Genomic DNA, 72,089 nt, shown 5'->3' with positions numbered 1-72,089 from the left:
TCACGGCCGGACACCTTCTGTCGGGTTTCTGTCTTCTGTCTGCAGAAGACGGAAACCCGACAGATGGAGACCAGGCGCAGATGTGAACAAGCCGTAAGGTACTTTAGGACAAATTGGTCTAGAGTTCCTGGTTAATAGTTCTGAGCCAGTTGCTACTCCATGGTCCTCCTACTTTCTCTTTATATTTGGAACAGTCTTACCCATTTCAGGTTCAAGTATCCACTTCTAGTTCCTTGGGGCCAGCCCAGAAGAAAAATAATCTTGGAGATAATCCTCCATATTCAGATACTGTTCTATCAGGGCATCTAGTTGGTTCACCTCCTTGAGCTCTGTTTGACCAATGCAGCATTGTATCTGAACTGGACGACTCTTTCCACCACTCTAGCAGCAGTAGAGAATTCTGTCTGTGGCCACTTTTTAGCCAGGTGAAATAGGTCATTTGTTTGTGACCTCACAGGTTTTTCTACCTGGATCTTCCAGTTATGTATCTCCTGGGATCTGACAGCAGGGGTAACATTAAAGCGAGCAAGGATTTCTGCCTTTGCTTTAAAACTTTAAAGCTGGGTTCACACATGGGTTTATTCATCAGGGTTTTGAAGTGGAATCTGCATCAAAAATCAACTAAAAAAAACCAATGGGAGCTGGTCATTTCCCTTTTCCGTGAGCGGTTTGTTCCTGCTCATGGAAAAGAGAAGCAACATACCCTTTCTTCAGACTGATTCCATGGCTGATTCAGCCGTGGACATCTGCCTCGTGACACTCAGGCACATTCATTTGGGCCTAATCTGGAGCACAATGCCGCGACTGTATGCCGATGCACTTTATGCACTGCACCTGCATCCAGTCGCGGCTACCCCTCTTTTGACCGGCCACCGCGTCAAAATCTGGTCCAAAAAACTCCCATATGAACACCGGCCTAAGAACCTACAGTCATAGCCAAAAGTTTTGAGAATGATACAAATAGTCTACTGCTTCAGTTGTTCTAATGGCAATTTGCATATACTCCAGAATGTTATAAAGAGTGATCGGCTTAACAGCAATTACTTGCAAAGTCAATATTTGCCTAGAAAATGAACTTTATCCCCCAAAACACATTTCAACATCATTGCAGCCCTGCCTTAAAAGGACTAGCTAACATCGTTTTAGTGATTTCTCCATTAACACAGGTGTGGGTGTTGATGAGGACAGGGCTGGAGATCAATCTGTCATGATTAAGTAAGAATGACACCACTGGACACTTTAAAAGGAGGCTGGTGCTTGGCATCATTGTTTCTCTTCTGTTAACCATGGTTATCTCTAAAGAAACACGTGCAGTCATCATTGCACTGCACAAAAATGGCCTAACAGGGAAGAGTATCACAGCTAGAAAGATTGCACTTAAGTTAACAATCTATCGCATCATCAAGAACTTCAAGGAGAGAGGTTCCATTGTTCACAAAAAGGCTCCAGGGCGCCCAAGAAAGACCAGCAAGTGCCAGGACCGTCTCTTAAAAGTGTTTCAGCTGCGGGATCGGGCTACCAGCAGTGCAGAGCTTGCTCAGGAATGGCAGCAGGCAGGTGTGAGTGCATCTTCACGCACTGTGAGACGGAGACTCTTGGAGCAAGGCCTGGTCTCAAAGAGGGCAGCAAAGAAGACACTTCTCTCCAGAAAAAACATCAGGGACAGGCTGATATTCTGCAAAAGGCACAGGGAGTGGACTGCTGAGGACTGGGGTAAAGTCATTTTCTCTGATGAATCCCCTTTTTGATTGTTTGGGACATCTGGAAAACAGCTTATTCGGAGAAGACGAGGTGAGCTCTACCACCAGTCTTGTCTCATGCCAACTGTAAAGCATCCTGAAACCATTCATGTGTGGGGTTGCTTCTCAGCCAAAGGAATCGGCTCTCTCACAGTCTTGCCTAAAAACACAGCCATGAATAAAGAATGGTACCAGAATGTCCTCCAAGATCAACTTCTCCCAACCGTCCAAGAGCAGTTTGGCGATCAACAATGCCTTTTCCAGCATGATGGAGCACCCTACCATAAAGCAAAGGTGATAACTAAATGGCTCAGGGAACAAAACATAGAGATTTTGGGTCCATGGCCTGGAAACTCCCCAGATCTTAATCCCATTGAGAACTTGTGGTCAATCATCAAGAGACGGGTGGACAAACAAAAACCTACAAATTCTGACAAAATGCAAGCATTGATTGTGCAAGAATGGACTGCTATCAGTCAGGATTTGGTCCAGAAGTTGATTGAGAGCATGCCAGGGAGAATTGCAGAGGTCCTGAAGAAGAAGGGTCAACACTGCAAATATTGCAACGCTGCATTACCTCATTCTAACTGTCAATATAAGCTTTTGTTACTCATAATATGGTTGCAATTATATTTCTGTATGTGATAAAAACATCTGACAAACACACATAAAAACCAGAGGGCAGCAGATCATGTGAAAATATAAGATTTGGGTCATTCTCAAAACTTTTGGCCATGATTGTATTTATTTTGGGTATATAAATGTACTCGTTTATCAATGGCAGCGTTCTGTCATGGAAAACTTAGGTGGATGTTTCGATTAACATATATTTAAATTAAATTTTCTTTTTTTCAACATTTTCTTAAAATTGTATTTATTTTTTACATTTTTATATTCAGGATACATAGACATCCCATTACACCTCCTTCCTCGTTCCCTTCTGTTCTTTCTATAAGCAATATGCTGGCATCCTGTGGCTATGTCATAAATATCTTAGCTGGGAATGCACCTATAACTTCGATCCTGGAAGTCATTGTAGATTACATACAGATTACATACCAGCCGGCTTAGAAATATACTAAGTATTGATACATGGATACTGATCTCCAGTTTGGATAATCAATGCAATTTCTCATAAAATCAATTCATCACAACATGCTAGCAAGAGTCTTGAAAGCCTGCAATTCACATTGCCTATAACCCCTACCCCACAGGGGGTGGCCACACATTTAGACACAATACACCTAGACACAAATAGAACGGTCGGCCTTACCCTTTCGTTATTAACTCTTCAGGATCCCATGTTGCTTTTAGAAATGGTGCCTAAGTTGTCGAATATGTTTCTGAACATGTCCAGCTAGATAAATGGAAAAGGAGAGCACATGGATAGAATTAAACTACCATTGGTGTTCGCTCAGCAGTGTCCGTGGCTATTGTCCTTACAAGATTTTAGCAACGGTTAGAGATGAGCGAACAGTGTTCTATCGAACTCATGTTCGATCGGATATTAGGCTGTTCGGCATGTTCGAATCGAATCGAACACCGCGTGGTAAAGTGCGCCATTACTCGATTCCCCTCCCACCTTCCCTGGCGCCTTTTTTGCTCCAATAACAGCGCAGGGTAGGTGGGACAGGAACTACGACACCGGTGACGTTGAAAAAAGTAGGCAAAACCCATTGGCTGCCGAAAACATGTGACCTCTAATTTAAAAGAACAGCGCCGCCCAGGTTCGCGTCATTCTGAGCTTGCAATTCACCGAGGACGGAGGTTTCCGTCCAGCTAGCTAGGGCTTAGATTCTGGGTAGGCAGGGACAGGCTAGGATAGGAAGGAGAAGACAACCAACAGCTCTTGTAAGAGCTAAATTCCAGGGAGAAGCTTGTCAGTGTAACGTGGCACTGACGGGCTCAATCGCCGCAACCCAGCTTTCCCAGGATCCTGAATGGAATACACTGTCAGTGTATTCCCGTATACCCGATATATACCCCCGATACCCGTTCCAACGGTGTGCCCCCCCACCTTCACCCCAGAAATACCCTGCAAGTCCCCTAGCAATAGAATTGGGGCTATATACACCCACTATTTTTGCTACTGCCATATAGTGCCAGTTTCTGACTGGTAATTCAAAGAATATATTGGGGTTATAAATACCCTCATTTCTTGCTACTGGTATATAGTGCCATTGTCTGACTGGGAATTCAAAGAATATATTGGGGTTACGTGCACCCACAATTTTTACTACTGGTATACAGTGCCATTGTCTGACTGGGAATTCAAAGAATATATTGGGAATACAAATACCCTCATTTCTTGCTACTGCCATATAGTGCCAGTTTCTGACTGGTAATTCAAAGAATATATTGGGGTTACGTGCACCCACAATTTTTACTACTGGTATACAGTGCCATTGTCTGACTGGGAATTCAAAGAATATATTGGGGTTATAAATACCCTCATTTCTTGCTACTGCCATATAGTGCCAGTTTCTGACTGGTAATTCAAAGAATATATTGGGGTTACGTGCACCCACAATTTTTACTACTGGTATACAGTGCCATTGTCTGACTGGGAATTCAAAGAATATATTGGGAATACAAATACCCTCATTTCTTGCTACTGCCATATAGTGCCAGTTTCTGACTGGTAATTCAAAGAATATATTGGGGTTACGTGCACCCACAATTTTTACTACTGGTATACAGTGCCATTGTCTGACTGGGAATTCAAAGAATATATTGGGGTTATAAATACCCTCATTTCTTGCTACTGCCATATAGTGCCAGTTTCTGACTGGTAATTCAAAGAATATATTGGGGTTACGTGCACCCACAATTTTTACTACTGGTATACAGTGCCATTGTCTGACTGGGAATTCAAAGAATATATTGGGGTTATAAATACCCTCATTTCTTGCTACTGGTATATAGTGCCATTGTCTGACTGGGAATTCAAAGAATATATTGGGGTTACGTGCACCCACAATTTTTACTACTGGTATACAGTGCCATTGTCTGACTGGGAATTCAAAGAATATATTGGGAATACAAATACCCTCATTTCTTGCTACTGCCATATAGTGCCAGTTTCTGACTGGTAATTCAAAGAATATATTGGGGTTACGTGCACCCACAATTTTTACTACTGGTATACAGTGCCATTGTCTGACTGGGAATTCAAAGAATATATTGGGAATACAAATACCCTCATTTCTTGCTACTGCCATATAGTGCCAGTTTCTGACTGGTAATTCAAAGAATATATTGGGGTTACGTGCACCCACAATTTTTACTACTGGTATACAGTGCCATTGTCTGACTGGGAATTCAAAGAATATATTGGGGTTATAAATACCCTCATTTCTTGCTACTGCCATATAGTGCCAGTTTCTGACTGGTAATTCAAAGAATATATTGGGGTTACGTGCACCCACAATTTTTACTACTGGTATACAGTGCCATTGTCTGACTGGGAATTCAAAGAATATATTGGGGTTATAAATACCCTCATTTCTTGCTACTGGTATATAGTGCCATTGTCTGACTGGGAATTCAAAGAATATATTGGGGTTACGTGCACCCACAATTTTTACTACTGGTATACAGTGCCATTGTCTGACTGGGAATTCAAAGAATATATTGGGGTTATAAATACCCTCATTTCTTGCTACTGCCATATAGTGCCAGTTTCTGACTGGTAATTCAAAGAATATATTGGGGTTACGTGCACCCACAATTTTTACTACTGGTATACAGTGCCAATTTCTAACTAGGAATTCAAAATGCGCAAGGCTCCCGGAAAGGGACGTGGACGAGGCCGTGGGCGAGGTCGGGGGAATGGTTCTGGGGAGCAAGGTAGCAGTGAAGCCACAGGGCGTCCCGTGCCTACTCCTGTGGGGCAGCAAGCATTGCGCCACTCCACAGTGCCAGGGTTGCTTGCCACATTAACTAAACTGCAGGGTACAAACCTTAGTAGGCCCGAGAACCAGGAACAGGTCTTGCAATGGCTGTCAGAGAACGCTTACAGCACATTGTCCAGCAGCCAGTCAGACTCTGCCTCCTCTCCTCCTATTACCCAACAGTCTTGTCTTCCTTCCTCCCAAAATTCCGAAACTTTACAGAACAATAACCCAAACTGTCCCTGCTCCCCAGAGCTGTTCTCCGCTCCTTTCATTGTCCCTCAACCTGCCTCTCCACGTCACGATTCCACGAACCTAACAGAGGAGCATCTGTGTCCAGATGCTCAAACACTAGAGTCTCCTCCATCTCCGTTCGATTTGGTGGTGGATGACCAGCAACCCACCCTCATCGACGATGATGTGACGCAGTTGCCGTCAGGGCATCCAGTTGACCGGCGCATTGTGCGGGAGGAGGAGATGAGACAGGAGTTGGAAGAGGAAGTGGTGGATGATGAGGACACTGACCCGACCTGGACAGGGGGGATGTCAAGCGGGGAAAGTAGTGTGGATGTTGAGGCAGGTGCAGCACCAAAAAGGGTAGCTAGAGGCAGAGGCAGAGGTCAGCAGCTTAGGCGAAGCCAGGCCACACCCGGAATCTCCCAAGATGTTCCAGTTCGTACCCAGCCCCGAAAAACTCCCACCTCGAGGGCACGTTTCTCGAAGGTGTGGAGTTTTTTCAAGGAATGCGCCGAGGACAGATATAGTGTTGTCTGCACAATTTGCCTCTCGAAATTGATTAGGGGCTCTGAGAAGAGCAACCTGTCCACCACTTCAATGCGCCGTCATTTGGAATCCAAGCACTGGAATCAGTGGCAGGCAGCAACGGCAGGACAAAGGCCGCCTGCCGTTCACGCCACTGCCACTGCCTCTGCCACTGCCTCTGCCACTGCCACTGCTGACTGTGCTGGCGATGCACTCCAGAGGACGAGCCAGGACACCACTTCATCTGCCTCCGCCACTTTGTTGACTTCTCCCTCATCCTCCCCTGTTCCTGTCTTATCTCCTTCTCCTGCACCATCAAAGGCACCATCAGGCGCTTCTTTACAACAACCCACCATCTCTCAGACATTGGAGCGGCGGCAGAAATACACTGCTAACCACCCACACGCGCAAGCCTTGAACGCCAACATCGCTAAACTGCTGGCCCAGGAGATGTTGGCGTTCCGGCTTGTTGAAACTCCCGCCTTCCTGGACCTGATGGCAACTGCGGCACCTCGCTATGCCGTCCCTAGCCGTCACTACTTCTCCCGGTGTGCCGTCCCCGCCTTGCACCAGCACGTGTCACTCAACATCAGGCGGGCCCTTAGTTCCGCGCTTTGCACAAAGGTCCACTTGACCACCGACGCGTGGACAAGTGCATGCGGACAGGGACGCTACATTTCACTGACGGCACACTGGGTGAATGTAGTTGAGGCTGGGACTGCTTCCCAAACTGGCCCGGTGTACCTCGTCTCCCCGCCTAACATTCCTGGCAGGGACACGAGAAGAACACCCCCCTCCTCCTCCTCCTCTACCGCCTCCTCCTCCGCCACCGCCTCCTCCTCCGCCACCGCCTCCTCCTCCGCTGTTAGATTGACCCCAGCTACGAGTTGGAAACGTTGCAGCACTGGCGTTGGTAGACGTCAGCAGGCTGTGCTGAAGCTGATCAGCTTGGGGGACAGACAGCACACTGCCTCCGAGGTGAGGGATGCCCTCCTCGATGAGACGGCAATATGGTTTGAGCCGCTGCACCTGGGCCCAGGCATGGTCGTTTGTGATAACGGCCGGAACCTGGTAGCAGCTCTGGAGCTTGCCGGACTCCAACATGTTCCATGCCTGGCCCACGTCTTCAACCTAGTGGTGCAACGTTTCCTAAAGAGCTACCCCAATGTTCCAGAGCTACTGGTGAAAGTGCGGCGCATGTGCGCCCACTTTCGCAAGTCGACAGTAGCCGCTGCTAGCTTAAAATCTCTCCAGCAACGCCTGCATGTGCCACAACACCGGCTTTTGTGCGACGTCCCCACACGCTGGAACTCAACTTTTCAGATGTTGAATAGAGTGGTTGAGCAGCAGAGACCTTTGATGGAATACCAGCTACAAAACCCTAGGGTGCCACAAAGTCAGCTGCCTCAGTTTCACATCCATGAGTGGCCATGGATGAGAGACCTTTGTGACATCCTACGGGTCTTTGAGGAGTCCACAAGGAGGGTGAGCTCTGAGGATGCGATGGTGAGCCTTACAATCCCGCTCTTGTGTGTTCTGAGAGAATCCCTGATTGACATCAGGGATAACTCAGATCACACAGAGGAGTTAGGGATAGCATCCGATCCGTCACAGCTGGAGAGTAGGTCCACACATCTGTCCGCTTCACTGCGTTTAATGGAGGAGGAGGAGGAGGAGGAGGAGGAAGAAGAGTTGTCCGATGATGTGATGGTGATACAGGAGGCTTCCGGGCAACTTCGAATTGTCCCATTGTTGCAGCGCGGATGGGTAGACATGGAGGATGAGGAGGAAATGGAGATTGAACTTTCCGGTGGGGCCAGAGGAGTCATGCCAACTAACACTGTGGCAGACATGGCTGAGTTCATGTTGGGGTGCTTTACAACCGACAAGCGTATTGTCAAAATCATGGAGGACAACCAGTACTGGATCTTTGCTATCCTTGACCCCCGGTATAAAAACAACATCTCGTCTTTTATTCCGGTAGAGGGGAGGGCCAATCGCATCAATGCTTGCCACAGGCAATTGGTGCAGAATATGATGGAGATGTTTCCAGCATGTGACGTTGGCGGCAGGGAGGACAGTTCCTCCAGTAGGCGACCAAGTTCTCACCGGTCCACACAAACGAGGGGCACACTGTCTAAGGTCTGGGACACCTTGATGGCACCCCCTCGCCAAAGTGCCGCCACAGAGGGTCCTAGTGTCACCAGGCGTGAGAAGTATAGGCGCATGTTGCGGGAATACCTTTCCGACCACAGCCCTGTCCTCTCCGACCCCTCTGCGCCCTACACGTATTGGGTGTCGAAGTTGGACCTGTGGCTTGAACTTGCCCTATATGCCTTGGAGGTGCTGTCCTGTCCTGCCGCCAGCGTCCTATCTGAGAGGGTGTTCAGTGCAGCCGGTGGCATCATCACTGACAAGCGCACCCGTCTGTCAGCTGAGAGTGCCGACCGGCTCACTTTGATAAAAATGAACCACCACTGGATAGAGCCTTCATTTTTGGGCCCACCTGTGTAAAGCACCCCAACATGAAACTCCATGTCTGTACTCAACCTCTCCAATTCCTCCGCATCCTCATACTCATCCACCATAAGCGTTGCACAATTCTGCTAATACTAGGCTCCCTCCACCCTGATTTCCCCCAACTCTGCTGGTTAGAGGCTCCCTCCACCCTGCTTTCCCACAACTCTGCTGGTTAGAGGCTCCCTCCACCCTGATTTCCACCAACTCTGCTGGTTAGAGGCTCCCTCCACCATGAATTGGTCCAAACTGGGGTTTTTAGAGGCTCCCTCCACCATGAATTGGTCCAAACTGGGCTGTTTAGAGGCTCCCTCCACCATGAATTGGTCCAAACTGGGGTTTTTAGAGGCTCCCTCCACCATGAATTGGTCCAAACTGGGGGTTTTTAGAGGCTCCCTCCACCATGAATTTGCCCAAACTGGGCTGTTTAGAGGCTCCCTCCACCATGAATTGGTCCAAACTGGGGTTTTTAGAGGCTCCCTCCACCATGAATTGGTCCAAACTGGGGTTTTTAGAGGCTCCCTCCACCATGAATTGGTCCAAACTGGGGTTTTTAGAGGCTCCCTCCACCATGAATTTGCCCAAACTGAGCTGTTTAGAGGCTCCCTCCACCATGAATTGGTCCAAACTGGGGTTTTTAGAGGCTCCCTCCACCATGAATTGGTCCAAACTGGGGGTTTTTAGAGGCTCCCTCCACCATGAATTTGCCCAAACTGGGCTGTTTAGAGGCTCCCTCCACCATGAATTGGTCCAAACTGGGGTTTTTAGAGGCTCCCTCCACCATGAATTGGTCCAAACTGGGGGTTTTTAGAGGCTCCCTCCACCATGAATTTGCCCAAACTGGGCTGTTTAGAGGCTCCCTCCACCATGAATTGGTCCAAACTGGGGTTTTTAGAGGCTCCGTCCATCATGAATTGGTCCAAACTGGGGTTTATAGAGGCTCCCTCCACCATGAATTGGTCCAAACTGGGCTGTTTAGAGGCTCCCTCCACCATGAATTGGTCCAAACTGGGGTTTTTAGAGGCTCCCTCCACCATGAATTGGTCCAAACTGGGGTTTTTAGAGGCTCCCTCCACCATGAATTTGCCCAAACTGGGCTGTTTAGAGGCTCCCTCCACCATGAATTTGCCCAAACTGGGCTGTTTAGAGGCTCCCTCCACCATGAATTGGTCCAAACTGGGGTTTTTAGAGGCTCCCTCCACCATGAATTGGTCCAAACTGGGGTTTTTAGAGGCTCCCTCCACCATGAATTTGCCCAAACTGGGCTGTTTAGAGGCTCCCTCCACCATGAATTTGCCCAAACTGGGCTGTTTAGAGGCTCCCTCCACCATGAATTGGTCCAAACTGGGGTTTTTAGAGGCTCCCTCCACCATGAATTGGTCCAAACTGGGGGTTTTTAGAGGCTCCCTCCACCATGAATTTGCCCAAACTGGGCTGTTTAGAGGCTCCCTCCACCATGAATTGGTCCAAACTGGGGTTTTTAGAGGCTCCCTCCACCATGAATTGGTCCAAACTGGGGGTTTTTAGAGGCTCCCTCCACCATGAATTTGCCCAAACTGGGCTGTTTAGAGGCTCCCTCCACCATGAATTGGTCCAAACTGGGGTTTTTAGAGGCTCCCTCCACTATGAATTGGTCCAAACTGGGGTTTTTAGAGGCTCCCTCCACCATGAATTGGTCCAAACTGGGGTTTTTAGAGGCTCCCTCCACCATGAATTTGCCCAAACTGGGCTGTTTAGAGGCTCCCTCCACCATGAATTTGCCCAAACTGGGCTGTTTAGAGGCTCCCTCCACCATGAATTGGTCCAAACTGGGGTTTTTAGAGGCTCCCTCCACCATGAATTGGTCCAAACTGGGGGTTTTTAGAGGCTCCCTCCACCATGAATTGGTCCAAACTGGGGTTTTTAGAGGCTCCCTCCACCATGAATTGGTCCAAACTCGGGGTTTTTAGAGGCTCCCTCCACCATGAATTTGCCCAAACTGGGCTGTTTAGAGGCTCCCTCCACCATGAATTGGTCCAAACTGGGGTTTTTAGAGGCTCCCTCCACCATGAATTGGTCCAAACTGGGCTGGTTAGAGGCTCCCTCCACCATGAATTTGCCCAAACTGGCCTGTTTAGAGGCTCCCTCCACCATGAATTTGCCCAAACTGGCCTGTTTAGAGGCTCCCTCCACCATGAATTGGTCCAAACTGGGGTTTTTAGAGGCTCTCTCCACCATGAATTGGTCCAAACTGGGCTGTTTAGAGGCTCCCTCCATCATGAATTGGTCCAAACTGGGGTTTTTAGAGGCTCCCTCCACCATGAATTGGTCCAAACTGGGGTTTTTAGAGGCTCCCTCCACCATGAATTGGTCCAAACTGGGGTTTTTAGAGGCTCCCTCCACCATGAATTTGCCCAAACTGGGCTGTTTAGAGGCTCCCTCCACCATGAATTTGCCCAAACTGGGCTGTTTAGAGGCTCCCTCCACCATGAATTGGTCCAAACTGGGGTTTTTAGAGGCTCCCTCCACTATGAATTGGTCCAAACTGGGGTTTTTAGAGGCTCCCTCCACCATGAATTGGTCCAAACTGGGCTGTTTAGAGGCTCCCTCCACCATGAATTGGTCCAAACTGGGGTTTTTAGAGGCTCCCTCCACCATGAATTGGTCCAAACTGGGGTTTTTAGAGGCTCCCTCCACCATGAATTTGCCCAAACTGGGCTGTTTAGAGGCTCCCTCCACCATGAATTTGCCCAAACTGGGCTGTTTAGAGGCTCCCTCCACCATGAATTGGTCCAAACTGGGGTTTTTAGAGGCTCCCTCCACCATGAATTGGTCCAAACTGGGGTTTTTAGAGGCTCCCTCCACCATGAATTTGCCCAAACTGGGCTGTTTAGAGGCTCCCTCCACCATGAATTTGCCCAAACTGGGCTGTTTAGAGGCTCCCTCCACCATGAATTGGTCCAAACTGGGGTTTTTAGAGGCTCCCTCCACCATGAATTGGTCCAAACTGGGGGTTTTTAGAGGCTCCCTCCACCATGAATTTGCCCAAACTGGGCTGTTTAGAGGCTCCCTCCACCATGAATTGGTCCAAACTGGGGTTTTTAGAGGCTCTCTCCACCATGAATTTGCCCAAACTGGGCTGTTTAGAGGCTCCCTCCACCATGAATTGGTCCAAACTGGGGTTTTTAGAGGCTCCCTCCACCATGAATTGGTCCAAACTGGGCTGTTTAGAGGCTCCCTCCACCATGAATTGGTCCAAACTGGGTTTTTTAGAGGCTCCCTCCACCATGAATTGGTCCAAACTGGGGTTTTTAGAGGCTCCCTCCACCATGAATTGGTCCAAACTGGGGTTTTTAGAGGCTCCCTCCACCATGAATTTGCCCAAACTCTGCTGGTTAGAGGCTCAATCCACCCTGATTTTCAAAACAAATGTTGGTGCCAACCTCAACTTACTACAAGGGCCAAATTCACTGCTGGTGACAAGCTCTCCTCACTGCAAGTGCCAAATACACATGTTTCAAGGTGTTTTCCTACTGTCAGAGAGGTGGTATTGAGTGTGTAAAGTGTGTAGTTGTTAGGCTGTGATGTTGGGGTAATAGAGGGTCTTTGGTGTGTTAGATGCCCCCAGACATGCTTCCCCTGCTGTCCCAGTGTCATTCCAGAGGTGTTGGCATCATTTCCTGGGGTGTCATAGTGGACTTGGTGACCCTCCAGACACGGATTTGGGTTTCCCCCTTAACGAGTATCTGTTCCCCATAGACTATAATGGGGTTCGAAACCCGTTCGAACACACGAACATTGAGCGGCTGTTCGAATCGAATTTCGAACCTCGAACATTTTAGTGTTCGCTCATCTCTAGCAACGGTCACTAACTGGTTCGCTTGCAATTTCCATTTACTTCAATGGGATTTTATCTTGTGTCCTTTAGTGTCCGTTTACAACCATGTCCGTTTTTTCAGTGCTACATGCAGGTCTTTTCTGTCCATTTGAAAAAACGGACAATAAGTGTACGTTTTTTTAACATTGAGGTCTATGGGCAACGGAATTCTAATGGACAGTATCTGATAGCCATTAGAGATGAGCGAGTACTGTTCGTATCAGCCGATCCGAACAGCACGCATGCATTGAAATGAATGGAAGCACTTGGTACTTCCGCTTTGACGCCGGCCGGCCGCTTAACCCCCCGTGCCGGCTACGTCCATTCATTTCAATGTGTGCGTGCTGTTCGGATCGGCTGATCCAAACAGTACTCGCTCATCTCTAATAGCCATCACTTCCTGTCTGTTTGTGTCCCTTATGATAGGTGTCCATTTTTTTTTTTTTTTTGAACGGACACAAACCAAATGTAGTGTGAACCCTACCTTAGTTCACAATGTATAAGTAATTCTGTTCCAGGATATGCACCAACTGATTTTATAGTTGTCTCCAATAAAAATTGCTTATAATTCAATCCCAACATATACTGGAGTAACACTATATATCGCTGGATAACACTGGATATCATACATACTAAACACTCACCTGATGGTTATGCTCTGAGTTTTTAGTTTGCATCCATATTGGCGAGCTAATTCCATGTTTGTTTTTTTGTATCATGAATACAGTATTTGATCTTTTCAGTCTGTGTTAGCAGCTGTGCCCGCACTAGCCGAAAACCATTGAAAACAATATCAAGGTTGGGAAACATTCCACAAGGTATAGTAAGAGAGAACAGCAAGGTCGATGAGTAACATTTTTTATGAAAATACAATACTAGTGAACCGCTATAAGAAAATGCATTACCCTTGTATAGTAATCATATCAATGTCTGATTATAAAGAGGAGAAAGCTGCCCATTAAAATTCAGGAAATACAAATTTTTCAGTGTGAATTTTTCCCCACAAACCTAACTACAAATATATGAGAAAAATCTGTATCTGCTACATTCAGATTTGTTTTAAGTAGGGTTGAGCTAATCTTGAGATTTCAGGATCATTTTAAAAATCTGATTGCTGATCATTTTCCATCCAAACTTGATCCCGATCCCAATTCCAATCCTAATGCAAGTCAATGGGATTTTTTTTAGTGATTAAAAAAATCTGCTGGTTATTTAGTAGCCCCTGCACAGAACCGCTGCTGCTCACCGGAGCTCCGGGCCATCGTTCTCTGTCCTCTTCTCTCTCATTCAGATGCCGGCAGAGAGCCTGCCTCCCTAGGCTAGTGTTACTGATACTGGGAGAAGGCGGGCAGAAGGTGGTGCACTCAAGTCTCCCCTGCCTGTACCCGCCCACACTCTCCTAAGCCCCGCCTACTCCCAGCATCAGTAACACTAGCCTAGGGAGGCGGGGGAGCGCGCGGCGCTATGCCGTCGTCTGAATGAGAGAGAAGAGAACAGAGAACAACGGCCGGAGCTCCAGTGAGAGGCAGCAGTTCTGTGCAGGTAAGTTACCTACACAGTTGAGTGATCGGGATCGGAATTCCATTCCCAATATTTTTTAGGCGGGATCGGAACCCGATCGCGAATGTGAAATTTACTATAATATATAATTTAATTGCTCAACTCTAGATATAGGTTTTATTTCAGATGTGCTTTGGACTTTACCCCTATTATTACAAATGAATAAATCTTCAGAGGTAAATTAACAAACTATATGTAATATATATAACAATAATGGGTTCCGTTTTATAGCCACAAAATTGCGGTAAAATGCAAAGCGAAAAGTACTGCTTGAAACGGACTGAAATCGGAATGATAGACTGAAATCCCGAACAGGCAATGAGCGCAGGTGTGAATTCAGCCTAATGTTTTTGAGAGTTCCCTCTGTTGGTTCATAAGGAATCAATACATATCGTGCATGTGCAAGACTGCTTAGCAATACATGAGTTATGTTCTATGGGTTGTGCATACTCTTAGTCATGTTATCAGCACATGGACAGCTCCAACCCCTACAAAGCCTGTGTATTAACTATATAAAAGCACTTGAATACAGAAGATATTCTGGACACATGCACAAAAGGTTAACAGGCTAAACAAGTGAAACCAACTACCATACAACTATAAGTTTGAAATATAATCTTGTAAACTGTTTATAACAGGAAACAAGTCCTTTTAATACCAGTTTTATTAATTAGATAAGAATGTATTATGTATTTACTACAATATAAATCAAATGTTATACCATTGAGACTATCAGACTCATGTGCGACTCAATTCCATGCCATCAAACTTGTTATAAAACTAGACTGTGATCAGGAAAGGTGCTTAAACCACCTGCACCAATTCTAGTTCTTATCATCTGTTAATGGACGGTGCTCCACTGATTCAAGCACAGATGGAATTTTTTCTTTAGCCCCCACCACTCCTGAGCAACAAGAGCAGTTAGTTTTGGTGCCTGATGTGCTATTTAAACTCTGTAATGTCAGAAGGGAGCGGTGTCAGGCAGGGTGTGTGGCTCAGAGCTCCAATCAGTGTCAGAGCTCAGAATCACTCCCCTTGTCTGCTCTTGTCTGACTCCGCCCTCCTGACAGTATAGAGACTAAATATCATATCAGACACCACAACTAACAGTATTAATTCCTGAGCAACGATGGGGGCTAGATACACAATTCCAAATGTGCCAGAATCAGTAGAACATTAACAATGAATTGATGCAAAGAGCTGAACTTGTTTGTAGTGGTGAAAGGTCATCTTTTACTTGTGAGACACATAATCTGGAAATATGCGGCCAAAAAGGCAGGCAAAAGAAAACAGATTTGTATATTTATGTATCTGGTAGATATGAAATCCCTCAGTCTGTACCAAATAGTCCACTGAGATATAAATAAGGAAAAGATGTATTTTCTTGTTTTGCTAATTTTTTTTTTTTTTTTTTTTTACTTTATCGGTAGATTGTTTCATACCGATATTGATCTTATAAAGTCATGCTCATGATCACATATCCTCAGATCAATTCCACAATTTAATGTAATTAGAGATTAATATCTGTTATAAATAACCGCACCACAAAGAGAAGAAAGTAACTTGATAATGTCAGTTTCTTGCTCTAGTTCTTCTTGCAGCTGATAAACCTCATTTCAACATGCTTTTGGCCATACAGGATCATGTTGTAGTGACTGTTTGCCTGTTACTGACTATTCTTATTTGTTTTTATTAGCCTTAGGGTGCATTCACACGATGTAACATGCCGCGTGATCTGGCACGTATACGGCGTGTGAGAGTTTGTGCGCCGTAAATGCTCCCATTGATTTCAATGGGAGTTAGGATCGTATACACTGCGTTATTTTGCGGCCGTTATTTTGCGGTTACATCGTGTGAATGCACCCTAAGGCTAATAAAAACAAACAAGAATAGCCTAAGGCTACATGCACATGACTGTAGTGGTTGTCTGCAAAAATGAATCTGTATGCTGCAAAAAAAACGTGCACTTTTTATCAGTATGCCATCCGCATGATGAGTGTTGCATAGACCCATACAAATGTAGGGGATCAATATATAGTTTTGGATTTCAGCTGTAGCTCAATAGTTTACTGTAAATGTGTGTCCCATTTGATAACTGTCAAAGGTACCAAATGGGTTTCTGTTAATGCCGAGAGAGTGCCCTACACAGACTGTCTAGCATTACACATTAACATTGTCTAACACTGTTATATTTATTTGGCAAATGATCAGGTTTTTTAAATTTTATGGTAATGATCTAAACTTGTTCCTTTAAGGGTCCATTCACATGGAGTAACGTGCCGCGTGATGTCGCACATATACGGCGTGTGAGACTTTGAGCACCGTAAAAGCTCCCATTGATTTCAATGGGAGCCTGGATCGTCTACGCCACGTTATTTTACGGCCGTGATAACGCGGCGTAGACGATCCAGGCTCCCATTGAAATCAATGGGAGCTTTTACGGGACTCAAAGTCTCACACGCCGTATACGTGCCACATCAGGCGGCACGTTACTCCGTGTGAATGGACCCTTAGATAGTAAAACCCTGTGGCCATGTCCAACTAAGTTTCTCTTGTGGACTTGATTTTATAGATACGTAAAGAGGACCTTTCACCATTTGGGGCACATGCGATTTAATGCACCGCTAGAAAACCGACAATGCATTGAATTCAGTGCACTATCGGCTTTCCCGTTCTGTGCCCGCGGTGAAGAGGTATCAATGCCAGTACCGTAGCTCTTCACCGCCAGAAGTTTAAAGAACTTTAAAGCCCTACTCCAGACATTTTTACCCCTTCCCCAGCCATATAGCAGAGAGTATAATGCAGAATACATTAGATCACTCTTTCGGCGCATCATTCACTTTGCTTCGTTTCTGAACAGGTCCCCCAGCTGGTCATGTGATCGGCAGCCTGACCTACTGATTTCCACAGCATACAGAAGTTTCACATACAGGCTCACATAATAAAAGTGACTTTTGGCTGATGTCTGTATTGACCAATTACATGACCAGCCGGGGACCCATTTGGAAACTAAAGAAAGTAAAGGATATGCGGTGCGGGGGATTTCACCCAGCATGACCAGTACTAAAGATCTCTGGGTCATAGACAATGACTGAAGGGGAGACTCTAAAATGTTTTCAATGTGATTTCATTTGGACTAGGTGCAGTATTGTTCTTATTTCTATAGAAGAATGCTTTCCTTGTCTTTTATGGATTCTACAAGACTAGCATCTACAGGTGCAAACCACATACAGAAATACTTTCACACCTTGACATAGGGAATCTTGAAATAATTTATAGGTTTCTTGGTTATTCAGTTTCTCTTTTCACAAAATATAATGTGGCTGAATGCCGCAGATCAAGCAGTGTGATAGACAGCGAGCACTTTATAGATTTATAGCAAATGGAACCGCTGCCAGGACCTTGAGTATGTGACTTTCAATACATGGCTACTCTCAGGGACAAAATTATAGAATATAACATGTACTATATTTCCATGGAAATGCATCCGTGTGCTTTAAAGGTGTTCTTGAAAGCAAAAGAGTGCGATTTTTTTATACTTTCCTAAAGAGCTAAAACTGCAATATGGGGTATATAGAAAGAGTGCGATAACCTTGTCAGTACATTAAGCTGCATTCATCCCTGGTGAATTGTATGGAATACTTTTGCACTCTTGCACAATGCCAATGATTATACGACTTGCACATAAATATAAGGATAAATATTTTATAACTTTGAGTTACGGTATACGGTACATTTACATTGGGACTACAGGCGAAAGACAACAGTATGTTTTAGTATGTGACTCCTATGCAACCTTTTCCTCTAGAGAATTGGTTCTTCTTTGTATGCAGTTGATATACTGATGCAATTTATAACAATATTAATCTACATTAATATAATAAGCCTTTATGGAAGGTTTAAACTAGGTTGACACATGTTCTAATGTGCAGAACTGATCTAACAATTACGTCCAGTGCTGATAAAAGGTAACAGAAAAGCTCTGAAGATTGGTATCTACAACCAATGTATATTTGATGGTGTTCATACATACAAGATGAAAACCCACTCGGAGAAAATCATAGTACAGAGCACAGATGTCTGTACTATAAAGATATCATGTGAATTATGTCTGACAATGTATACATGACACTGATAGAGCTATTCTATACATATAATTCTATACATATCCATTATTGGAAGACTTGGACTTATTTCTTTCTTATTTTTTCTGACTGCCTTCTGTCTCACTGCTAAGGAAGGATTGGAAGAGAAGAGATAACAAATACTCTCCATTTCCTCTCTTATACATAGTCCAGTCAGATTAAGGTGAACACCTGTCAAATTCTAGAATAACCAGCTTTGGCAGAGCGGACCACTGCGAGACGTGCAGGAAGAGAGGGGATGTTGTGATGATGTTTACTGGGATGTTGAGCCATGCCGACTCCAGTGCCGTGGCCAGCTGCACTAGGTTACACGGTTGAGCGTCCATGGTGTGAACAACCCAATCGAGGTGGTCCAACAGATTCTAGATTGGGTTCAAATCTGAGGAATCTGCTGGCCAATGGAATACCGTAAACTCACCCTGGTGCGAGCTTTATGACATGTTGCATTGTCCTGTTGTTAGATGCCATCATCCTGAGGACAAACAATTCACATGTAGGGGTGAACATGGTCCGCAAGGATAGATGCATACTTGTGTTGATCCATCATGCCTTCCACAATGATGAGTGCACCCAGATGACACATGCCTTCAGCAATTGGTTATTTAACATTGACGTCAAAAGTAGGGGGTGGTCACATTAATATGACTGGACTGTGTATATCATGTCAGTGTCCACCATTCAAAGAAAAAAGCAACTTGCCCAGGTTCAGATCTCACTGACAGCCAGATCCAGGCTGCTAGCAATGATTAGGTTAACAAACCACAGCACATATTCTATAGCGATGCAAATTATCAGTCCGATTTATTGCACATTCACATATTGTATAAGCCATATCTCATGTACTGTTCCATAGGATGTAAGCATTGATGTCACCCACCATATGGGAGATAATTCAAAAAGACATTATCCAGATCAATATTCAACAATTCAGTCCAATTATGAGCTTTGTCAAGTAAAATCTGAAGATAGGAAAAAAGGAGCTTGATGGAACGTCCACAATACATGTGAATTGTTCAATAAATTGAACCGATTTGCATCACTATAGAGTATGTGTTGTGGGTTGTTAGCCTAACTATGGCTAGTAGTCTGAATCTGGCTGTCAGTAAGATCTGAACCTTGTAAATAAATAAAAATATTCAGCATTTTTATGAATTTCATGGGACTAGTCATGTCCTCAACTACCTCTGTCAGTCCCATAAAGATTCAATGGAGAAGTAAAATGCAAGTATTACCACCAGTTCATACCAATGGGGACTCATGACTTCCATTCTTATGTTCAGTTAGGAGCACAAGAATGGTATTGAGAGGTGATAGGGTATGGGTCATGGGGAAAAAAATAAGAAAGTATGGTATGGTTATGTTAAGTATGTTAACTAGAGATGAGCGAGTAGTACTCGATCGAGTAGGTATTCGTTCGAATACTACGGTATTCGAAATACTCATACTTGATCGAGTACCACTCACTATTCGAATGTAAAAGCTCGATGCAGAACCAGCATTGATTGGCCGAATGCTATACAGTCGGCCAATCAACGCTGGTTCTTCTCCTACCTTTAGAAGTCTTCTCCGTGCAGCTTCCCCGCGGTGTCTTCCGGCTCTGAATTCACTCTGCCAGGCACCGGCATGTCTGCTTGTAGTGCGGGCATGCGCAGTCGGCTCTGCCCAGGCCCGATGCCTGGCAGAGTGAATTCAGAGCCGGAAGATGCCGCGGGGAAGCTGCAAGGAGAAGACTGCTTGGAGGATCTAGCCAGACCCTCACTCATGGACTTGGTAAGTATAATTTGATCGAATGTTGCCTACCCCTGAAACGAGCATTTCCCTCCATAGAGTATAATAGGATTTGATATTCGATTCGAGTAGTCGAATATTGAGGGGCTACTCGAAACGAAAATCGCATCTTGAACATTTTACTGTTCGCTCATCTCTAATGTTAACCAGTTATTTTTGCGTTATTGAGTGATGGTATGGTATGACAGTATTATCTAGTCATGGTGCGGTGGCATTATTTTGTTTCTATATGGTGATGTTAACTATTCATAATAGGGAGGTATTATTTAGGCTCTATTGGTTATTCAGTATGATTTTATTGTTTAGTAATGGTATGGCATTGTTATCCAGTAATATTATGGCAGTATAATCCAGCCATGATGATAATTGGCGGGTGTTAATGAGCCTTTAATGGGAGATATTTATGCTCAGTGCCTAATGCAGCATTTGCTATAAATATGGACTTGATAAAATACTGTGGAAGATATCAGTAATGCTTTCGGGTACTTAACTTGACAGCTGCTCATTCCCCTCTGGGGCTGTAAAAGGCAGCTGCTGCAGCGGGTGACTGGTCTGGTCCAAATCAATATGGAGAGTAGCTGGCACTGTGAGGCTCATTGGACAGAAAACTGCAAATGTCAAAGCTAGGCTTCTCTATAGCCATGGGTGATGATGATCTTGTAAAGGATCCTGTCAGCTTGACAGCCATTACACAGTTACGTTGGTCAATCAAGTATATAGCTATATATACAGCTATACAAGTCAGATAATGGAGGGGCAAGAAAAGCAAGGGTGCATTCACAATTAATTGAGGGTGCGCATCATCCTTGTCATGAAAATACACATCTTGTTCCGCAGTTGAGAACAGATCTAGAATTTCAATTCCAATATGACTTTTTTCATGTGCAAGGGTGCAACTCTGATGTGTGCTGGGTGCTTTTTATCAGAGGACAGTGCAAAAAACAAACAAACAATAAAACATTGTCTGGATTGGGGTAACTAGGTACAAAGTGAACCTTTGCCTCGGGTAAGGGAAAGCCTACCCTAGTGGCAGTATTCATAAAATAATTGTAACTGCACTTTCCACTATTATACCATATACAATCTAAGACTAAGAAGGTATTGTAAGAATTCAGATCTATACTTATTGATCAATTGAACTTTAGAGTTAGAGTTATGTTGGCAAACACTGACTAATGACACCTATGCATGCACAGGATATTAATGTGTAACTATTGCTCAGAATATGGCATTCCAAAAAAAATAAGCTTTATAAATTATACAGGTGTTCTGACAATGTCAGAATGTCCCCTTCACACCTCTGTCTGGGGTCACCACTAAGGCCTTTGATTCGGTCTTGGCAATCATGTCAGAGACTAGCTAGTATAAGTGTTTATTATTTTTACTCAACTCCACTGGCCCTCCCTTTATGATAGTCTGGGGTTTGAGGAGACACCTGAGTAAAATAGTTTTTCATGAACCCCTAAACTTTTGGAGATTTTGGCTCAAATCATATTCTAAACAACTGGTCCACCCAACCCTAATGTCATCACACCACCTGTGTTATGCATTATACATAAGGTATCATGCTTCTATCACCCGCATTTAAGCTATAACATTTGTAAACCCCCTTTAATAATATCCATGCCACCCTATTCAATCCCGACAGTTACCCAAGACCTCTACACAGTGGTGTAACTACCACCATAGCAGCAGAGGCAGCTGCCACAGGGCTGGGACATTAGGGGCCCGGTGTTAGCTACCGCTGCTACCCTCGCTCTTATCACAGACAAACTGTTGTAACTGCGATAAGATCGGGGAAAGCTTGTAGGACCTTGTGTGACGTCAGCCGTCACAAGACTAGGTGGGCGTGTCTTTATAGCCCATGCAGTCCTGCAACAGATGAAGAGAAGGAGAGATGTGGTGCTAGGTAATTAAGGGGAGGGGAGATGTGAGATGCAGGATGGAGAGTGTGTGTCTGTGTGTGAGTGTGTATGTATGTGTGGTGTGGAGAGGACAGTGTCCTGATATCTGTGTATTAGGAGGAGGGAGAGGACAGTGTCCTGATATCTGTGTATTAGGAGGAGGGGGAGGTCAGTGTCCTGATATCTGTGTATTAGGAGGAGGGGACAGCGTCCTGATATCTGTGTATTAGGAGGAGAGGGAGGTCAGTGTCAGTAGATGGATCAGTAATCTACACATTGTTTGTATTCAGACTTGCCTGCAATTGCTGTTACTAATGACTGTCTAATAGTAGTCAGGGGGCGCTCTGTGTATTGTATTGTATTGTACTGAAGGGGAGAGGGATGTGAGATGCAGAATGGAGAGTGTGATTGTGTATGTATGTGTGGTGTGGAGCAATTGAGGAGCAACAGTAACCTAGGGGCAGAGATGGAGGGAAGGACATGAAAATGGGGTAGAGATGAGGGGTGCATGAAACTGGGGGCAGATGGAGGGAGGGCATGAAATGTCATGTGACATCCGTGCGTTATTAAAGATGGCCAACACCACCAAAGACTGCAGTGGAGCTGGAGACAGGTAAGTAACTTTTTTATGTCTGTATCTCCCCTCCGATTATTATACTCTGGGGTCTGAAAATACCCCAGAGTATAATAATTGCTCATGGATGTTCATTATGGGGCATAATCCCGTGTGCAGGGGCCACAATGGGGTGTAATACTGTGTGCAGGGGCCACTGAGGGACATAATAGAGCGCACAGGAATGCGGCGTAGGGGGGGCAGTCGGTCAAGGTCTTCGGTGTTGGTCAGGAAGGGGGGAGCATGTCAAAAGTTTGCCACGGGGCCCCGCCATTCCTAGTTACACCAAACATGCCCATTGTCCCACTCCAATCTTAACAAAATACTTCACAATACCTACTTACCTTTTCAGGCCATTGTCTGTTTAGGCCTCCTGTACCCATCTTTACAAACTTCAGTCAAATTAGTGTTTTATGAGAGGTACAGGTACAATTTCACAGGATATGTGTGAGTGCATTCACCAAGGCTGATGGGATGGTGACAATATGGTTGTTCTGCTTTGCTCAACACCACACTACTCAGTAGCCAAGAAACCATGGTGTCTGGCCTGTCTTCTCCTGAGCTGCTGTTGGTGAGTGAAACACAAAGACACTCTGATCTTCACTGAAGTGCTCTTTATTGAGGTAGATGGTTCATGTACAAAACTTCAGTGGCATGCAAGTAACATGACAAGTGTTAAACTTAGTTGTAGTTTGGCCCAGTTTGCAAGATCACAGGTCAGGGTGACAAACAGCCATCACAAGGAATGCACTGCTCACTACCAGAGGACCTGGCCCCTTACTCACAAATATCCTTAGGTGTGTGGTTCTTAGAAGCAAGATGATGTCTTTGGCTAAGAGGAGGCTTCCCTTGTCAAGCTGTCCAGGCTGGTGACATCCCAAACTATCAACCACTCTCACAAGAAGTCCCGATTACAATCTATACTCCAAACTGGCCCACCGCCTCCCAGCTTGGGAAAGAAAACACTAGGAAACTGTCCATGCCATGCTAAACTCAGCAAGAACTTCATACCCACAGTTTTTTATGAGCAATCTGGACTGTGATTTAAACCTTCTGTGTACTCCATCTTACAAATAGGGACTGCAATATACAGTAACATAAATTTTCCACTTACCAGCATTCATTTGTGCTACACTGTCTACCAATAAGTATTTGGAAACCCATGTAAGTGAAGATATCTGTGGTCGTGATGTACGTCACGCCTTCCGCCATTAAATAGAAAACAGCATTGGCATTAGTCACATGCAAGATGCCACAAAGTGCAGAGTTGTTCGATTTTGAGAAAGGGGTAATTGTGGGGTACCACAGAAATGGTCAATCCTTACGGTGATTGTTGGAATGTGCCCCGAGTCGGCAGACCCCCAAAACTGGGAGATGGAGACCGACAAGTGCTGGCCAGAGAAACCGCACCCAACTGATGGTTCACATACACCAGGAGTGTCACCAGGCATCCGGGAGTATTGTGCTGATCAATACCATCCATAAGGAATCATCTGCTGGGGTCTACCAAATATTGGATATGGATAAATGTTATTTTTCTATTCTACCACAGGGATCCAAATACTTATTGGTAGACAGTGTATTTATGTGGAGATCTGGGGAAATTCTAAAAAAAGATTTTTGAGCATCTTTTGAGCTGTTTGGGGGAAAGAAGGGTGAGCAAAAACAGCAATTTTGACATTGCAACTATTATGGTCAGTGGAAGAATGGCCAAATTTCTCACCTCCGATTTATCTGTGAAATTCTAGTTGACATGGCTCTCAGAGTAAGGATTGGAGTATATTGATGTATGGGGCTCAGTGTATCCTGTGTGCCCCCTGCTCAGCTCTCCCTTTTCAAAAACACTCCATTGAATTAAAACCATGTGAATACTGTGACTACCTACAGTATTGCAACAGCTAAGTTTACAATCCAGTTCTGACTAAGGGGGTAGCCAGCGCTTCCTCTGCACTCCTTCAGGATGAAGGCTGTGCTTTGTGCTGATGGGGTGGGGCAGTATACAGAAACCCCTATAAAACAGCGCCCCCACTACTCTGCAGAGGAGAGTAGATATAATGTCCATCTCCCCCTTCTATCAATGAACATCATTTGTGCCAGCAAGTCTGTTGTGTGTCTGTTGGTGCCCCCCACTTACATACAAGAAGCCTCAACAGGCATTAGTTGTTCAGTGCCTAGTGGCAAATATGACCCTACGCGTAGTTTATTTCATCTATACCAGTCAATGTGATTTTAATTTTCTTATGAAATTTTTAATCCCTAACATAACACAATTTAATTTTCTAAAAATATCTCACCATATATATTTACCATGTTATTCTCAGGCAACCAGAACTATTGCACAGCACAGCTTATTCACATTGACAGCACAATGACATTATGATGTAATGGACAAGTGGCCATGACAGCTGACCGATAGCTGGAGCGGTGACAGCAATGTATGCTCATGCATGACATGTCATTATGCTGGTGACATAAACAAGACACAGAAGTAGAGCCAGTACCTGCAGAGTTTACACATTTATTTATTTTTATAGTTTTTATTTTTTTATTTTTTTTTTAAGACATTTGGATCAGAACTACAGCAATTGTTGAGTCCAATGCCCAATATTTTCCTGGTATTTTTTTGCATTATTTTTATTTTCTTTTTGCAAAAAATTCAGCATCTGCATGCCAAAAATGAAAAATAAAATGTACTACGAGCAATGCTTTCATGCATATTTTGGGATATTTTCATAGTGTTTCAGATATTGCCCCACAGGACGCTTCATAGGATATAAGAAAGCTCATAAAGGAGCTACCCTGCACAAAAAGATACATATGGATCAGAATTTAACTTTTCTAAGTTTGAACCACGAATAATAATAATAATAATAATAATAATAATAATAATAATAATAATAAGTGCATATCTGGCATCTCAAAATAGGTATGAATTCCATAATATTGTTCATGTGTCTTGGGTTGTGACTGCTGGATCCCACACCATTCACAACAATAAAGTTCCCTTGTTGCTCCTTCTAAATGGACCAATGGTTTTACAGGAACATGGCCGCCTCATTCAACTCTCTGGGACTGCCGGAGATTTCCGAACAGGACATTCAACTTCTCTTCAGCAGTCCCATTGGGATGAACAAAGTAGCCATTTGCCTTTGTGTTCGGATCCCTCACAATCTGTGGATAGGTGAGATGTTGGAATCTTGGCACACTGTTTTTTATATGCATGGTACTTAATAAATTTTGCACAAATCAGTTCAACAATCTTTTTGGCTATTAAAACTGACAGACAAAATCAAGTCTTAAGAAATCTACCCTATGTGTGAAGGAAGCCTTACTGAGATTAAAGAAGCATTGAGGTAAGTGATCTTCTCATATGTCATAGAGTCACCGCTGATTTTTATACTGTCAGTGTACTATGGAGATCTTGGCAATGCCTTGAAATTCTGTTTCTTTTGAAATTCTGAATTCACATTATTTTCCAATGACATTGAGCAGAGTAATTGTCTAAATCTATTAGCTGATGAGATGTTGGTGTCTTTAGGAAAATAAAGAGGACACGGGTGTATCTTAAAGCAGAGAGATTATTTATTTTGTCACCATAGAAAAAACATCTGTGCCATCTGGTTATTTCTCATGTAAAGATTGGAATAGTCTCCACCTGACAGTGGTAAATAGCAAATGAATGGAGTACTTGAGGGATTGACCTGGTCTTTTCATTTCATTTTGGGTAGAATACCTCTATAATATTGCATGTGATTGAACTTGCCACAGATTTTGTGAGTTAATAATGCCATAGCATGCATCTGTATAATACAGATGACCATGTCTACGAGCATTACCACAGTGCCTTGTATGAAGAGTTCAGCCAGGATTTCGATTCTTATCAGTAGAGGTCAGTGAACCGACTGCTTAATGGATCAGAGTTCAGGTTTGTTAGTGTCCTGTAATTCTCAACCTCCTCTACATAGAATATATTTGCATTATAATAGGCCCTTTGCTTTCTAAGCCCAGTAGCCCTCCTGCAGAGACAGCAGCCTTCCCTGACCTGTGTGTGGGATACTATGCCTCCATTCCTGTGGTGAGGTTTGCTGAAGTAGAGGGGAAGGGTTGCTTAATGGTGTGAAATATGTTCCCTGGGATTTACATATTATTTTAGAGCTCTTATTCTTATTCTTTAGTTTACCATAATAATTTACCATAGTTTAGCAATACATACTACTATAACAACAAGAATTCTAATAATAGTAATAATATTGAAAATAAAATAATAATAATAATAATAATAATAATAAAAACAATAATTCTAATAATAGTAATAATATTGAAAATAAAATAATAATAATAATAATAATAATAATAATAATAATAATAATAATAATAATAACAACATGAAAAACACTTCTCATCCTCCTCCTAATAAAGGGAGTCTGTCAGTAGGAAAATCTGTCTTATACTAATGACCTGTATCAAACCAATGACTAATACCGTGTAATTCAGCTTCTACACTTTCCAAAGATGTATTTCTTATTTTGCATTGTAGTTCCATTTTCAGAAAAATGTGTTTTATTCTTATGCAAATTACCTGAAATGAGCTTTAGGCCAGAGTCCCATGTGGAGTAAAGGCTGCGATTTAACCAAAGTGGAAAATGGCGTAGAAAAAAATGTGGTGCTTTACATTCACTGTGAATCCCATCCACACCCTGCAGAAAAATTCATTCTGCAGACATGCTGCAGCGGTTTTGGAAATCACAGCACTTCATTTATACCTATGGAAATGCCAGCAGTTTTCTTATAGGTATGATGGAAGCAGAAAGCCCAGCAGAGGAAACCTTTGTGGACTTTCTGGACTTTCTAGAAGCGTTGCCGCCGCGGCTTTTTTCCACAGCTAAGTGGGGCCTTAGCCTTAGAGGTGTTTCTTGTCCTGCCAGGGATTTACTCTCTGCTCCACATAACTGCATCAAACTGCAGACAAAATTTGACAAAGTAGGAGATGTTAGCCCAGCAATGGTGGTACAGAGCTGGGCAGCAGATAGGGGCGATTATATAGAACAGATAGTGAAGCAGGAGAAGAAACTTCTAAATCCTTTTTCAGCTAATTTGTGTAAGAATAAAACACAGATTTTCATAAAAATGGATCTGGAAAGTGTAAAAGCATCCCTGCAAGGTATTGTCATTAGTCTGATTCAAATTTTCCTGCTGACAGACTCCCTTTATGCATCTACAATATGGTCACCACACCGAGGCTTTACTAACCTCAGCTTATGTCCATAGGCAACTTTTAGCTTTAACACACCTACTTGTAGGGTTGAGCCGATCTTGACTCTTCAGGATCGATTTTTAAAATCCGATTTCCAATCATTTTTTATTCGAACCCGATCTCGATCCCAATTCCGATCCCAATGCAAGTCAATGGGATTTTTTTTATTAATCGGAGATCATATTTTAAAAGCAATCCTATTCACTATACAGCATGGAATCTAAGAATTGAACGCTTTAATTGTTAGAATCCACGCTGTGTAGTGAATCACTAAGTAGCCAGAAGATTTTTTTTTAATCCTCTGTCTACTTAGTCCCCCCTGGTGTCCACTTACCTCCAGAGATGGCTGCTCCAGTGCCCGGTGTTCTCCTTCTTCTTCCTCGCCTCGCTGCCGCTCCACGCTACTCTTCTCGCTTCACTGCCCCCTACTTCCCAGGTTAGGAGAGTGTGGGCGGGTTAGGACAGTGTGGACGGGTACTGGGAGGGGAGACGTCACGTCTCCCCGCCCTGTACCCGCCCACACTCTCCTAAGCCACAAGCCCCGCCTTCCTAGCTCTTTAAACACTAACCCGGGAGGCGGCGGCAGCGAGGCGAGAAGAGCAGCGTGGAGGGCCAGCTAGGTGAAAAACACCGGAGCAGCCATCACTGGAGGTAAGTAGCTACTAGAGATGTTAGTTTAGTCTCCCATTAGAATGAATGGAGGCAGCCGGCGTGCAGGGGGTTAAGGCTGTGTGTCGGCTGCTTCCATTCATTCCTATGGAACCGCAGCAGAGCCTTCACACTGAATATACACTATATACTCAGTGTGAAGGATAAGCAAAGCATTGTGGGAAATAGTACTAATCTCGATCCCACCTAAAAAGATTGAGTTCGGGATTCCGATCGCGATCGTGAATTTTTCTCGATCGCCGATCAGAATCCGATTTTTTCCGAACACAATCACTCAACTCTACCTACATGTCAAACCACATGTAGTGAAGTCACAATCACAAGATCACACTCTATTTTCTACTTGGCAGTATGCAGACATGCAGCCATAGCTTTGAATGTTGTCTTCTCTTCGAACAAGAGTAATGATCAAAGTGCAAGGCTTCAATTTCTCAATACAGAAATACATTGTGTCGGTTACAATATTTCATAATCTTACAAAAGTTACCTATGTAATTCATGTTTGATGGCATTTTACCCAAACCACCTTACATACCTAGTTATATTGACCCCTTCTTCAGCCATCTAGAACATGGAGACATTTTTAAAAAATTTTCCTGGGCCATTTTAGATTTTCTACCACCCCTGATAATGTCCAATCTGCAGGAATTGTATTTTACAGCAAAATCTGTTAGAACGTTGTGTGTTTTGGCGTCCAGTGGATGGTTGTATTCTGTGGCGTTCCTGTATGATTGATCATATAGAGATAGTTATTACTAAATAGAATCAACTACAGCACCCCAGTTTATAGAAAAAGCAGGATTTTATATTAAAGGAATTTTCTGGACTAAAATATCAATGACCTTTCCTAAGTATAGGTCATCAATATCAGTACCCAGTACCCAGGGCCACTTTGACCATAGGTGCAATGGTGCAGCTGCACTGGGCCCTATGGTTGCAGTGGCGCTCTCAGCTGCCCTGGATTAAGTGGGACAGTCCTACATGTCGGGTGACATCCCGCTCCTCCAGGGGGGCAGGCAGGGATTTCACCTCCACCTGTGTACTTAGCACACAGATAGCAGTTGAATGGTATACTAAATTCAACTTTGGTGGTTGAGGGGAACATGGGAAATTAAGTTATGGAGGGAGTTATTAGGATGCCCAATTTCAAAAAGTTTGCACAGGGACACCCAATACATTAAACGACGTTGCCAGTACCAATCACCGATCGGCTATGCTCAGTGGGTGATTCTCAAAGAATGAAGCAGGAAGCAGACAGCACTGTTCTGTGTGGTGGCCAGATCAGGTACTGCAGATCAGCTCTCATTTATCTGAAGCATGCTAAACTACAGTGTCTCAGTTCTGCCATTACACATAAAATGGAGCTGTCTGTTTCCTGATCCGTTCTCTGAATATCAGCTGATCAATGGAAGAGGTCGGTGGCAGACACCACCGATCTGTATCAGTGACCTACCTTTAGTATAGGTTTAATAAACCATCTATTCAGCTTCTCCTTCTCTATAACATGTCACCACAGATAGGACTACACCTACAACATCAAATAAAGGGCAAAGACGGACTATAGAAAAGTTACATGAGGATTAAGAACAATCTTTTTGGAGTAGGAACAGATAAAATAGAATCAAAGGGAATAAAAGTAGGATAGAAAAGGTAATTGAGGATGGAAAAGTCCACATCCTATAAATTATGCACATCATCGTCTGGATATACGTGTAGGTATTATGGAAATCCGCTCTATGCAGCAGCAATTCTTAGAATATTTCATTACTGACCATTCTCCATTGTCCTTGCCTATGCAATTTTATTAGCTAATTCCCATTTGGGATATATAGTATGGCTTGGTAAAAAAATGCAATGTTCCCAAAACCATTGTAAAGTTATGTGTATACAAGAAAACCTGCAGTGTCATCATTAGAAGTGATTTCTCAGTATAGGTACATTATGAGTTTCACATTGATCTATTTATATAGGACCTGTCGATAGATGAATGTTGGCAACTCAGCGAAAGTCTGTCGGCAAATATGCAGTGGGCCAAGTTGTCTGGGGATTAGCAGGTTAATTATATGTACTTACACGCTCACATGTAAAGAGCAAAAGATCAATAGAGGCCATGTCCACCATCCCAGTAATCTGCCTATCATTCTACCATCAACTTATTTTTTTAAATATTTTTCTAGTATTGCAATTTTTTTTTTGCTACCATGAATTTCCAATTTCCAATCATGGCGTGAAGCCTAAAGAATCGCTGCTTCTGTTCCTGCAACCGTCAAAGCAAAACAATTTAGCGTGCCTGTTCACATTAGCAGTTTGACTTTTGTAAGCAACGCTGACGAATATGTTTTCAAATGGGCACTAATAGAAGTCATTGACTTTAATTTGGCCCATTAGAGCAGGGGTGTACCGAAAACGGGTGCAGACTAGAGATGAGCAAGTAGTACTCGATCGAGTAGGTATTCGATCGAATACTACGGTATTTGAAATACTCGTACTCGATCGAGTACCACTTGCTGTTCGAATGTAAAAGTTTGATGCAGAACCGGTATTGATTGGTTGAATGCTATACAGTCGGCCAATCAATGCTGGTTCTTCTCCTACCTTTAGAGGTCTTCTCCGTGCAGCTTCCCCGCGGCGTCTTCCGACGCTGAATTCACTCTGCCAGGCATCGGGCCTGGGCAGAGCCGACTGCGCATGTCCGCTTGTAGTGCAGACATGCTCAGTCGGCTCTTCCCAGGCCCGATGCCTGGCAGAGTGAATTCAGAGCCGGAAGATGCCGCGGGGAAGCTGCACGGAGAAGACTTCTCGGAGGATCCAGCCCAACCCTCACTCGTGGACGTGGTAAGTATAATTTGATCGAATGTTGCCTACCCCTGAAATGAGCATTTTCCCCCATAGACTATAATAGGGTTTGATATTCGATTCAAGTAGTCGAATATTGAGGGGCTACTCGAAACGAATATCGAACCTCGGACATTTTACTGTTCACTCATCTGTAGTGCAGACATAAGTCGCGTGAGTCCCTGGTGCTGGAGGGGGCTTAACCGCTCCATGAGTTTACACCAATACTAAAAAATGTCATCTGGCCAGTAGCAAGCTTATTTATAGATTTGTTGTTATAGCCCCAAAGCTTTGATTGAAGCCTCGGTATTAGCGTTTTACTATTTTAGAAGGCAATAGTGTTAAAGACTGTTCCATTCTTGCTGTCAAAAATACTGGAAAGGGTGACAAAAGCTCTGACAGAGGCTTTCAAGGCAAGTGTGAACAGCGCTTACATTATTAAATGCAGGCATTCTGTAAACAATGTATTGACATTGACCTGTACAGTACAAGCCAAAACGCGTGGGTGCCCTTATACAGAAAGCATAGTTGAACATATCCAGGCGAGTAGTGATTGTCAGATTTTTCAGACCCTGAGTATTAGAATTATACTGTCTTAAAAGGAATGTATCGATTTAATCTGACAACGCCATTTAAAAAAATAAAATACATGGGAACATACATTTTAGTTTGCAGTGATACAGGACTGCTGAACATTTTCCTGTATGTTGATGGTCTTCAGTTCTTAAAGGGAACTTGTCACATTGACAGTCTAATGTATTATATTGTAGAGTATTGGGAGCTAAGTAGATTGATATATGGTTTTAAAAGAACTCGCCTCCTCAACCTTTCATTGCCTCCGTCCAAAGGTGCCTGGGTTCCTGTTGCCCTTCAGTCCTTGCTATTGTCCTGATATGGCAGGAATGGCTGAGAATCACAGCAGTGATTGGATGATCAGCGTTTCCAGCCACTTTCTGCCACGCCAACAGGAGATCAGGAAGTGTAGACAAGGCGGACTTGAGTGCAATGACAAGGAAATAAGTATAAGCCCATTTATTTCTATGTCATTTAAAACTGTCACATGGTTATACATTTAGAGCACCCCTTTTAGTGCAAAGAATCAGTATAATTTATAATTTGAAGTGATCAAAGTCGTTTCTTACTCGAGGCTTAAGAGTCCAGTGGGCAGTGATCAGAAACCTCACTGGACAGGCATAAATATATAGATAGCTGCCAAACACTGACCAGTACCACCCACTGGACTCATAAGGCTGGGATGAGCAGAGATTTTGGTCATTAGGGCTGGGTACACACCTTCATTTGATGATCATTTGCAGATTAACCATTCTGCTTGAATTATGTGGAGTGAAAAGTCCTACAAGTAGGACTTTTCTCTCTGCATTTTTCGGCCAGAATTCCAGTGGACCCCATTATAGTCTATGGGGGTCTGCTAGTTTACACAAGTAACCGCTCTTCTAATTGGACCCAAAAAATGGAAACCCCAATGCAGGTGTTAACCTAGGTGTGAACCTTATCTGCTCCTTTTCTATACCTTTCTGCCTGTAGCTTAGACAGCTTCTTCAATGTGACACCAAGAAAATGCAGGCAGTACGATACGCCTTGGAGCAGGAGACGATGACCAGACTGATGTATAGACACGTGGGAAAATATTTTATTCAATGAAATCTCTGTTCTCTCTTTGCTATGAAGTCAAGAAGGCGGTCCTATGGATGATTGACAGCTATCTCTGTATTCGCAGCTGTAGGAGAGAGGTTGGCAGAACCTCCTCCTTGACCTTATAGCAAATAAAAAGCGTCGATTTCAATAAATCAATAACAAGTTACACGGAATCTTTTCCCATGAAGCTATATATTAATCTGCTCAGCTCTATACCGCGATGCCTGCAGATTGCGCTGCATTTCCCTGGTGATAGGTAGCCTTTAAATAGAACATCAAATGCATAACTTGTCATATTGATTAGAATATTGAGTATCCATTGCTAGATCAGACTTAAAGGACCAGGCAAGTCGAAGGCAGCATCAATGTCTGTAAAAAGGGTAGTTGTCTTCAGCGAGAACAGACAAGACCTCCGTTAAAGGAAATAGAGACACTGTAAGATTCGCCTCCTTACAAGCAGCTGAAGCTCGGTGCCTAAGAGCAGCTTCCTGTGATTCAATAGCAACATTCTCTGACAGGGACTGGCATTATCTATGAGTGGGCTGTGGTCTGTAGCACACAAATATGCCTCAATCCTGCTACAGCTCTACAAAAATAAAACTTCAACCAGCCCAGGTATATAGCCAAAGGGCAAATCGACTAACAAGTGTTTTAGACAAATTGTTCAAATGAATCCATCCTATCGGCTTGCAAACCCAAATAGAAATAGCAGGTGGGTGGCCGAATCAGGTCTAATTCTGGTAGGGATAACATTTGCAACTCCCCCTCCTGTCCTATCTGTTACTGAAAGCCTGGCACAGAATGTGCCTCAGTTAGAAGCCGAGAAGAAAGGCGAGTTGTGCAAATCTGCTACATCTAAAAACACTTTTCAGTGGGATCTCATTTGAATTTTACAGCCTAATATATCCATAAAAAAAATGTAAGTGATATTTGCATGAATCCGAATGTATCGCACAAGCGGACGTGTTTGTCCTTCTGCAGATGATAAATGAATGTCATCCAGAGATAGAGAGAGTAAATTTTTGCAGTCTTTATCTCTGATGCCAAACACCCCTGCAAATGTCATCCTGTATTTCTCTCCACCACCCACAGTCCATCCGGCCAGGAAACAATCAGTTCACTGATCACTACTTTGTGTGAAAGCAGTTGAGAGAGTTAAAGCCAGGCAAGGCTACATTAATGCAGCAAGGGTTTGTGCATTGGCGCCAACATCAAGAAAACCTGCATTCTTCGCCTCTCCTTAGAAATAATGGTTCCTTTCATAGCCACTAGGACAACCTTTGCAATATCCACTTATACTTGATGCTCGGAGTTTCCCTCCTCTTTTCTTTTTTTGTGCCGTGACATAGGCCTGCCCTTACTGTAAAGTAAGTCAATATATATTTCTTTTTTTATATTGCAAAGTTAACCTTGGGTAACCCTTTCTCTCGCTATGTAGTCAATCTTATAAGTCATAACATTGTCATGGATATTCAGGCAGAGCTAACTTCTACATTCCTGCAAGGTCAGTGAATCGCCTGCAAGCAAAATGCCATGGGGGTATAATGGGTTAACTGGGATGTCTGCAGCAAAGGACGCAAAGGGTTACTGGGTGTTAAGACACAATAGGCTTCCAACAAGGGAAGGTTTTATGAGTCTTCACTAACTGGAGTTAATGAGCTTCTAGCCACAAATCGGTTAATAGAAGCACCACTGACACCATAGAGAGTAATTGCTCTAATAATGATCCAAATACTCTACAGTCCAACACACAGATGATGATGTTATACGGGCTACACATAATTACATCTAGACTATGGGACCTAACTCACAATTCCTCCCAGTGGTCCCATTAGAGGATGAAATCATGTTTGAGGATGAAAAGCTGTCCATCAATTCTTGTCTTCCTCTCTGCCCCTTCTCATTACTAGTTGCCAAAGGTCACTTGGGTACCCGGATCCAAACACATGGGTCTGAGAGTGCAGGGATATTTTAACTCATCTATCACCGCCGATAAAGAGACACATCTCCAAATTCCAGGAAAGCATCAATGCATTTTATATTGTGTCCATCCAAACAATTCAATATGTCACGGCAAACATTTGGCGTCAGCATTCAGCAAGCGGTTAAATGCAATCAGCATCTATGTCCATTAGTTTCAGCAGGTCAAACATGCACAGTAATGAATACAGACATGCATATCAGTCCTCATTACAAAGATCTAGGATGCATATGCTGCACAGATGTACATACCAGACATGCCAGAGCAGGTGACACACTTAGATGGTAATATTGTATATGCATCTGTGGACGAGCAGATATGGAGAAAGATAAACTTACAGCATTGTCCTCTATATAGTGCAGCCTAAACTGATGATCAGGAGTATTTAAGAAGAAGGGAGGGGGGTGTAGAGAGGATACTGTCCTTCTCAGACAGACAGCATCCAAGGATCACAATGAGTTTCACACTCCCTTTCCTATACTGAAAGGGACGGATCACATTTGAGCTTTACAAGCGAACACAATAGACAGGCACAACGTGTTTGCAGTGCTCCCCCAGCAACAAATTTCCAGAGCGTGACGTCACCCTCTCCCGGTCCGAGGGAGCCTGCAGAGCAGAAGCCTCTACAGAAACCCACTCATAGGAAGCAGAGAAGGGAAGGCGGCCACGGAGGCAACTACTCCCAGTCACGGCAGACTCCCACTCAGATAACTTCTACCCACATTTCCCCCGAGATCATGGATAGGGACAAATGAGCTGAGCTGGAACTGCATGCTTTGATATGCAAACCTGCATAGGACTTGCAAGGAAGAAAAGCCTCATGCTTTCCTGATGTGTGAGTACACAGTTAATATTTCTCCACGTTCTCCGAGAATATACTGGGAATGACTGGGATTAGGCTGGGAGCGGAGAAAGTGGGGGCTTCCGATTCATTAGATCCAGGCATTTTGTAGTCTTTCTGCACTTTGACATTTGTTCCTTGCCTTTAGTGTGTGATCCATATCTTTTTTTTTTTATTTCTCGTTTTCCTTTAAAGGTTTTACAATAGGGACCAGATCTTGGATCTGTGGGATATAAAGATGCTGAACAGCATTTTGTTGCTGAGTGTTATGTCAGTGACTGCAATCTTAAAGACAGAGAGTCGTAAAACTGCCAAAGATATATGCAAGATTCGCTGTCTGTGTGAGGAAAAGGAGAATGTGCTAAATATTAATTGTGAAAATAAAGGGTTCACCAGCGTCAGCTTGCTGCTGCCTCCCCAGTCCAGAATTTATCAGCTTTTCCTTAATGGCAACTTACTGAGCAGGCTATACCCCAATGAGTTTGTCAATTACTCGAATGCAGTGACTTTACATTTGGGCAACAATGAGCTTCAAGAAATCAGGACTGGCGCTTTCAATGGGCTTAAGACTCTGAAAAGATTACATCTGAATAATAACAAATTAGAAATGTTACGAGAGGAAACTTTCCAGGGCCTCGAGAGTCTCGAATATCTGCAAGCAGATTACAATTTCATCAGTGTCATTGAAGCTGGTGCTTTCAGCAAACTGAATAAATTAAAAGTCTTGATTCTTAATGACAATCTCCTGTTATCTCTCCCCAACAACGTCTTTCGCTTTGTACTTTTAACCCATTTGGATCTAAGAGGAAATAGGCTGAAAATGCTACCCTTTGCTGGTGTCCTTGAGCACATTGGAGGGATCATGGAGATTCAGCTTGAAGAGAACCCTTGGAATTGTACCTGCGATTTGATTCCTCTTAAAGCATGGCTAGATACCATCACTGTGTTTGTGGGCGAGATTGTTTGTGAGACTCCTTTTAGACTACATGGCAAAGATGTCACGCAGCTCACTAGGCAAGATCTGTGTCCCAGGAAAAGTTCAAGTGATACAAACCAGAGACCTGCGCATCCAGCTTTTCCAGATACTCGCATACAACGGTTGCCTCCAACCTTTAACCCTGCAGTGAGCCCAACCAGAGCTCCAAAGGCTAGCCGGCCTCCCAAAACCAGGAACCGACCCACTCCTAGAGTCACAGTATCCAAAGATAGGCAAATTTTTGGGCCTATCATGGTATATCAGACCAAATCGCCAGTTCCTCTAAGCTGCCCAGAAAGTTGTGTTTGCACATCTCAGACCTCTGACAGTGGCTTGACTGTCAATTGTCAAGAGAGAAAAATTAGCAACATTTCTGACCTTCAACCTAAGCCCAGCAATCCAAGGAAGATGTACCTGACAGGTAATTATCTACAAATTGTTTATAAGACTGATCTTCTAGAATTTTATTCGCTGGACTTGTTACATTTAGGAAATAATCGAATCGCAGTCATACAAGAAGGTGCCTTTTCCAACCTTACAAGCTTACGTAGACTTTATCTTAATGGCAACTACCTTGAAATACTCTACCCCTCCATGTTTGAAGGCTTGTACAGCTTGCAATATCTTTATCTAGAGTACAATGTAATAAAGGACATTTTTCCACGTACGTTTGATGCTCTCAGCAACCTACAGCTCTTGTTCCTGAACAACAATTTGCTGAGATCATTGCCTGATAATGTTTTTGGTGGCACTGCCCTTACAAGACTAAATTTAAGGAACAACCATTTCTCATATCTGCCTGTAAAAGGAGTACTTGATCAGCTCACCGCCTTCATACAGATAGATCTCCAGGAAAACCCTTGGGATTGCACGTGTGATATTTTAGGTCTAAAAAACTGGATTGAGCAATCGAGCTCCACTGTGGTTGTTCAGGAAGTAACATGTGAGTCACCACAAAAACATGTTGGAGAGCATCTAAGGATTGTGTCGAAAGAGGCAATCTGCCCAGAAAATCCACATTTGGCTGATGCAACTGTGTTATCTTATAATCACAAAACCTATACACCACATCCTTCGGGAATATCACCGAGTCCTTACCCAGAACTGCACACTGAGGTTCCTCTGTCAGTGCTCATTTTGGGATTACTAGTGGTTTTCATTCTTTCGGTGTGCTTTGGGGCAGGCCTTTTTGTCTTTGTGTTGAAAAGACGAAAAGGGGTACAGAGTGTTCCAAGCAGCAGTGCAAACAATCTAGATATCAACTCTTTCCAACTGCAATATGGGTCGTACAATACCAACTCCAATGATAAAACCGAGGCCCATGTGTATAATTACATCCCACCACCTGTTGGGCAAATGTGCCAGAACCCAATCTACATGCAAAAAGAAGGAGACCCTGTTGCCTACTATAGAAACCTTCAAGAGTTTAGTTACAGCAAACTGGACCACAAGAAGGAGGACCCATCTGCCTACACAATAAGCACAACTGAACTGCTGGAAAAGTCCTCTGCTACAGCAGAGCCAGAACTTTTGTACCAGAATATTACAGAGAGGGTAAAGGAATTGCCCAGTGGTGGGGTGGTTCATTATAACTTTTGCACCTTGCCTAAGAGGCAGCTCATGCCTGCGTACGAATCGAGGCGCCAGAACCAGGACAGGATAAATAAAACTGTTTTATATGGCACCCCCAGAAAATACTTTGCAGAACAATCTAAACAGGAACATCTTCTCCTTCAAGGAAAAATGCAATCAGAGCCAGATTACCTTGAGGTTTTGGAAAAGCAAACTGCAATAAGTCAGCTGTAGGCAACATTTCTTAAAAAAAAAAACCCACAAAAAAACATTGCTTCACGCTTGTTGTTTATATGGAATGTCAGAAGCAATTGTGCATACACGGTATGCCTTTTTTAAGCTACACAGGTACAGATACATTGTATAACCATTGGCATTGGGGACAATGTATCCTTTTTTTTTCCTTTTCTTTAAATTATTTCTACATGATACTTCTAGATACAGATTCCTTTAAATGAATGTTTGAGGTTTTTTATGACTATTTTTCTTTTTTTGTTTCTTTTTTTTGGGGTCTGTTCTGTTTAACATGAGAGCGAAGCTTTCCTCTAACGTTCTAAACGGTAACTAGAAGATCTCCGAAGCTCTCAGTGAACTGAACTTCTTTTTCTTATGTAAATAACACGTTACTGTTACGAATCAATTACCGACTGCAGCCACTGGGCGTCACTTTTTTTGAGTTAAAGTGCCTTTGCACTTTAAATAACCTAAATGTTGCTTTTAGCTTTTATACCATGAATATATTTTAATGTGCAGTATTTCAGGAAAAAAAAATATCTATATATATTGTATATCCCATAAAGATTAAGAGCAATCTCTTTTGTATTTTACATGACATTGGTAAAAAAAAAATATATATATAAGAAAAATGCCCATCATTTTTTGGACATTGAAGTCATTGAAAGGGGCTTGTTTAGATTGTACATCTATCCCTTCAGATGTAAATTTCAAGTATAGAGTTCTAGACATTAGAAATGCTTCCTTGAAAGGCTATATATATATATATATATATATATATATATATATATATATATATATATATATATATATATATATATTCTACTTGCTTACTTTTTCCAGCTCTACTGATAATGCTAATTAATTGTTTTAAGACTATTTTCCTAATTAAACGAGAGTTCAATGATATGCAATGCTATTGGTGTATTTCTGCTCGGCTGACTTTTTGCAATATACAACTTCTTCAACATTTGCCATTTCTTAGGTTTGCTAGGCTGCTCTCTCTCTCGTACGTGGGAATGCTCCAGATTGCCATCTCGAGATGCTATAACATTAATTGCAGTTCGTGTATATTTTAGGCAAACGATCGCACCATTAAGATGATCAAAGTGCAATATCTGCATCCTAAATAGTCAGTAAACATTTCCTATGCAGGCATAATTGTGGGAATTAAACAAACACCCATTATTTAAAACAAAAACAGTTTTGTTTTTGTCTATTGTAAATCCTTATGCAACTGGGATGGTGATCTGCATATAAAGTAGGCCAAGCTTTTCAAATCTTTACTAAAGCAATTGATGGAGTCTGAAAGAAGCACACTGTTTCCTTTTCATAAATAGGTTACTGCACATAATAATCCGTTATTATCATGCAGAGATTGAAGTGGACACTGCTGACTGTTTTAAGAATTTCTATAAATTCGAACATATTCCAAATCATTCTGTAAATGTTCATTTAACAGTGCTTTATTGCTATCTCATTCTAATCACAGGAAACCCTAAGAGCAGTGTAGGAGAGGTCTATGCCCTGCTTAAAATACAGCTCAATCTCCAAGCCTGCAGTGAGTTCCTCTAGCAAATGTACAGTAATATCAAGCCTATTGGAGAAGCTCATGAGCCAATATTATGTAATACAGATACTATTGCATTGAACACATATTTCCATAGATCATGTTTCTTATGATTTCCATTAAATGCAATAGTAGTTCTCATTTTAAAGATGTCACAGCACATTATATTTACAGTCTGTTGGGAAGAGTGGTGGGTTCTTCACATGTGCAGGTTTGCTAGCAGCTAATCTTTCTTGGATTAGGCAGTAATTATATAACAGCTTTCTTTTTGGTATCAGCATATGTTATACTATATACACCTAGAACGCCATAAGGTTGGAATCGCACAAGCAGTTTTGATGCAGTTTTTTTGGACCAAAGCCAGAAGTGGTTTACCAGGAGGGAAAAATATAAGTCTTTCCTTTACGTTTCAATCATTCTTAACTTTGGTGCATGAAAAACTTTACTAAAAACTGATCCAAAAATGCGCTAAAAAAATTGCATGCCCAGGGCAACATGGTGGCTCAGTGGTTGGCACTGCAGCGCTGGAGTCCTTGGTTTGAGTCCTGCCAAGGATAACATCTGCAAGGAGTTTGTATGTTTTCCCCCTGTTTGCATTGATTTCTTCCCATATTCCAAAGACATACTAATAGGGAAAAATGCATATTGTGTCCTGTATGGAGCTTACAATCTACATAAAAAATGCATGTCTTGCAAATATACTAAGCCTTATACTGAGGGCATTGGCACTAACATTTCTAAACATTTTGACATGTGTTTGCTCCTAATAGATAAGTTATGTATTTGGTGCACTCTTCTACAAACCATTAAGACATGTGGTAGTGGGCATGGGCCCTGCTACATACCATTGGCTCCATGTAATATTTTTTTTATATGTTGCGCAGGACAAGGAATCATCTTTCTTACTGTAGAATCTAAAATATGGTTTAACTACTGAATGTCCACAAATTCAAACTTTAGTGTCCTCCAACCTGTGTTTCTACAACTCCTGACAGCCACAGGGTATGGAAAGCCAGTTGGACCATACCGCTCTTGGTCAACAAGGCTTGATTTAATTCCACACTAAGCAGTCTTTGACTTGTTACTTGGTCTGAAGAATCTAATGGCATATATCATTCATATCCACAGGATATGGAAAGCCACAAGTATGAGAACGTTGCTCCTGGCCAATAAGACCTAATTTAATTCCATTCCTAACAGTCCTTAAAGTGAATGATATGTGTGGAATTAAAGAGCACCTCATACCAGATCTGAAAGCCCAATACTATCTGATAGACATTGTCACCCTGAGCATTTTGGTATTTTGTTTATCAAAATCTGTTCAGCTACTCCAAAGATATAAGCCCTTTAATGCCGATGCAAATTAGGGTGTACTAGCAACATGAGCAGTAACACTGTGGCTTCTCTGGGGTCGGATCTCTGTCTGCTGTACGCTATATAGCCTTACTGCCCACCCTTATTTTCATCAACTCTAAAAGGGCTTGCAATCGCTGTACGGATTTGGATAAACAAGACACCAAAATGCTCAGGGTGACAGCGCCCATCAGATGGGATTGGACTTTCAGACCTAGTATGAGGTTCACTTTAATTCCATACATAGCAGTCACTTTAAAGGAATTAAATGAGTCTTGTTGGCCAAGAGCAGTGTTATGACTTTCAATAGCCTGTGGATATTAGATGGCATGTGTCATTTGATTTTTGTGACCTGGTGACCGGTGCTCTTTAAATCAGGCCTTGCTGGCCAAGAGCAGTGTTGCCTATGCTATTTCTGTAGCACCTAAAGTTATAGACACCATGAAGCCCACTGTCCTGCACTCTTTCCATGACTTCTATTTCCTTCTATGAGATTGAAGAGAACAAAAATTGCAATTGGCATGTTAGACTATTTTTGTTTTGTTTGTTGTCTAACTCCTGGCCTCATGGTTGAGAAGGCGTTCCTTATTACCATCTTGCCCCTGGTTGGCCAAGGTTGGAATATCCCTTTAAGAAGAGCGTTCCTTCATATTTAGTAGTAACAGGCTTGTTTTAGTAAATTTTTGCATTCGCCTTGAAATACAGTAATTATGGTGTGTCTTTTTTTTACTCTCTAGCTGTTCTTCTGATATTCCTTGAAGAAATGTTGTTTTTTGTGGAATACAATTGTTTACAGACATGTCAGGGATGGCAACAGATCTTTACTAGTTTATCTCATTACGGTTTCTTATTACTTGTTTTGCTATTATTAATATTGATCTCATGAGGTCTTCCATTTCTATCGTTCCAATAATTATGCTTCCTCTTCATGTAAAGTTCATAACTCATGTTTTTGATACTACAGAGATATTTTTTGCTTCTTGTAATGGTTTTCATGTATTTTGCATCCGAATAGGTACCGATGGCAATTGTAGAATCAGCAACCCTCTAGGAATACTAACATGGCACATAAAGTGCAAGATTTATAAAATTGTCTTTGTTGCCCTTGGCAACTGATCACAATGGAACTTTCATTTGTATTCTGATTGTTTTTAAAAAATATGAGATTTTCAACAAATGATTGCCTTGGAAAACAAAGAGTTTTTCTTAAGATCGTAAAATCACATCTAACTATAGAGTGGTCTATCACTAGCTAAACATAATATAGAAATGTGCTGCTGACGCTAGGTTCACACCTGCATTCGGCACTCCATTCTGTGGTTTCCGTCTTCTGCATGCAACAAGACGGAAACCACAGACCGAGTCCGGCTGTGAGCAGCGGTGAGCGTTTTATGCTTTCCGCCGCGAAACCGTTTTTTTTTAAAATTTGGACACAGAGTACTGCATGTCCGACTCTGTGTCCGGATTAAAAAAAAAACGGTTTCGCAGCGGAGAGCATAAAACACTCACCGCCTCTCATAGCCAGACTGCTTTCTCACCCATTCAAATGAATGGGTGAGAGAGTCCTGCAGGTTTCCGTGTCCTGCCTCTGTTTTGTGCAGGAAACGGAAACCTGCAGAACGGAGACCGGGCGCAGATGTGAACGAGCCCTTAGATGTACACCCCAGGGCAAGCAAGTGATAGTGTTGTCTAGAGGGTCTGTTTAAAGGGAATGTTCCCACTTGACATTCATAGCTATTAGAGATGAGCGAACCGTAAAATGTCCGAGGTTCGATATTTGTTTCGAGTAGCCCCTCAATATTCAACTACTCGACTCGAATATCGAACCCTATTATAATCTATGGGGGAAAATGCTCGTTTCAGGGGTAGGCAACATTCGATCAAATTATACTTACCAAGTCCACGAGTGAGGGTCGGGCTGGATCCTCCGAGAAGTCTTCTCCTTGCAGCATCCCCGTGGCATCTTCTGGCTCTGAATTCACTCTGCCAGGCATCGGGCCTGGGCAGAGCTGACTGCGCATGCCCACACTACAAGCGGACATGCGCAGTCGGCTCTGCCCACGCCCGATGCCTGGCAGAGTGAATTCAGAGCCGGAAGACGCCGCGGGGAAGCTGCACAGAGAAGACTTCTAAAGGTAGGAGAAGAACCAGCGTTGATTGGCCGACTGTATAGCATTCAGCCCATCAATGCTGGTTCTGCATCGAACTTTTCCATTCGAATAGCGAGTGGTCCTCGATCGAGTACGAGTATTTCGAATACCGTAGTATTTGATCGAATACCTACTCGATCGAGTACTACTCGCTCATCTCTAATAGCTATATCTATAGGATGTGCCTAACAGATGTTGATCTCACCTTTGAATCCTACATCTATCTAAAAAAAAAATGGCTGAATGGTACCTTTTTTGCAGCTGTGAGTGAATAAGACAAGACCTGCTTGGATATTTTTGGAAGTCCCATACAACTTAGTAGAGAGACATGGTGACTTGGTATTTACAACCTTCTTTCATTCACTTATAGCTGCAAACAGAGTACCATTCTGCCATTTTCGAGATACATGTGGGACCCAGAGGTGAGATCAACACATTATATCTTCAATGGCTTTCAATAGCATTTATTGTGTGATATCACCCTTCAATTTTATGATAGACTACGACATCTGTAAATGCCATGATAGAAATACCCCTTTAAGTATCCCTGTTCTGAATTTGTTTGTTGGAAAAGGACATTGGAATAAGGCCACTTTCTTTACATGATGCCTGAATGAATAAGAACCTGTCAGGTGTTTTTTCACTCTAAACTGACAGCATCAAGTAATGACCTTTTCTATGGTGTCCATCACTAAGCTTTCTATTGCTGAAAAGTCAAGTTATAACTATAAAAAGCCTTAGATCGGCATATGCAAATGTACCTTAACTAGTCACGGGGGGCAGGAGCAGCTTCGTCTAGTCATGCAGCTTTTAGACACACATGACGGTCGTATTGCAAAAAGCAACGGTTTTATAGAACAAATAGCTTCTTATGATGATGTGTAAGTGTTACAGGCTTGTTTTTTGTTTTTTTTTTCTTTTAAGTGTAGATAGTAAGCCCCATATAGGGGTCACAATGTACTTTTTTTTTTTTTCCTATCAGTATGTCTTTGTAGAATGGGAGGAAATCCACGCAAACACGAGGAGAACATACAAACTCCTTGCAGATGTTGTTCCTGGTGGGATTCAAACCCAGGACTCCAGTGCTGTAAGGCTGCAGTACTAACCATTGAGCCACCATGTTTCCCCTAGGCTTGTTGTTATTTGTGGCTGTGAGTCTAGTGGAAAAGTGATGAAAAATTAGCTTTTAAAAGAAAAAGCCACCAAAAATTAGCCCTTTATAGCAGAAAATGTGAAAGCAAAATGTTGTTTGTTTGGGGTTTTTTTGGTTTTTTTTATGCAAACACTATGCTGTAGTACTGTGGCCCCAGGACATGTATATCTGAGGGGTGGCAGTGGTGCATGCTGTGGCAGCATGAGTGACAGCAAGTAAAGTATGAAAGTATGGATTAATATGAAGGACCAGGCTTCAGGACATCTTTGGCTGAGTAGTGGCAGTAGTGGATGCTGCGATAGCTTGAGTGGCATCAAGTAAAATATGGACTAATATGACCAGGCCACAGGATATGTCTATCTGAGTGGTGGCAGTGGTGGATGCTGGGACAACATGAGGGACAGCAAGAAAAATATGGACTACTATGATAGACCAAGCCACAGGACAAGTCTATCTGAGTGGTGGACGCTGTGGCAGCAAGTAAAGTATGGATTAATATGAAGGACCAGGCTTCAGAACATGTTGGGCTGAGTGGTGATAGCTGTGGCAACAGCAGCAGCAATACTGTATGGAATAATATGAGGGGCCAAAATCCAGGACATTTGTGGCTAAGTGGGTTTCTTTCTGGTGTCACCATGGTGTTATGGTAGTTGTGGCAACAACTATTATGGTTATGGTAGTTGTGGCAACACGAGTGGCAGTATGGCATGGAATAATATGATGGAACAGATCCCAGAACATGTTTGGCTGAGTGCTGGCAGTGGCTATGGAAGCATGAGTGGCAAACAGTAAAGTATGGGTTAATATTAGGGACAAAACTAGATTGTCAGTGGAAGAGTTAACTGTCTGTATTATTGCTGCAGTCAGACTCACATAGCACAGCAGCTATTCTCCCTCACTTCTATCTATGATTTCTATTACTATTCTACCTGTAACTTATTAATTCTGACTAAACTGTGTTCTTACTCTCCTACTCTTAAGAGCAGTCAGTTCTCTTTATCACACAGTAATGAATAACATATCCATCCCCTACTTCCACCAACACTGAAATGCCTCATATTCCAGCCCGCACAACCTCATATACTGTACAGTGTCCACCTTCCATTGACTATTGGCTGAGAGGCTGTCAGCAGGTGACATTTTAGCTTGTCTGAAACAAATGGCATTTATTTGGTTTTGTTAAAAACTGAACAATTTGGAATATTCGGATCAAATCCTGGTCGACCCATCTCTACTAGAGATGAGCGAGTAGTACTCAATCGAGTAGGTATTCGATCGAATACTATGGTATTTGAAATACTCGTACTCGATCGAATACTACTAGCTGTTCGAAGTTAAGATTCGATGCAGAACCAGCGTTGATTGGTAGAATGCTATACATTGCCAATCAACGCTGGTTCTTCTCTTACTTTTAGAAGTCTTCTCCCTGCGCAGCGCTCCCGCGTCCTCTTCCGGCTCTGCATTCACTCTGCCAGGCATCGGGCCTGGGCAGAGCCGACTGCGCATGTCCGCTTATAGTGCGGGCATGCGCAGTCGGCTCTGCCCAGGCCCGATGCCTAGCGGAGTGAATTCAAGGCCGGAAGAGGAAGCGGGGACGCTGCGCAGGGAGAAGAATCCAGCCCGACCCTCACTCATGGACTTGGTAAGTAGAATTTGATTGAATGTTGCCTACCCCTGAAACGAGCATTTCCCCCATAGACTATAATGGGGTCCGAAACCCGTTCGAATAGTCGAACAGTGTGCGGCTGTTCGAATCGGATTTCGAACCCCGAACATTTTAGTGTTCGCTCATCTCTAATCTCTACTTATAAACATACATACACTACACTAAGTTCATAGGATTTTCTGTCATCCAAAACTGTGCGAAGTCCATTTACGCAGCCATAATACTGGTGCTAGCATCTCACCATATTATGAAATTGAGCTATTGAGGATTTTTAGGGATAATTTCCATGTTCTGCTTTATGTAGGACCTGCTAAGCACCGGGGTGACACCAGAAAGAAACTCAACAATGTTCCCATTCCAAAAAATGAGTAGAACCAATTTCCCTTGATCTTACCATGAGAACACTTGAATAGGAGACACTCTACTGTAGATAACCTTTACCAAGAGTACAAAACAATGTAGATCCTTGACAAATACTTCTTTTAACTAAAGTCAGTAAACACTACAGCAACCAAAGATTGTATTAAAGATAAAATGCAGAGTTATGTCATGTAAAAGGGCCGATGACTGTACTTGTAAGCGCAAAATGACTACAAACATCAATACATTTGTTGAAAGGGTATTACAAATACAGAGCATAAAGGTTTTTCTTTTTTCAATGAATGGTTTACCAATATACTTTTTTGTATCAATACCTTTTGGTTTTCAGGATATCTATGTGCAGTCATTCAATGGGAACTTCAATTATTTCCAGCGGAATCTAAGATGAATAACTATCCCCGGCCATATACATGTTGCTAGAAGACATACTGATCATGCTGTTCCTATGATCAGTCCTGCACCTGTCTGTTCATCACATGTGCATCTATTGCATGACCACAAGAGATTTGTATCCAATGGGGATGAACCAATGATGTTCCCTATTCAATGACTGCACGTAGAGATCTTGACACTATGAGGATTTGCTCGAGAAAGAGTATTCGGGTTAGAATTTGTTGCAACTGATTTCCCAGGATTTCAATATGTATTCTTAGGATATATTATCAATATTACATCAGCAGGAGTTTGCCAGATCCATAACTCAGCTGTTTAAAGGGTCACAGCATTTGGTCAATCACTGTGACCTATTCATTGTATAGCAGGTACAATGTTGTATACAGTGTAGAGACAGTGACTGGTTATCCTGAATGGCACTGAGCTGTAGAAAGGTCATAAGCTTGAAGAATGTGATCACTTGAGACCATTACTCCTTCAAGGAGATGATCAGTGGGGGGCCATCAGTTGGACTCCTCCTTATTTTAAGGATTAATAATAATAATAATAATAATAATAATAATAATAATATTATTATTATTATTATTATTATTAGTTTATATAGCACCATTAATTCCATGGTGCTTTACGTTTTGGGGTTTACATACAATGCACAAAATATACAGGTAGATATAATACTAACAGTGATCGGCTGGCACAGTGGGGTAGAGGGCCCTGCCCGCGAGGGCTTACAATCTTAATATTCTTCTTCAATATTTAAAGAGGTTTTCCAGGACCTTTTAATTGATGATCTATCATTCAGAAAGGTCATCAATTGAAGATCTGTGGGCATCCAACATCTGGGATTACTGCGGATCAACTGTTGAAGCAGCAGCGGCGCTCCCTGACCATTGCTTCTACTGAAATGGCCATGTGACCTTATGTTCATAGGACATATGGCCTGTTTGCAGCTTAGTACCATTCGAGAAAATGGTATGCCAATGTACAGCACTATTATTGGTAACTAATTTAGAGGCATGAGCACTCAAGTGAACACAGCAGCCTCTTCAGCAGCTGATCAGCATGGGGCCTGGGTGTAATACCCTACTTATCTTTAATTGATGACCTAACCTAAGGCTTGACCTAACCTAAGATGACCTAACCCTTGCTTATTTAGCCTGAAAATCTCTTTAGGGCTATGACCCCAGGTAGTGGGCTGCAGCAAAAAAAAAAAAAAAAAAAACACTGCGGGAGAAACCGTGGCGGCAATGCTACATGGTATTTCACAGAAATTCTGCCAAGGTTTCGGCTTCCATTATACCAATAAGTAAATTGTCGGCATTTCCATAGGTATAATCCATATAATCCAGGCATTTCCATAATATAATAATGCTGCGACTTCCAACACCGCAACGTGCCTGGTGTGCATATTGTTCTGCAAGGTGTGGATGGGATTCACCTTGCAGTGACTGTAAAACATTTCCTCCAGGGCCAAACCACTGAGTTTACACCATTTGGCGCCCCGGCCTAAGACTAGGGCTTCACAGCAATTTTGACTGTGACTCTCATTGTGCGATGAAAGACTTCCGTGTCACCCTACGACTTCTTTACTAATGCAATTGTATTGCTATATTTTTTTTTGTTTTGATGACAGCCCCCCAGGATTGCAATGCAATTTCACCATGTAGCCTGAGTTCCTAAATCACTTGCACAAAAACTGCAATACCTCTTTAAAAAAATATACAAAGCCAGATTTGTTTTAGAATATAGAAGCGCTTGTATTTTAAATGAATATGAATGAAAGTTGTAACCACGATCTGCTTAGACTGCGTTATTATGTATCATACATGACAGCGCTGCGTTCATTAAAAAAAAAATCATAAACCAGATGTATAATGCATTAAGGCCCGAAGAATGACGATTTACAGCATGTCACTTTCTGAAATGTTATACTTGTCTTTTAGTGAATTATTATTCCTCTCATAACTCATTGCTGTGTAGATTGCTGTGATTTATACGATTGCTGTAATGAAAAAGGTATTGCATTTGCTAAATGAATTTGTGTATGCATCATACTCGCTCTCATGTTTATAGGGTTTTTATTGTTCAAAAATGGCTCCTGGCCAAACCTTAACATTGATAGGACTGAACCCTGATCTGAATTTCAAAGACTTCCCCAAAGTGGTGAAGTTTCTACTCATATGGATGCAAATGAGAGAGGATGAGTACAGGATTCTTTTTAACCCATTTTGAGCTCACTGTCACTATTTGTTGACTAAGGGATTGTCTCATAAAGCAACCTATTTTATAAGCCCTTGTTAGGACATATGGACCTTTCATGGGGAGGGTCTTCTTTCTATATTATCCAGGGTGGAAATTGCATGGTCAGTCACTTATTCAATGATCTGAACTGTATGGCTATATTTTCCATACATAAATGTCTACATAATTTCCCCTACATCCACTCCTGAAAATGTATAGTCAGACACAGCAATATTCAATGACAAGGCAAGCCAATGGACATTTCTGGTGCAATAACGGTCACCATAATTCCATAATAAGGTAGACTACATTATAACAAGGTATTGTCTGTAACAGGTTTTCCCACAATAGTAACTTATCACCTAGATAGGGCAAAAGTTTCAAATGAATTATGGTCAAATCTCTGGGACCAGTGGCATAACTAAGAATAGCAGGGCCCCAAAGCAAACAATTGATATGGGGACCCTACACCCCAGAGTATAATAATTGGTGACCCAGGGGAGGATACAAAAAAGAAAATCACTGTTACTTACCTCTCCTGGGCTCTGCCGCACTCTCCGCTGATGTTGGCCATCTTCAAAGATGGAAGATACGTCACTTGAGCTGGGCTTGTGTCGTGACGTATAAAGATGGAAGCCCTGCCCATGTGATGTCTGATGTCTGTGACATCACCAAGTAGACCCGAAGCCTGCCGAAGCCTAGGAGAGGTAAGTAACAGTGTTTTTTATGCTCCCTCACCTCTCCTAGCCTTCCAATCATTATACTCGAGGGTCTGAAAAGAACCCCCCCCCCTCCCCCGAGTATAATGATAATGGTGTTTGTTGGGTTCGCGGGCCCTCAGCCTCACTTACTAATCCTTGCTCATGCTAACAACAGTCTCCACTTCCACTAGAATGGGAAGTACCTTTGGCTGTGAGCAGGAGCCAGGATCGTTAAGTAAATAGGGCCCGTTACCTGCTGGAGTTACTCCAGGAGGTAATGGCCTATTAAAAGCAAAATACACAGTGTCAGCAGCTCCTGCCAGGCCCCCTAATATCATGGGCCCTGTGGCAGCCGCTACCATTGCTACCCCAGTAATTATGCCCCTAGCTGGGACCCCCCACCAAACAAGAGAATGACAGTATTCTTCTCTCCTGAGCAGTGGTCTGAAGGTGATCTCTGCTCCAGTCATCTCATAAGGACCTCTGAAGATGGCCAAGGTCCAGCACTCGACTGCCTCTGATGGCCCCATTGAAATGAATGGAGTTGGGGCATGCAGAGTTGGGGCATAGCTTTTCAATCACTGCTCCATTCATTCTCGATATCAGTGAGGGTTCCAGCAGTTGAGCCTGCACCTTATCCCCTATCCTCATAAAAGTAAACTCTTTACATGTAAATTAGAGAAGACACTTTACATACATTTGGCTACTTTGATATATATTTGATTATTGATTAATGATCTAAAGGTGCAAAAAGTATAAATGTCAGGGTAAAAAAAAACTTTAGATGTCTCTTGGAGAAGAAATGGTAAGGTATGTTATCCAGAAAGAACCATAGTAGCTATGTATATGCACAGTAGCAAGTATATACATGGAAAATAGCGATTGTTGAAATGAGAAGACTATGGCTTAAAAATATTTTTTTTACAAAAAGTCAGCTAAATGAGAAAGAATGCAATAAAACAAAAAGAAATGGAAAAACCTCACCTGACCTTCCCTCCTACATTTGATTGCTGCTGTTCCAGTGCTCGATGCTGATCATAGTTTATCTGTGGCAATGATATGCCGTATTTTCATGTGATATTTTAATGTACAGCAAAATTGTGATTGAATGCAGAGGTCAAGTGAGTATATGGCTCATTACCATGGCTAGGACACACCAGAGTTGCTGGAGAAGTGGAGAATTCTATGGAATTTCTTCATGTTAGCCTAAGGGTATGTTCACACGTAAGAATTTACCAGTGATTTTGAGGGCAATTCCTTAATTTGTAGTTTATTGTTTTCAATGGGAGGCAGAGATTAAAGCACAACATGAAAAAAATCAGTGTCCTGCTTGATGTCGGTGTGGATTCCGCAGCTGACCAGCCACATAACCTGTAGCATGAGACACTCAGCTAATCAGGGGCTGATCAGCGGGGGAACGCCATGGTGGAAAGTCAAAGCTCTGCTATGTCGTGATAGAAAGTCAAATCTCTACTTTGACTTTCTACCATGGGGAGCCAAAAGACTGGGAATGAATATAAATCCGAGATGGAAGTCCACCTCAATTCCTCTTCATTTTCTGCCCTCCGAAGATTCCCTGTCTCAATCTTTCAAGTATAAAATGACTGGATATTATTAATTTAGAATAACATTTGTTGAATTACTCATCCTTCTAGTAGGTAAAGTACAGATTCTTTTTACGCGAATAAAAGTTCATACTTTACTCTACTTGTCATATCATTTATCTTCTGTCATATCATTTACAGCCCATGGGTAGGATTAGTTTCTTGGAATTGTCCTTTTCAGATTCTGGCCGTTTGATCTGGCACAAAACAAATCATTGCTTACATTGCTTGTTATGTGCTTCCAGCATGTGGCATTGTGCAAAATAATATATCTCAATACTTCCTGGTAAGACAATGTCTGTGCTCTGCTGGCACGGTTTGTCGGATCTGAGGAACAATCTGTCCACATAAAAATGAGAAAAATTAAGTAAATGAACTGAAGCTAAAGGAAAACTCAGCTCCAAATTTTAGATTTTGCATTTTGCATTATTCCATGTCAGTCTACACACAGTAGCACATTGTTGCATACTGATTTCCTTACTTATCGTGTGCAATCTACCGTCTATGATGTTTTATTGGCTGTTCAGACGGAATAGTAAAATCTGGAATCTTCTCCTGTTACTAGAGACCATTGCCTGGTGGGCACTCAGATGGCCATTCCCCAATTAGGACTAAGCTGTTTGGTAACCTTGGCTTAAAAATGCAGATGCAAATTACTGACTGCACTGTGTAAATGAAGCTTTGGCTCATACATTCCTTATTCTCCCTTTCACAATAACCTGTGCTTGCTTTTGTTGAAAAAAAAGAAACCGACCCATCCGATAGCAAAGGACAGAGCGGGCCCGAATATTTTACATTACGGCGTTCGTAATTTGCTTTCTTCTATAGTAACATTCTGTTTTTTGTTTGCTTGTTTTTAGCGTGTTTTTTTTAATTGAAATTAAAATTCCCCAAATTAGAAAATTAAATAATTAATGTAGAATTTTAGGATGTCAGATCTGTTGGTCACCTTAGAGATAAGTTGGTGACGCATGTTATATTTTATTGTTATGCTTTTCTCCATTGAAATAAATTCGCCTGCTCAGTCCAGAGTACATGTTTATAGCGGAGTTAGCTGGCAATGAAAGATGAAATACTCTACTACGCATCCAGATTTTTTCATCTGGTGTGTTATCTGTGCGAAAAATAGATCTGTAATTAGAACTTGATCATTAATTATTATGTTTTCTAATTTGCTTATGTATGATACGTATTCTTAGGTAATAGTAATAGAGATATTTCTAAATACTGTCTTTGCAAATGCAGTTTGCAACATGGAAATAAAAGTTCAGAAACATATCCACTGCTGTGGTTCCCTGCTTGAGAAGGTTTAGGCTAGGGACACGTGGCATCTTTCGCCTTGAGTCCTGTTGTGCAACCAAAGATCGCCATGTTGACTTGCAACTCATTCGCTCATGTTTGTGAATAAAGCCGGACTGGACAGAGGGTGCCATGACCGCTTCAAAAAAGCCAACTTTTACATGACTAGAAGTTGTGGTCCCGGAACCCTCAGGGTCACAGTGCAACTCTATTCACTAACAAGAGTCAAGGAGTCGCAGATCAAAGTCCCATGTGGCTCTAGCCTAATAGACATAGAGTCCTAGCAATGGATAAGAAGGCCTGAAATGAAAATTTCCTTTATTTGCTGGAATTTGCATTTTGCAATGTACTCTTTTGCATGATAGTTGACAAAATGTTTCATATCTTTGGAAATGCATTTAACTGTGCAAAAGGTTTAGGCATATGTTACAAAATGCTGCAAAGTCAGAATGCATTAAAAAATAAGAAGGTGTTAAAAAACATAATGAAATAAAATGATCAAAAGAGAAATCTAAATCACTTCAGTATTTGGTCTGATGACCTTTTGCCTTCAATACAGCATCAATTCTTCTCAATACACTTGAAGGCAGTTTTTCAAGGACATTGTTCTAGACATCTTGGAGAACTAACCACAGATCTTCTATGGTTGTACGCTCTTCATGTAATCCCAGACAGACTGGATGATGTTGAGATCAGGGCTCTGTGGGGGCCGGATTATCACTTCCAGGACTCCACCTCCAAAGGACTCTCAAACCAACTATTGATGTGATTTAGTTGTCTCTTTTCATCTTTTACTTAATTTTGTCAATTGGGTAAAATCAATCTTTTTCAAAACCATTCTTACTTTGCCTAGAACTTTTGCACACTACCGTGAATGTTTCAGTATCTAAGCATCCATTGGTACTTATTGGTAGCATGCTTTACAGACCTTTATGCAATGTTCTTACTCAATGCATAGGAAAAGCTTCAAAGGCAGAACAGACTGTTCTTTTAGAGTTACAAAAGATATTTTGACACTGTTCATGTTAACTGCACATTTCCAAGAGAACAAAAGAGTCCTATGCACACATCCTCACCTCTCTAACCCCTTATGTTTAATGGTATATGATTGGCTTCATATTAGGAAGTCCTAAGCATATACAATGCCTTAGTCTGCATTGGATAAGGATACAAAATCTGATATATAAAAAAAAGTGTTATATATTTTATCATTGTGGTCCTGCACATGGAATGATTATCAAATGGTACAGGCTTTGGTAGAGCACACATACAGTACATGTAAGAAAAATATAACATTACCCTGTATGTATTCTTAATCTCTACATCATACTTACTCCTTACAATGAAAGACAATACATGTTTTAACTTCCAAAAATAAAAATTTAATTCTAGAGAGCCGAAACACTTTCCTCTGTGTCTAGATATTGTTTCTACTCAAGTACAAATGTCACTGACTTGGCAGCAGTATTAAGCAGCTGCTCATTTTGGGATGGATAAAACCCATGTATAGGAAGGGAAACCTGGCCAAAAGTTTGGTAAAGACACTTGGCTTAGTGTAAATGGTGAACGCGAAATAAATGTGTAGAAATATATAATACATCGAGAAATCAATGTGTGAAATTGTAGGTAAAATTTATTGGACATTTAGATTTTAGTTAAAAATCTAAAAAAATTTACAATTCAGAGTTAAGTCTCCCAAAATATAGACATAAAAAAGTTTTATATATATATATATATATATATATATATATATATATATATATATATATATATACACACACACACCAGATAAACACTACTGTCCAGACTGTCTCCCCAGATTCTTAAATAAGCAAGCATTGGTTGCTTCACTACTAAATCTGTCCTTGCAGTTTGAAAAGCAGTGCCCCATGCTATTTTCTATGGGATGATATAATTTTTTTTTTAGAAATAGCTAGTTTTTTCCTGTTTTTTCTAAAGCTCGACATACACAATAGATCCAAAGGACCAAATATGTTGAAATCCTTTTCACTCGCAGGACAGCTTTCTCAGAGGAGACTTGTGAGTTTCACATTAAAAATGAACGAACTGTTTCAAAAATTACAAATTTTACAAATGAACTCTAAATTTTGCAGGTTCACCACTCATGAATCATTATTATACACAAGAGTCTCTGGAGACACCATAGTACAAAAGTTGGAAGAACAGGGAAGGTGTGGAAAAAATGAAAAAAAAAACCCTATTCCACTTTCTTCAACTTTCCTGGGCTTGTCGTGGAATCTTTTTTCCCGGGTGTCTCCAACATCTACCAGGTTCCTCGGTGATGTGAATGCCTCCGAGTCACTGATGATTAACCGTTCATATTCATATGGAGGGTGTCAGTGTCATGACCCTTTGACCCAAGCACCATGACATCGGCCTCCGCTCACATGATATCTGGGGCTCAATCACAAGCCTCAGCTATGACCAGGGGTAGCTGAAATCCAATGAAGGCCATAAGGTGTATTTTATGAGTTCGCCCATCACTAATCACCATGCCATTAGTTATTTAGCTGGTCCTGCCAAAGTTAGTGGGTTTAATTTGTATGGCTAACTTCAGTTTTTCAGTATCATTGTCTGAGTTATTAAATAGCAATATTAATAATGTCAAATTTTTCCTTCAATTTTAATTAACATTAAAGGGGTTGCCCCATGAAAAGCATCCTATCTATACTGCTAGTTTATGTGGATTTAAGACTTTTCCTAAATACATTGCTTTATCAAAACTGCTTTGTTTGTCCGCTATCTTAATTTATTCACTTTATTGTTGACACTGCATTTCTATGGCCACTGAGCTTATCTGCTCATTTCCCAAATGAAGTAACTGCTTGCTCTCAGGGGGGGAGGGAGGGGCTGACAAGTAACGAAGCTCCTCAGATAGGGGAGAGGGGAGGTGAGAGCTCCGGGATTACTGTGCTGTCTATCTTTAGCTTTTCCACTTATCAGCAGGTTTAATTGAATTTGGCTGATAAGGGATGAGATAAGGAGTCCGTTACCTCTGTATGTAATGCAAGATGACTCAAATCCAGCTCTGCTACATCAGTTTCCACATCAGCTTCATACTGTGGTAATGCATTTACAACCAATTCCTCATTACTCATGGCAAACATAGCAGATAGCAGAGCAAGTGAAACCCCGCCCACCAATGTGCCGAGAAATCCAGGAAGTGAAGAGAGCACAGAGCCCTGCAGGCTGCAAAACATGAGTTATGGGAATACCCCTTTAAGTCTAAAGCCCCATGTAATGAGTCACACCTATTTTTTTGGAGACAGGTGTGGAATGAGCAGAAGCGAGATGTATAAGAGCTTCCTATATATTTCTAATTCCTTTTCTAGTCATTCTTAGCTTTGGCTCAAAAAAATGCAACAAAATCTACAACATAAAAGCTGCATTTCCACAACGTGGGGCCTCAGCCTAAGATTGTTATTAAGGTTATGGTCAGTGGCTAGGAATGAATTGTGTATTTAATTTTTTTTTTTTTTTACTAGTAAAAATGTAACTAAATTAAAATTATTAGTAAAGTAATGATAGGTATATGTGACAGGACATACATGCAATCTTTTATATGAATAGGTTGTAGTTTGCAATTTATCACACACACCTTATGAAGTGGTTGTGAAAGTTAACAGAACACTAATGAATATGCAAAAGCAGCTGCAGCTCCTTCCTTTCCACAGTGTTCTGAAATAAAGGTACTGGCAATGCTGCCAATGGATGCTGGTGCAGGACCAAAAATAAAGGGATTGTCAACAATGCAGCTAGAAGAAAGGATTGACAGCCAGGTGCAACACTTCCAGTTAGGGGGAAAAAATATTTGCAACAACAACAATTGGCAATTTACAAGATTTTTTTGGAGGAAAAAGCAAGTGATTACTTTGCATGACAAAAGCGATGATGCTTTCCTGTAATACAAAGTACATTTACACAACTTACATTCGTTAAACATGTAGGACCAGGATACGAACATTTTCTATTTTTAACTATACACAGAATCTACATTAAATGCTTACACTTCAGGGCAGTGACGGTGCAAAACATAGTGTGTGATAGATAGATAGAGATAGATAGATAGATAGATAGATAGATAGATAGATAGATAGATAGATAGATTACTGTATATGTAGAGTAGGATATTTAGATTTCAGTGGTACCATATAGTGGCTGTGCACAACGTTGAACTTCCACTTACATTGCATATGGCATTAGATATAGTGATCTTAAAATTTAAAGGGGTCTTCCAGGAATTTTTTATTGGATGACCCATTCTTAATATCTCACCAATTAAAGATCTGTGGGTGTTTGCCCCCCCCCCCCCCCACACACACACACACCACCACTACCACCACCATTACTTTCACAGATTAACTATTTGAACACAACATCCTATTCATAGGTCCTATATCCTGATTACAGCTCAGTCTTACTCAAGTAAATGGGCTCAACTGTGATACCAAGCATAGCCACTATGCAATATACAACACTGGGCTTGGTAAATACTGAAAAGGCTGCAGTGCTCACCCAAATTCTATAACCTTTTCAAACAGCTGATCAGCCAGGGGGCCCAGATGTTGTACCCCCGCTGAATCATGACCTATCCTATTTAGCCTGGAAAACCCTTTCTAAAGGAACATCCCAGTATTGCCTTTATTGAGCTCTCAATTTACTTGTTTCTTATAAAGAAATCTGTAGGCGTCCCAGAAGATCAGTCACTTCTTACTCCTCCTTGCAGTAAGGCAAATAGCCAAAGAAGGAGCTATCTTCTCCGATTTGGTGTTACACTAAGGTTCAAAAATATAACCTATATGCAGTTCCTGCTTTATCTGTGAGTAACTTACCTTATATATCTTCTATTTATCTAATGGGTAAATTACTATATTACAAGGTCGTCAAACAACAGTAATCTTTCCATTGTGTATATTTTTGAACTGTATGCTCCATATAGCATAATTCACATGGTTCAGACTTTTACGGACTTGATGATACCAGTTATACAGTCCTATGAAAAAGTTTGGGCACCCCTATTAATCTTAATCATTTTTAGTTCTAAATATTTTGGTGTTTGCAGCAGCCATTTCAGTTTGATATATCTAATAACTGATGGACACAGTAATATTTCAGGATTGAAATGAGGTTTATTGTACTAACAGAAAATGTGCAATATGCATTAAACCAAAATTTGACCGGTGCAAAAGTATGGGCACCTCAACAGAAAAGTGACATTAATATTTAGTAGATCCTCCTTTTGCAAAGATAACAGCCTCTAGTCGCTTCCTGTAGCTTTTAATCAGTTCCTGGATCCTGGATAAAGGTATTTTGGACAAACAATTCAAGTTCAGTTAAGTTAGATGGTCGCCGAGCATGGACAGCCCGCTTCAAATCATCCCACAGATGTTCAATGATATTCAGGTCTGGGGACTGGGATGGCCATTCCAGAACATTGTAATTGTTCCTCTGCATGAATGCCTGAGGATTTGGAGCGGTGTTTTGGATCATTGTCTTGCTGAAATATCCATCCCCGGCGTAACTTCAACTTCGTCACTGATTCTTGAACATTATTCTCAAGAATCCGCTGATACTGAGTGGAATCCATGCGACTCTCAACTTTAACAAGATTCCCGATGCCGGCATTGGCCACACAGCCCCAAAGCATGATGGAACCTCCACCAAATTTTACAGTGGGTAGCATGTGTTTTTCTTGGAATGCTGTTTCTTTTTGGACGCCATGCATAACGCCTTTTTTTATAACCAAACAACTCAATTTTTGTTTCCAAAATGAAGCTGCCTTGTCCAAATGTGCTTTTTCATACCTCAGGCAACTCTATTTGTGGCGTACGTGCAGAAACGGCTTCTTTCTCATCACTCTCCCATACAGCTTCTATTTGTGCAAAGTGCGCTGTATAGTTGACCGATGCACAGTGACACCATCTGCAGCAAGATGATGCTGCAGCTCTTTGGAGGTGGTCTGTGGATTGTCCTTGACTGTTCTCACCATTCTTCTTCTCTGCCTTTCTGATATTTTTCTTGGCCTGCCACTTCTGGGCTTAACAAGAACTGCCCCTGTGGTCTTCCATTTCCTTACTATGTTCCTCACAGTGGAAACTGACAGGTTAAATCTCTGAGACAACGTTTTGTATCCTTCCCCTGAACAACTATGTTGAACAATCTTTGTTTTCAGATCATTTGAGAGCGGGCTGTCCATGTTCGGCGACCATCAAACTTAACTGAACTTGAATTGTTTTGTAGAAAGAAATGGTCCAAAATACCTTCATCCAGGATCCAGGAACTGATTAAAAGCTACAGGAAGCGACTAGAGGCTGTTATCTTTGCAAAAGGAGGATGTACTAAATATTAATGTCACTTTTCTGTTGAGGTGCCCATACTTTTGCACCGGTCAAATTTTGGTTTAATGCATATTGCGCATTATCTGTTAGTACAATAAACCTCATTTCAATCCTGAAATATTACTGTGTCCATCAGTTATTAGATATATCAAACTGAAATGGCTGCTGCAAACACCAAAATATTTAGAACTAAAAATGATTAAGATTAATAGGGGTGCCCAAACTTTTTCATAGGACTGTATTATTCTATTTATTAGTAATATGAGAAATTTGTGGTTTGTTAACTTTATATATTTATCTTTTAAGTGTTTTAAGTGCCTCAGGTATAAATGTACTTGTATAGCCAGTTATATGTGTGGCCTTCACACAAACGTAAGCATGTATCCTAGCTGAACGTCAAATTTTATCAGCATTTTCCTGTGCATGGTATCTTATATTTAAGATACTAACACACAAGGATGTAAATATGGATGAAGATAGAAGCAGCACATAGTCATATTAGTCAGGCTCCATTTACTGATTTGTGGAGAATATGAGTTGAATTGAAAGAAGGCTGCATATTCGAAGGGATGTTGCATATTCAAGTGCGGATATTAAAAATACAGCTGAGTGACTACAAATATGGAACTAATATGGACATAAAATATATTCATGCAAATGAGTATTGAGAAGTTGTGCCACCCCCTACCAAAAAATTCAAAAATTCTAGTTTACTAATATGTTACCTATTTAGAAATGTTGATACAACTTTCCTTTCAGTAGAACTTCACATTGTTGGAGCCTCTCTCTACAATGAACATATTGTACTTACATTATCACAAACATATGTATATGCATTATAGGAGAAGATGGTTTTATCAAGCATTTAATAGACTTGAAACATATTTTGATCCATATGGAATGCAATAATGTTCCATGTGTTTGTTACCACTTTTTTGATGTAATATTCTCACAGTAATGTTATCTTACACAAATATTAACATAAGAAGAGAACATATAAAGAGTATGCTTGACACTTTTCCTCTTGCTATATATAAAATGATATACACTTGGGTCAAACGCACTTGTTATTCCATTCAGATTTCCATAGATTGAGGCGTGTACTGTTATTTTACCATCCTAAAGTTTTTGGTAATATACTCTATATAAAGTATACCAAGATTATTAAAGATTGTGTCACACTGTTTGAGCGTCATATCCGACACAACCAGCACTGAGACACGCCTTCCCTTGACTTTTGGCCACTGAGTGTATGTTCCAATTTACGTGTACTGTAATATATAATATGTTACATGTTTACGTCACTTTAACTGGTGCAAGTCATTGCAAAGTCCGTGTTCTAGAGCTTTCTGGAAGCTGTAAAACATGTTGACTCCTTAGAGGTGGAACAAAGTTGCACCTATTACGTCTACCATGGGATCGTTTGTTTGTTGCTCCCTATGGTGAGGAGACCCATTGACCTTAGGTTATCCAGTGAGGAGTTGCTCCCTATTTATTAGCCCATTCTAGCAGTCAGAGTGGAATGGGCTGGCATGGAGGACAGCTTGCGAGAAGGATAGCTTGTAAGGAGGACAACTTGTAATAGAGCACAGTGCAGTGCTATCAGCATGGCAGCTTGTTGGACAGGTTGAGAAGCAGAACTTCCTCTATGACAAAGATGCCATGGGGTTTCAAAAACCGACCACCTATGGACACCAGTGACTGGGTTCTCTAGTGGTGGACAGTGCATCCTCCACAAGATCAGAAGCATGTGGCTTCTCTCGACAACCTCAAATCTTACAAACTAAGCCTAACTTACAATTGAGTTAAACATCAATCCTCCTTTAACTATAAACCAACAACAACATCTACCTTGGTAAAGAGGACTTCAATGAGTGTGGAGAGTCTATGTCCTTCACTAGTTGGCAGTTTCCGGTGACTTATGGGGTTGCTCCAAAACTTTGTACAACAAGAGTTCATCCTGCGTTCGCACGTGCCTCCTTCCTTCTAGTCCTTTCCTGGTGTTATAGGGTTGGTGTCTTGAAAGCAGCTTGGAGGAAGACAGACGAGACACAGAACCATGTAGGAGTATTGTGTCAGATGGAGCAGAGCAGCCATATTGCCCCCAACTGCACACCAATGCCTATACAATGGATGTAAAACTTAACTTGGCATAATAACTTACTGTTGCATGTTTCATGAATCTCGTTTGCATATGCATTTGGCACAAAAAGGTATGTGGACTATGTACAGAGCATACATCAGCAGATAAGTAGCTTAAACTGATTTTAATGGTGATAGACCAAATTGTCCAAATATACGAATTCATTTAAAATATGCAAACCAATAATTACCCCTCCCCCGCCACTTCAAACACTCTTCTGGATGCAGCAATGGGAAGAACAGGGATGTATAATATATTATTTGATATCAATCTCTGCACTTGGACACTTTTTTATAACTTGGACAGCCATATATTTAGACCTTTGTGGATTTATGTGCTTCGGTCGACACATGACATGACATCTTATTCTTATTACTATGTTAGAATTGTGCAGATTTACTTTATGACCTTCCTCCAACTGTAACAACACCGCAGTAAGGAATTATACAACATATGTTTCATGCAGTGGCGTAACTAGGAATGGCAGGGCCCCGTGGCGAACTTTTGACATGGGGCCCCCCGACACCGAAGATCGCGACTGAGTCCCTCCTACGCATTCCTGCGCGCTCTATTATGTCCCAAAGTGGCCCCTGCACACAGTATTATGTCCCTTAGTGGCCCCTGCACACAGTATTATGTCCCTTAGTTTCCCCTGCACACAGTATTATACCCAATAGTGGCCCCCTGAACACAGTATTATGTCCCTTAGTGGCCCCTACAGGACTAAATACTGTCACGTCACCCACTGACCGCTATACCAGGACAAATTGTGGATAAAAAAAAATCTGGTCCTGTGCATTACAATTTAGTAACTCCATGTGCCTCATATTAATAGCAGTTAACCCCATCATCTCCCTCACATTAACCCCTGTCTGCCTCACCATAAGAGTTACTGATATGTGAGAGACATGGAGGTAATAATAAAGTATCTTCATTATTATTACCCCCATATGTCTCACATATCAGTAACTCTTATGGTGAGGCAAACAGGGGTTAATGTGAGGGAGATGATGGGGTTAACTGCTATTACTATGAGGCACATGGAGTTACTAAAACACAAGTAATCCCCCCAAATGCCTGATAGTAATAAGTAACCCCAGTACGTACCTGTGTAGCTTCAGTTTCATTTTCCTGTAGCAGCTTCTTCCTCTTCTCTTCTGTGCAGGACGGCAGGGATAAGCCCCGCCTCCTCCTCTCATTGGTGGGCAGAGGACAGCAGAGAAAGGGAGGGGGGAGAGAGGGGGAGCGTCCTGCAGCGCTGACAGGAGCCAGACCTGAAGCTCCTGTGTCTCAGCCGTTGCTGCAGCTTCGGGCCCCCTGTTGGTGGAAAGTATTCCACCAACAGGGGGCCCCGATCATTATACTCGGGGGTCCAAAAAGACCTCCGAGCATAATGGTAGCAGCTGTCACCGGGACCCTAATGTCCCGGGCCCTGTGGCAGCTGCTACCGCTGCTATGGTGGTAGTTACGCCACTGGTTTCATGCTGAATTTATTTTACCTTTCGCCTCTACCGGCTCAATAGATAATCTACCTCCTTTTTTGCTGATGCAATCATTGCTTTCAATATCTTCCTATTTCTTCCTTCACATCAAACACATGGTAGAAAGCATAAGGGATACCGTGTTCTGTGTTATTAGTAGTCTGTGCCAGAAATTTCTATAGATGTGAAGGCTTGTGATGTGCACAGCGATGTGGAATCCATGAAAGCATTTAAAAATAAAGGCAGATATCAGCAGATAGAACAGCAACAAACCTGGAAGCCCAAGGTATATCATTCTGTATAATATATGTTTGAAGATCAACTAGGACTTAAGCTGGGAGAAATAATCAAAGCTGGACAATTTCACTTTATAATCCCTCAGTTTGCACCGTTGGTGAACAAAGTAAAAACATTTCCATTGATTTGATTAGTTGTTGATAGCGACGTGGTCATCGTCTCATATGTATCATTGCTGTGACCTTCAAAATTTTTTGCCCGATTGCTATGTTACTGATGCTATAGTTGACTGGAGATGAGCAAGTTCTCCACAATGACATTAAACATGCTGACGAAGAGCACTACTTATAACATTTAGTTTATTATTCAACTGCCATAGATGTATAGGTTATGTGTACCATTTCCACATGGCCATACATGCAGTTTCAAAGATGTGAGCCAACACCAATCCAAGTATTACACTCAAATTGTGCGGTGCCGATCAGTTGTCATGGCTTGTGCTGGAGCTGGAGCAATATATTGCTTGTAATTCTGTATTGCACCAGTTATAAAAACATTAGATGTTCAAGTCTCCTAAGGCCTTTTTCACATCTGCGTTGGTAATCCATTTGGGGGAGTCCGTATAAGGACTACCAAATGCATTGTCAAGCGTCATACAGTGAAAGCACATGGACCTCATAGACTATAATGGGGTCCGCGTGCTTTCCGCATGGTCTCCGCACAGAACATGTGGACAGAAAAGTAGATCACAATCTGCTTTCATGTTTTCATGACTTATGCGGAGACCGTGCGGTAAGCACACAGACCCCATTATAGTCTGTGAGGTCCATGTGCTTTCACTGCACACCGTTTGTCAATGCATTTGGTAGGCCATTCGGGGGGTCCCCATGCGGACTCCCCTGAATGGATTACCGACACAGATGTGAACGAGGCCTAAGGAGTAGAGATGAGCGAACACTAAATGCTCGTTTCAGGGGTAGGCAACATTCGATCAAATTCTACTTACCAAGTCCATGAGTGATGGTCGGGCTGGATTCTTCTCCCTGTGCAGCATCCCCACGTCCTCTTCCGGCCTTGAATTCACTCTGCTAGGCATCGGACCTAGGCAGAGCCGACTGCGCATGCGCGGGCATGCGCAGTCGGCTCTGCCCAGGCGCGATGCCTAAGCAGAGTGAATTCAGAGCCAGAAGAGGACGCGGGAACGCTACGCAGGGAGAAGACTTCTAAAGGTAAGAGAAGAACCAGCGTTGATTGGCAATGTATAGCATTCTGCCAATCAACGCTGGTTCTGCATCGAATCCTAACTTCGAACAGCTAATAGTGTTTGATCGAGTACGAGTATTTCAAATACCATAGTATTCGATCTAATACCTACTCGATCGAATACTACTCGCTCATCTCTACTAAGGAGACTAAAAAAAAAAGAACAGAAAAAAAAACTTTTAAAAAATAAGTCTGGGGGGATTACTAGGAAGTAGCAACTGGAGCAATCTACTGCAATACAGAAGTTTTATAGAAGTAGTTATAAAGACATTAGATGTTCACATCTCCTAGAGGAACGAAAAGAAAAAGGCAAGAAAAAAATGGAATAAAATTTTGAAAAATAAGAATGAAATGGTCAAAATATCTCCCTTTTCCCCTTTTGTTGCTGCAGTTTTTTGAGCCAAAGTCATGAATGGCTGCAAAAGAAATGGGAAATATATAGGAAGCTTCTTAAACTTCTACTTTCTCCTCAATCCACTCCTCAATAAACCACAGCAAAATCTGCAACAAAAAATGTTTTTGTTTCAGTCATGCATGTAAAGAATAAAAACAACATTGTTTCTATTTTTTACGTCTGTAAATGCCCAAACAATATAACATGTCCTCATGCTCACCAAAAAAAAAAAATACAAGGCAAATAAAATAAAAAAACAAAAAAAACAAACAAACTTTGAATGCTTTAAAAATAATAGAAAACAAACAAATAAACCTAAAAACTGCAAAGGACCCACAAATAATGATCAAACTTTTCCAATACATTACAGTATACAAAATGTTAGGTAGTGCTCTTAAAATACAAATTGTCTTGCAAAAAATAAACCCTCATATGGTTAATTTGATGGAAAATTACAAAAGCTACAGTTCCTGGAAGGTGGGTAAAGCTATTATTATACTCTGGGGTCTTCTCAGACCCTACAGTGTAATAGGTGGAGGCCCGGGGAGGTGAGTAAAAATAACAAAGAGTTGTACTCACTTTACCTCACCTATCTTGGGCATCATCTGGCCTTGACTGATATTATACACTCTGGGGTCACTGCTGAGGCCTATGATTGTACCTAATTGGTCACATGGGGTGCACCAACATCATGACACTATGATCCATATCTCAGCATGCCATATGTGATTATTGAAGCCTGTTAGCCCAAACAGTGTCTTCAGTCAAAGACCAGAGGAGGCCTGAAGTCAGTGCTGGAAACCAGTGGACACCAACCAGAGATGAGGCATAGTAAGTATAACTCTTTGTTATTATTACTCATCACTAGAGATGAGCGAGTAGTGTTCGATCGAGTAGGTGTTCGATCGAATACTACGGTATTCGAAATACTCGTACTCAATCGAACACTACTAGCTGTTCAAAGTTTAAGGTTCTGCCAATCAACGCTGGTTTTTCTCTTACCTTAAGAAGTCTTCTCCGTGCAGCATCCCCGGCTGGAATTCACTCTGCCTAGGCATCCGGCCTAGGCAGAGCCGACTGCGCATGCGCGGGCATGCCTTCGCATGTGCAGTCGGCTCTGCTCAGGCGTCGGGCCGGGCAGAGCCGACTGTGCATGTCCGCGAATGACCGCGCATGCGCAGTCGGCTCTGCCTAGGCCCCGATGCGTAGGCAGAGTGAATTCCAGCCGGAAGAAGACGCAGGGACGCTGGGAGAAGAATTCAAGAGGAATCCAGCCCGACTGTCACTCGTGGACTTGGTAAGTATAATTTTATCGAATTTTGTGTACCCCTGAAACAAGCATTTCCCCCCATAGATTATAACGGGGTTCGAAATCTGTTCGAACAGTCGAACAGTGTGTGGCTGTTCGAATCGGATTTCGAACCTCGGACATTTTAGTGTTCGCTCATCTCTACTCATCACCCCTATGTCTCCATTTATTATACTCTAGGATCAAACTATAATAAAAATTTTATGGGTTTTTGAGCCAGAAACTTTTGGAAATTTCAGTCATCACATAACAATTTGTGACTCGCCTCAATGTGCAATAACCCCAAATGGAGCAATGCTAGCATTTTTTTTTCTCACACTTCTCCTCTTTGGATATCTCAAACTAAGAAGAATATTTCAAAAGTATTTTGTCAAGAACAGTCCAAAAGTCATTTATTAATGATATATTCTTCACGAAAACTGGAACAGGTGAATTTTGAATATTCCTGGGTAGATAGCTGTTTTTTATATTTAGATATATCATTGCACATTCCCTCTCACCAATAGGATTAATGCAAAAAAAAATAGATAGAGCATTTTAGGATGGGGATTAATAATATGCAAAAAGTTTCATTTTCACAATCTATGAAAGTCTATTTAATAAAATTAAAGATTCTCCCATTGATTGTTTTATTTTAGATCTGTTCCAATCCCTTCCGTATGGATTTTTTATTAACAATCTTCCTGACCAGATACTTCCATTCATTTGGGAGAGTAAAATAGCAAGAGTAAGGAATGAGACGCTATACAAACCAATTAAAGCTGGGGGCATTGGGAATCCCTGACCTGAAACTATACCAGTTAGTTATACCATCAATACTGGAACCTATTAAGAATGGTTGGCTTGAAATGGATGAATTGCATTGGCTAAAAATAGAATGTGCCTGCACAGAACTAATAGTATTGAGAGGTTTATTCTTTTTTTATGTTATTAGGTCTTTTCTTGGGTATGGTTTGAACCTATTGTAAGCCATATGACTCTAAAAATCAATATGTCAGACTTTCATTTGGAATATTTTAAAGATTTAATTATTGGTCTGAATCTGGAAATTTAGTGGCATCGGAGTAGCCATATTGGAGGATTTATGTGTAGCTAACCGGGCTATTCAGAAACTATGGAACTATGGAACATTATAACCTCCTTAGCATAGCTTTTTTTTGGAATTGTGAGATAAGGGTCCTTTGAAAAAGAAAAACAGTTTTGATTCAGGGTGTTAAAGAATTAAACGGTCGGGTTTATAAGACAATTATTTTTTATAGATTTGCTGAATCTTGTTGCTAGGGAACTTTCCTTTATGTACTATGATCTTGTTTCTCTATGTGAACAGGGAACGTTAAAGGGGTTGTCCAGGATAAACTGATATTTAACCCCTAAACTAAACTCCATCCCCCCACCTAACTTCTAATTTACATAAATTGAAAAAATCTATAACTACCCATCACATGACCACTCCAGGGACACTTTCTGATAATCCGGTGATTTTCCATTTCATTACTTCCAAAACGAAACCTCACCATTACTTTTTCCTCTCCCCATCCTCATCAATACTTACCAAGCCTTCCTGTGTCTGAGGAACAGCTCCTCCCCCTCTTCCTGTCTTCTAGTAGTGGCCGGAATAGCTTAGCTAGGGAGATGGGGAGAGGAGCTAGTAATGGGCTGTTTCACTAGTCAGTGAGAATAGGAGGGTCTAGGCTTATTGACACAGTCAGGGTGGGATGGGCTAGGCTAGTGAGACAGAGTTTTGTAATGGAGTGAGAGAGGAGGGGGTGAGTGAGAAGGAGTTAGTGCAGCAACAACACAGGAAGTTTCATAGCTGGAAGCTACAGCATGTAAACAAACACAGAGGGGTCTTTGTGTTTTCTTTGGGTCTTTGTGTTTTCTGTGTGGTGTCCGCACGAATAATGTGAGAGGAAAGTAGTTCTTGAAATCCTTTCCTCTTCTCATGACTCATGTGGATACCACACACAAAACACTCAGACCCCATTATAGTCTATGGGGTCTGAGACCCCATTATAGTCTATGGGGTCTGTATGCTTTTATTGCTGACCGCTTTTTAACGCTTTCAGTATTCTGTTCTGGGGGTCCCCAAGCGGACTCCCCGAACAGAATAGGATATGCAGATGTGAACCAGGCCTTACTGTACAATAGATTTGATGCTTATAAGACTTTGCTTTCTTAGCAATAATTATTGTATGCAAATAAATATATATATATATATATATATATATATATATATATATATATATATATATATATATATATATATATATATCTCACCCCAAAAGATGACAATTCCAGGGCAACAGACACCTACAAAGCATCTTACATAGTCCCTACCTAATATCCTTTTCAGCTTGATGCCACACAGAATATGTTCATGAGAGTTCCCTATTGGAAGCCCTGGTGACCACTACCGTAGTGTCGTTAATGACATCTTACAATTGCCCTCGGCTAACAAGCTTTTGCATCACCTCTTGTCTTAATTCACCATTTTGTTCCTTAAGAGATTCTATATCCTTTGAACAATAGATGAAATATTTGCAAAGAAATCATTATGTCTCTCGAGAGCAATGGTCTAACCACTAGGAATACAGCCAACCACGTCTTCCTTTTTTTTCTTATCGTCACTAATGAGAGGTGAGCTAAATAAGTTTGCATTTCTGATCTCATTTTTCTTTTCCTTCCGAAGAAAATTTACATTGGTTTTATAATTGTACAACAAATAGACTTTACAGTCACTAAGCGGAAAAAAAAAATGCTACCAAGTTGCATGTCAAATTATAGAAACAGATAGAGTATTTGCATGACTGGATAGATATTTGGTTCAATGGTATTTGACAAGAGATTGATGGAATTAGATGTGTATTTATTAACAGAACTTTTAATGGAATTACCTCATGACTTTCAATCATAATCATGTTATCCAACAGAATATCACTCAACACAGCCAGAGTTCGGAGCTCACATATCGTGAGACTAATAATTTATGTTTTCAGAACATTATTTTCATTCCGGGAGAGGAATATTTTATAATTAAACAAGAAACAATATTTGTGTCGCATTTTCAAGACAATTAGGCCGATTACGCTGAAAGTTCTTATTCTGTGTGTTCTCCCTTGTCATTTCTGAACTGGCTTCTTTCTTTGAAAAAAATATATGCAATTTTAAATTGTTGGTAAAATTTAACTTGACATAATAACTTAAGTAATCATAAATATATCCATTATTATCCGGTGTGATACACAATGGTTTTGGCCCCACCGTGTCGCCTGATTTGACTTTGGGCTACTCCTGAGGGTGTTCTCTAGCTGTTCTCTTGGTGTTTACCTTTTAACCCAACACAGGGATCTGATGTTTACTGTAGTAGACCAATTCTAGGAATAGTCCTGGTGAAGAGAATGACTGACCAGGGCAAGTTGAGAGACACTGGTGTGTATCACAGAGGTATTAGGCAGAGAGTAATCGGTAGAGATTGGTGAACTAATTCACTCTGAGCCAGAATTGATGGCAATATTTGAAATTGTTTGGTAAAAAAAAACTTGGGTGAACTAAAATGGCTGCCATGATAAACATTGCAGAGTTAAAATACAGAGGCGACGTGTGTGTGTGTATATATATATATATATATATATATATATATATATATATATATATATATATATATATATATATATATATATATTTATGAAGTTCTTGCTTCACCTGACAGCTTCTCAGCTAATAATGAATGGTAGGTGAAGATTTTATAGTGTTGATGTTGCCACTGCTACCATTACTGCTCTGACCCAGCCAGACATGTTCTGTGGCCTGGTCAAACATATTATTCTATGCCATACTATTACTCATATATCCACAGCTACCACCACTGCCACTACTTAGGCAGAAATGTCCTGTGACCTGGTGTATCATATTATTCTATGCCATACTGTCTCTCAAGAATCCACAGCTACCACCACTGCCACCACCCAGCCAGACATGTCCTGCGATCAAGTCCATCATATTATTCTATGACATACTGTCACACATGAATCCACAGCTACCACTACTGCTACCACTCAGCCAGACATGCCCTGTGGCTGAGTCTATCATATTATTCTATGCTGTTCTGTCATTCAAATTTCCACAGTTACCACCACTGCCACCACTGAGCCAGACATGTTCTGGTGGATCATATTCTATGCCATACTGTCACTCATGAACCTACAGTTATCACCACTGCCACCACTCAGCATGGCATGTCCTGTGGCCTGGTCCATAACATTGTACAAGATCACACTTTGGTGCCATAAGATTGATAGAAAAAAATATATACTCAAAGGACTAATACAGGGACAATAATGGCGATGTATCAAAAGGAACTGCGCTCCCTGGGAGTGCAGTTCCTTTTGATACATCGACATTATTGTCCCTGTATTGGTCCTTTGAGTATATTCTTTCCATATTCAAGAGGTGTCAGGAACGTAGCAGCTAAGAACCCCACATGGTGAAGGGGGCCCTTTTGAGACCACGGTTCCCATGCCTACTTAAGAGTTGTGACTGTTTTCACAACCGTGTAAAGTGAGAATCAGTCTATACATCTCTTTTCCACTCTGCTATCCAATACTCTACACTTTCGGTTTCTCGTTTTTTTGTTTTTTTTTTGAGAAAAAAAACCAAGGTTGTGTTGAAAAAGGTCATTACTTCTTCATCACAAACGTTTCTCCAAAATAACAAGCCATTAGCATTTACAAGTCATCAAATTGAGGATAACTTTTATGTAAAAAAGCACCTTTCCTCCCATAAAGGTAATTCCTGAAGCCTTTTAAATGTTAAAATGCATAAAAACATATAGCAGCATAATGTATGGTCAGACTCAGAATTTGTATAAACTGCTTACCATCCGTTTTCCCATTGACATACATATCACATTCACTTTGGCATAACTTCATCTGTGGTTGAATTACAGAGATAGAAATTGGCTAGATAGAGTCATAGGAGCCCTGACAGTGTCATAAACTAGGTTTTAACTCATTTGATGCACTAGTTTGTGTTGAACTTTATCAACCTAACATATTTTCAGAGTTTTGTCTAATTCGCTAGTAATCTGGTATAGGTTAAGGACAGGACTGGAAGAGTATGTTCAAAGTTGTGGTCCGGGTAAAGGGTCAGATCAGACAGCACAGGTTTGAAGATCAGGAACAAACTGAGGTTATACAGAGGTAATTAACAGAATAGATATCAAGTAGCATCAGGTAACACGATGGTGCCAAATAAAAATAGACTAAATATGCAAGTCAAACACATTTTTTCAAGGAACTACCAAACTAGAAACTTATATTGCTTGTGCACATTCTTGTGGGAAAGGTGTTTTTTTTGTGTGGTTTTTTTTTTTTTTTTTTTTTTTATAACCAAGGGTCACTGGAGATTGGACAGGGACATAATGCTGGTCCTTATAGAAAGACATGAGTATACATGTAAAGCCATGGCTATTTATGGCAATCCATACACCATTAATTGCTGTCAGGAGAAAAAGCTGGTATAGTCAACAGCTGGTCCTCCGTCCGGATTAGGTCTCAGCAATCATGTACATCATGTCAACATCATGGCACTTTAACTCA

General features: G+C 41.7%; 1 protein-coding gene across 1 annotated transcript; it reads left to right on the top strand.

Moving 5' to 3' along the window:
• Positions 1-35,546: 35,546 nt before the first annotated feature.
• Positions 35,547-39,059, top strand: SLITRK2 (SLIT and NTRK like family member 2). The gene is made up of 2 exons (XM_075260084.1): positions 35,547-36,007; positions 36,209-39,059. The coding sequence occupies exon 2, from the start codon at positions 36,252-36,254 to the stop codon at positions 38,793-38,795; it is 2,544 nt and encodes an 847-aa protein (XP_075116185.1). The 5' UTR covers positions 35,547-36,007; positions 36,209-36,251; the 3' UTR covers positions 38,796-39,059.
• Positions 39,060-72,089: the final 33,030 nt, after the last annotated feature.

This window comes from Leptodactylus fuscus, chromosome 11 (genome assembly GCF_031893055.1).
Source record: "Leptodactylus fuscus isolate aLepFus1 chromosome 11, aLepFus1.hap2, whole genome shotgun sequence".
Taxonomy (NCBI): domain Eukaryota; kingdom Metazoa; phylum Chordata; class Amphibia; order Anura; family Leptodactylidae; genus Leptodactylus; species Leptodactylus fuscus.
Note: the sequence above shows the minus strand (reverse complement) of the source record. Positions and strands in the feature narration are given on the sequence as shown.

What these genes read in the sequence shown, in the direction of transcription:
- SLITRK2 (XM_075260084.1), top strand. Translation starts at nt 36,252, where the DNA reads ATGCTGAACAGCATTTTGTTGCTGAGTGTTATGTCAGTGACTGCAATC.